This window comes from Sceloporus occidentalis, unplaced genomic scaffold (assembly GCF_023333645.1).
Source record: "Sceloporus occidentalis isolate IW3139 unplaced genomic scaffold, rSceOcc1.0.p SCAF_4, whole genome shotgun sequence".
Classification (NCBI taxonomy): domain Eukaryota; kingdom Metazoa; phylum Chordata; class Lepidosauria; order Squamata; family Phrynosomatidae; genus Sceloporus; species Sceloporus occidentalis.
The window spans coordinates 198,209,382-198,280,818 of NW_028316984.1; the positions used below are offsets into that span (position 1 = coordinate 198,209,382).

The following is a 71,437-nucleotide window of genomic DNA, read 5'->3' on the forward strand; positions in this document are numbered from 1 at the left end:
TCCTACTTTAATAGGCACAGGATATGGACTTAAGCCCAAATTCCAGTCTTTCTCATTGAAGGCACCTGGCTCCTTTTTCCACTAAGGGGATCCCTCCTTCACACAGCTGCAGGAATTTAGCTTAATAACACCAGCTGGAAAGAGTCTGTTGGGGTTTAGTTGTGCTTCCCAACTTCTGTCTACTCCAAAGGAGTCAGTGGGAGTTAGTTGTCTCAGAGATTGCCCTGGAAACCATGGATGGAGAGTTCTCACTAGAAAGTTACTTGGACCAGTGCACAAGCCAGGTAAAGTCAAGGATCATGGATGCAGTCCATTTTAGCATGGCTTGGGGGCAGATACTTTTGCAATTATTCCCATGTTTACCAGGAGGAACTGCAGAATAGCTGTGTGCTTTCTCTGCTGCTCATAGTAAGAGGGTTGTTAATTGCTCTTTAGCCTAGGCTTTGTGGAACTGACATGCTACAGCAAAGTTCAGTAAATTGCTCATTATTTTGCTATACAGAATATACAGGTGGAGCATCCCTTATTTGGAATGCTGAAATATTCCAAAATCGTCCCCATGAGTGGCTGCAATAGTGACACCTTTGCTTTCTGATGGTTCAGTGCTCACAAAGGTTGTTTCATGCACAGAATTATTAAAAAATGCTATGTATAAAATTATTGTGTATAACAGGATACATTATATAGGTTGAATCTCCCTTCTCCAAAATGCTTGGGACCAGAGGGTTTTGTTTTGGATTTCAGATTATTATTATTATTATTATTATTTTGGATGTAGGAATACCTGTATTTGCACATATGCACATAATAAGATCTCTTGGAGATGGGACCCAAGCCTGAACGCAAAATTAATGTATGTTTCATATACACTTTTAAAAAACTTGCATAAAATTATACAATATTTGTAATAACGTTATGCACGAATCAAAGTCTGTGTATGTTGAACCCTCAAAAAGCAAAGGTCTCCCTATCTCAGTTCTGTCTACTCCAAAGGAGTAGTAGGAAAAAGTTTTATTTTTTGGAACATTTCAGATTTCAGAATTCCAGATAAGGGAAACTCAACCTATAACTTAGTCCAAAGTATATGTTTATGTAGTGTTAAATTGTTGTATCTTTTAGTATCCTTTTAATTTATGTTTGGTTTAATACAATTTTATCTTGTTTAAATTACCGGATTCACAATTTTAATCTGGAAGGGTCTTAAATTGTTTCCATAGTATGCTGACCTGAGCTTACATTGTGCAAAGGGATCTTGCAGCACCTTTCAGGATAATTACTTTTAGTAGACTAGTGTCTGCAAAAGTTGATGCTATTATACTAGCTTCTTTCTTTCAGTTAGTCTCAAAGGTGCGACAAGATCCCTTTGCATTCTGATTCTCCAGATCTATGTCTTTGGATTCTACTCAAATTCAAATTATAAAGATGGGAAAGCAGTACTTTAACTAATAAAGAAATAAAACAGATGTGTTAGAGCCATGGCATTTAATACTTACAAAGAGACATTTTGAGGAGGTGAAAATAATATTATTACTTGAAAAAAAGAGGTGAGGTGCTGAATGGTTACTCTATATTCTCTGAAGATGCCAGCCACAAAGGCAGACGAAACGTCAGGAATAAATTCTTCTAGAACATGGCCATATAGACCGAAAAACCCACAAAAAAACTATGGATGCTGGCTATGAAAGCCTTCGACTTCACATATTAAAAATGTATGTTTCCCCATAGCCTTCATCTCTGATTTAGGGAACTGAGTAAGGAGTTGATTTAGGCAGCTTAGGGAGCTGGGTCTGTTTAGCCTGGAGAGGAAAAAGTTAAAAGGTGACATGTTTAAGTATTTGAAGGGATGTCCTATTGAGTGTAGTGATTTGAGCATTGGACTAGAGAACAGGGTTTGATTTCCAGCTTGGTCACGAAACCCACTGGATGACCTTGGGCAAGTCACACTCTCTCAGCCTCAGGGAAGGCAATGGCAAACCTCCTCTCAACAAGTCTTGCCAAGTTTTTCAGGCTCTGTGGACATGTTCTAGAAGAGTTCATTCCTGACGTTTCACCAGCATCTGTGGCTGGCATCTTCAGAGAATGTTTATTCTAATCACAATTATTTATTATTTATTTATTTTATTTTTATCCCGGCTAACATATATACCGTTATATATACAGTCATAGGCTCGCCATAACTTGGTAATGACTTGAAGGCACACAACAACAACATTTTAACTTTTTAAAATTGTGTACTGTATATATTCATATATAAGTCTAGAAATTTTAGTCACAACATTGACCAGGGTCGACTTATCCACAGGTCACTGTAAGTACTGTACTTTAACTCACACACACACACACACACACACACACATATATATATATATATATATATATATATATATAAAATCTGGCTTTGCTTCGCGAACGAAGATTCAGGAAGGACTCATCCCGCGCTTTGTACAAGCGCGTTGGTGACTAAAAAGGCCAATCCGGGACAAACAGGTCCGGTTGCAGAAGGCACAGCAGGAAGTCTTCTTGGGTGATGTTTCTGGGTTGTGGTTCTTTCTGCATTGTTGTTTCTGTTCGAGACTTGTTCGGCGTGAGCTTTTGAAAAAGGCTGCAGCGTCATGGATAGTGCGTTTCCATGCCTCCCAATGCGAGGCCAGGGAGGACCATTGTTGGTGATCTATCAGGCGAAGCCTGAGATGTTGTTTCAGGGAGTCCTTGTATCTCTTCTTTGGGGCGCCCCTCTTACACTGACCCGTGGCGAGTTCACCGTAGAATACTATTTTTGGGAGGCGATGGTCCTTCTTCCTAGAAACATGTCCTGCCCAGCGCAGCTGCGTCCTCAATAGCATGGCCTCAATGCTGGTGATCCCTGCTTGCTCAAGGACAGCAACATTCATCACATAGTCATATGAGCCATCCTCTTTATCTGAATAGAGTTTAGTCCATCCTAGGAGCAGCTAAAAGAAGCATGGATCCCCTCTATTCTCTCATTGCTCCACCTTTTAGGATGAACACAAATAGTTCTGCCTACCAGAATGTCATAAGTTCTTCGGCATAATTTTCCTTTGCTTCATTACATTCTTCTGCCCCTACGTTTTACTCTCGATTTAGCAATACCAATAGCATCTTCACTTATATATCCCTCCATACCACTCTAAACAGTCGCCAGGTGGTTTACAACTGTAAGCTAACCCACGACTTATCCATGGGTCATACCAAAACCCATAATTTTGGATGCACAACCTGTCCTCAACTTATACATGAGGTCGACATATAGTCACCTGTATACAATAATTGTTTTTTTAAAGTTTGTGTTTTAATGCTTTGTATTTTTTTTTGGGGGGGGGGGTACTGTTTTAAATTGTTTAAGGCACCTTGAGTCCTTATACTGGGAAGAAGGCAAGATGATGATGATGCTCAAGGAGTGTAGAACTCAGTTAGCACAAACAATGGTGCCTTGTTTTTGGCAGGACCCCAAATATGACCGTTTTGTTTTCTTACCTGTATTTTGCCAGGACGACCTTCCGCCAACTAGCCCACCTATGTATACGCCTATGAGCCCCTTTGTGACCGACCTGCCTATTCCCTCGTCTCTGGATGTATCATTTAGTTCTCATCCTGATGAGATCAAAGATTTCTCTTCGGTGGATCTCAGCTTCCTACCAGATGATTTAGGCCGGGATAACAAAGACGATGGAGGCAGCATGTTGGAAGAGCCAAATGGGTCTCAGCCGGGGATCCAAGATAGTGGGGCATTCCTGGATGGCCACAACCTGTCTAGATCAAGGGATGAAAACTCAACCCAGCCATTGACTGACCCATCGGAGTCCGGCCTCCCCATGACCCCTATGACCCCAAGGACCCCCATGACTCCCACCTCCGAAAGTTCGGGCATCGTCCCACAATTACAGTGAGTCAACCTTAAGGTTGGATGCTTCAAAACAATAATAATGCTATGTTTATTCCTTACACACCTCTCCCCATGAATTGAGGTAAGGAACAACAAGTTACCAGATAAACAACATCAGTTAAAACGTAGCAGTTAAAATAAGATATGCACCTATTAAAATAATACACCTTTAAAACCCACAATTTAAAATTATTATTATTATTATTATTTATTAACTGCTTAGAAACTGCTTAGGCGGTACATAAATGAAGGTGCTATTGCTATTATTATTACGTATTATTATTTAAGTTTGTTTATGCAGCACTGTAAGTTCTGCATAGCGCTTAACATAATCACCAAAATTTACAAAAGGCACAATTTAAATGCAGTTTGATACCACTTTAAACTGCCATGGCTCCATCCTATTAAATCCTGGGATTTGCAGTTTGCTGGGGCACCAGAGCTCTCGAAGAGAGAAGGGTCGATATTTCGCAAAGCAACAAATCCCATCGTTTCATAGCATGGAGCCATGGCAGTTAAAGCAGCGTCAAACTACATTGTTTCTGTAGTGTAGATGCAGCCCAATGTCTAGCCTTAACTCTTGTTTCCATCAGGGTGACCAGGCATCCTCCTTTTTCAGGACATGTCCTACATTTCAGCCTTCTGTCGAGGAGGAATTTCAAAATGTCTATCCTGATCATAACTAAGACATGTGAACTTATACCTATTTGAGTGTCATTAGTTTCTATTTTTTCAAGTCCTTCATTTTTCTTGAACGTCCTACATTTTTCAAGTCCTTCATTTTTCTTGAACGTCCTACATTTTGTGGTGCCTTGTCCTCCTTTGAGGTTAGGCTATCTGTTCACTCTTGTTTCAGGGGGCTTTCTCTCTACTATTTCCATTCACAATAGGTGCAGCGGCACTTCTTACTGGAAACAGAGCAAAAAGGCTCAGAACAATATCGCTTTTCAGCAAAAAAAGTTAAGAGCTGAGCTGCACACAATGATGGGGAGGCAATTCCCAGAATTCCACAGCATTGAGCCACAGCAGTTAAAGTGGTGTCAGATCTGCAGTGTGGATGCAGACGTAGAGCATGGCTGGGCAACCTCTGATAGTTTGTCTGTTGTTCTTGACCCTTGTGCTGAACCAGACATATAGAAATGAGAAGAGATAAATCAATGTTAGAAGCCCTCTCCTCTTGGCTGAATCTGCACTGCAGAATTAATGCAGTTCGACCGTTTGCAAAAGTTTTAAATGAGGAAGAAGAAACAAGTTAAGGTCCAGAACACACTGCAGAAACAATCCAGTTTGAGACTGCTTTAACTGCCCTGGCTCAGTGCTAGGGAATCCTGGGAACTAATAATAATAATAATAATAATAATAATAATATGATTTATTTGTATACCGCTTTTCCTATGATCAAAGTGGTTTACAGCATACATATGCATATACAACAACAAAGCAAGTAACAAAGTTCAATACAACCATAACAGTAATGCAAAATACAATATTATAATAATACAGATAAAACACAGTTAATAAAATAAAAAACCCATAGTACTAGCTGATACATGCATACACATACATCCAATATCCAACTCTCCCCCCCTCAGCACACAACACAGTAGCAGAGAAGGATACAAACAATCAATCACTACAACTGTACAGCTAGCAGGAACCCAACCCATCTACCTCCAAGATGTTACACAACTGCGCACTTGCGCAGACGCCGAGATGTTAATGTCCGTAGGCAGCATCTCTGTGATGGTGCGCAGTTGCGCAAGCAGATACCCGAGCCCAGAGAGTTGCCCGGCCGTAGCAGCAGCCCCAACCACATAGTCCTTGGAGGAAAAAGGGGGCGGGACCTCCAATGATGGCATTGGCCCACCCTTCTCTCCCCGTCAGAGGCCAGGATGGAGTTGGATGCCTTCGGGGAGGGCGCAGTTCCTTTAAGGGAGGCCTGATGGCATTGTTTATTGTGGCACCAGAGACCAAATGTCTCACAAAACTACAAATCCCACAGTCCCATAGCATTGTGCAAGGGCAGTTAAAGTGGTCTCAAATTGGATTATTTCTGCATTGTGTTTTGCACCCAGGAGAGGCTGCAGCAGTTTGCTTTTGTCACAGCCTCCAGGGAAGGATAAGGTTTTGCCTTCTCCTTTCCCTTTGCTGAATTAACTTAGTCTACATCCACACCACCGAAATAATCCATCTTGATACTACTTTAACTGCCATGGCTCTCTAATGCAGAAGGCTAAATATCTTGCAAAACTACAAATCCCAGAATTTCCTAGCATTGAGCCAGGGCAGTTAAAGTGATATCAAACTGGATTATTTCTCCAATGTGTTTTGGCACTCAGTCTGTACGCAGAAGGTGCTTGGCCATTTAGATCCTATTTTGCATCTTTAAATCCTGGAGGGTATGAAGTTGCAATTACTTAGATTCTGGTCTTAAACACTGAAAGGAATCTGTGTTTTACTGCTGTTCTCTCTCTTATCTGAGATCCTTAAAGATGCACTTGATCTCCTAGGAATATTGTGGCCACTGTAAACCTGGCTTGCAAGCTAGACCTGAAGAATATAGCTCTTCATGCCAGAAATGCAGAATACAACCCAAAGGTAAGCACCGGGCAGGTTACTCTGGCAGATTGGACTGGTTTGTCTTATTGGTTTCTCATACTGGTTTACCATTTTCTCCCACTACACTTTATCAGACAAGGTCAATTTTCTGCCCTTGGGACCCTCCAGAGACCAGCTGGATTGCCCAAAACACCATCAAGAAAAGAAGAAGCAAAGCCACAAGCATCCAAAAATCACTTTTAAAAACAAGTTTCTAAAATGTCAAATGAAGGCAGCATCTGCACTGCAGAATTATTGCAGTTTGATACCATTTTAAATGCTGTTGCTCAGTGCTATGGAATCCTGGGATTTGTAGATTAGTGAGATATTTAGCCTTCTGTATCAGAGCACTGTGGTGCCACAACAAGCTACAAGTCCTAGGATTCCATAGGATGGAGCCATGACAGTTAAAGCAGTGTCAAACTGCAATAATTCTGCAGTGCAGATGGAGCCTGGAGAGTGGAGAGGAAGGAAGCAACCTCTTTACAAGGTTAATAGCTTGTCAAGCTAGCCTCCTTGAGTCCCTATACTGGGAGAAAAACAAGATGATGATGATGATGAATACCAATAATAATAATAGCTTCACCATGTTAGAATGGCATGGGATGCCCATTTGTAATCCCATTACTGCTTTTAATAGCAGTAATTTTAATCCTCACAAGCAGTAAATGAGCTGAAGGAATGTGATGATGCTTTGTTCTTGGAGAGTTGCAATCCTCCAATATTTCTGCTTTCTTTGACATGAGGAAAGCCTTGGAAAATTCCTTTTGATAGCAATCCCAGGCCCAAAACAACCACCACCTAAAATCTTTGTTTTAATGGATTTTCAAACATCAATCGTATACTATCAAAGTTCTCTTCATATACCAACTAATGCACTTGTTTGATATGGATTCGCAAGGTAATAAACTGGATTTTCTTGTATTGTAGAGGTTTGCTGCTGTGATCATGAGAATCAGAGAACCCAGAACAACAGCGCTTATATTTAGTTCTGGCAAAATGGTCTGCACAGGAGCAAAAAGGTAAGACTCTTTGGCTTTCTTATAAACTAGGGTCGCCAGGTCAGGACCATTCCAGGCCCTCAGATTTTAGGGCCCAAATCTGAGATCTAGGGAAGATGTTACAACAGGGCTCCTTGTGAGAACAAATTTAGGAGATCTAAAAGTCATTTTTAACCTTGTGATAAAAAAGGAAAATTGAACTTGAATCAGAAGTCCGCTTCCAGTTTCAGTTGAAGGGATTGGAAGGCGTTTTGTGCAAAATTGACATTCTTGGAGGACAGGGTATTGTAGTGGCAGATGGCCATTCTTTGGCCAAAAAGGTTTTTGATGGGAAGAGTAAGGTCAGGTCAAGAATGACATGGAAAGACCTGCTGGCAATTTTGTTGAGTGTACAGTTGTCTCTCCATATCCACGATTTTTTTATCCCCAGAATTAAGCATCCATGGCTTGAAAATATTCAGCAATAAGAAAATAATCCAAAAAGCAAACCTTAATATTACTATTTTTAAATTAGAGACACCAGTTTACTTTGCCATTGTATTTAATGGGGCTTGAGCATCCATTGATTTTGGTATCTACAGGGATTCCTGGAACCAAACTCCAACGGATGATAAGGACCCACTATATTTCTTTGCTTCTCCCCTTTGTTGACCTGCAGCGAAGAACAGTCTCGGCTGGCCGCCCGGAAATACGCTCGAGTGGTACAAAAACTTGGCTTCCCTGCAAAATTCCTGGACTTCAAAATCCAGAACATGGTGGGCAGCTGTGATGTGAAGTTCCCCATTCGGCTAGAAGGCTTGGTTCTAACGCATCAGCAGTTCAGCAGGTATGTCTGTCCTAATGGAGTTCATCACACAGCAGGAATTTCTCTTGATTTCGAATGAAAAGAGAGTGGGGTCAGAACGCATTCACGTGAACTGGCTAGTTCAGCAAATTTACGTGAATTCGAATTGCGTTCGAACTGACTTCCCGTTGCTCGAAATTGTGTGTGATCACCTCTCATGCAATAAAGTGAAACCCCATGATTGCGTTCGGACTGACTTCCCATTACCCGAAATTGCGTGTGGTAGTCTATCACGCAATAATGTGAAACTCCATGATTGTGTTCGGATTGCCATTGGATTTTACTTCCAATTTCCCTGTCTGATAACGTCCCGAGTCTCCATCCCCTAAAGGGAACAAAAAACCAGTTGACATGGAAGCTGAAAGTACCACATTTGTTCCTAGTCTGCAGCATCTCTTGTAATAAGCTTTTGGATGCTGGCAGATTGTGGACAGAGCGTTTGTAAAGTTAGGATTTTCAGACCACGGTTCCCCAGTTTCCCAAACTAGCATGGCCACAGAACTCACAGTGACCATCTTAGCTTGGATATGCTGGCAGTTGTAATATCATAAATGTAATCTGCCAGTTACGAAGATCCTAATATGGGTGTACCCCAGTTAACAAAATGCAATGGGATCTTGTAGCACCTTTGGGACTGAGTAAAAGATAAGCTTTTATAGGCTGTATCCACTCTGCAGAAATAATCCGGTTTGATACCATGGCACTTTAACTGCCATGGCTCAATGCTATGGAATTAATAAGAGTAATAATAATAATAATAATAATAATAATAATATTTATAACACCCTTTCCACTAAAGGAGAGAACATCAAAATCAGGTCTTATTCCCACTTACAAATAAATCAGTTTGCGATCCGAATTTATGGATTGATTCAACAGCGGAGCATGGTTCACACTGCATTTGCCCCAACTGCATTTTCTTGTTGTAAAATAAGCCACTTCTCGTTCGCATTGGCCAATGATTTGATTCCAAAGGGACCCTCTTTGGTGGATGATCATCTGATAATGTTATTAAAAAATCGATTCCAATCCGCATCCCATTCACACTTGCGCTGATCAATTTATTGCAAAAGATGTGGGAAAAATCAGTGTCAAAAAGTGTGTTAAATGGGTCTAGCGCATGGTCCCCATCTCCAAACTGCTTCAGCAATTTGGCTCAAGTGTGAACAAGAGTCATTTAAACCACTTCAAATCGGTTTAAAATGTAGTGGGAATGAGGCCATATATAATCAAAAACAGGCAATAAAACACAATACTAAAAAAATGCTAAAATATGAAAATAATATAATCCTAAAACAAACTCCTTCTGGGAATTGTACTTTCTGACAGAGAAGACTAAATATCTCACAAAACTACCAATCCCAGAATTCCATAGCATTGAGCCATAGCAGTTAAAGCGATGTCAAACTGCATTATTTCTGCAGCGCAGATGCAGCCTTTGTCTCTGAAATCTACTGAATTAACAAAGTAGAGTTGCTCCTGGGCACTAGATCTTTTAACGACCATTTGTTATCAGGCAGAAATAAATGGGAAGAATAGGGACCAGTTTCTAGACTGCAAAAAAGAAGAGCAGTTCAACATGTTCTAGTAAAATCAGTCAAATGTTTTATTCATCCCAGGCCATTCAAAGGTTTGCTTCAAAATGCATGCTTGGATAAGGTTTTCTTTTCGCCAGCCTCTCCTTTTCTTGTGGCCACGCATATAGATCTTGACCAGCTGCCTGCAGATGGAAACTAATAATTGCAGATAATGATCTAAAAATGTAAGCAGTCTAGGAGGCTGAGAAATGTCACATTCAGTCTAGATCAATTAAATTAAGACCAAATAACAATTATGGGACCTAGAGGAAAAGATACTTTAGTCAAGGCAGCTTCAACTCATGGTGACCCTATGAATGTGAGATTCCAAGACATTATGATATTAACAGCCTGCTTCAGGTTTTGCAAACTCATTGCTGTGTCTTCTTCAACCAAGGGTGCATCTACACTGTAGAAACAATGTAGTTTGATGCCACTTTCATGACTCCATCGTATATAATCCTGAGATTTGCAGTTTTTTGAGAGGCACCAGCACTCTTTGGCAGAGAAGTCCTTGTAAATCGGCAAACTCCAGGATTTCATAGGATGGGGCTATTGCACTTAATGTGGGGTCAAGCTGCATTATTTCTATAGATGCTCCCTGAGTATTTAATCCACCTGTAATGCGGTCTTCCTTTTTTCCTGCTACTTTTTACTTTATCAAAGTATTATTATCTTTTCCAAAGAGACATTTTGTCTCAAGTCTCCAAGGTATGACAGGCTTCTAGGAAAGAGTTCACGCTTTATTTGATCGTATATTTATATTTCAAATAGAAATACATTTCATATATATATATATATATATATATATATGAAGGGAAGTTGTTGTAAAGTTGTCAATGGACTTGGTGCATTGTAGTTCTTCAGCCGTTTTGCAAATGATATTTAAACCAAACAAAAACAAATTGCAGCTATGAACCAGAACTGTTTCCTGGCCTTATCTACAGAATGGTCAAACCAAGGATTGTGCTGCTTATCTTTGTATCTGGAAAAGTTGTATTAACTGGTAAGTAGTTCATGCATCGCACACATCGGCTGCTATGCGTCTCAGAGGCTTAAGAATTTGGGTGTTTCTCTACCTCTGAAGAGCAAGACAAATACTATACAGTCAGCCATCCATATCCACAGATTCTGCATCCATGGATTCAACCATCAACAACAAAATAATTCAAAAAGCAAACCTTAATTTTGCCACTTTTTAATAAGGGACACTATTTTACTATGCCATTGTATATAATGGGCCTTGAGCATCTGTGGATTTTGGTATCCACAGGTGGTCCTAAACTCAAACTCCAGCGAACATCATATATTCTATATATAGATATTTGATTCTTAATATCCTATAGTTTATTGTTGGGTCACGGATCTTCACTGATGTCCTTCTGTTTGCACCTCCGCTCTTTCTTTCTGTGTTTTACATCAGGGCTAAATATCATTCTTAATCCATTAATATACACATACTGGATAAACGATGCATGTCTCTAAACCGAATCCCAGTCTCCTCAATGGATCCAGTCTGGGATTAACAACTGGATTTGGCTTCATCCAAGTCTGGTGAATTATTCTAACTCCAAAACTGTTTTTCCCAGGCGCCAAAGACCGTTCTGAAATATACGAAGCCTTTGAAAACATCTACCCAATCCTGAAAGGTTTCAAGAAATCCTCTTAATTTGGGGAGGAGAGACTTATAAAGAACATATCGGTTTGTATTTGTTTTATTAAGCCTTGCACTAAGTGCAAAGTACCAGATGTGTGGAATATGGTATATAACAAATATATATCAGCTCTAATAAAACACTTTAGAGACTTGAGTTTGTATTTTGAAATGCCATTTAAATTACATTTTGCTCTTGAATGTTTTCAATTCAGTGTCTTACTTTGGCCTAAAATAAAATGAAACCACACAGTTTATAACATTGTGAAGTCGAAGTCCTTCATGGCCGGCCTCCATAGTTTTTTGTGGGAGTTTTTGTGGCCTCTTCTAGTTCATAGCATTGTTCATTCCGTCATAAAGAAACACGCTTTTCCATGAGGGCCATAAGTCTTAACAATTGCTCCTTGCCTCTTTCCCTTGAATCAGTTTACTTCTGAGTAAGAGCCAGCATGGCTGGTGGATGAGTGTTGGATGGTGGCTCTGGTGAAGAGGGTTCAATTCCCAGCTCAGCCATGAAACCCAATGAGTGGCTTTAGGCAAGAAGTCACACTCTCTCAGCCTCAGGAGAAGGCAATGGCAAACCTCCTCTGAGCAATTCCTGCCAAGAACACCCCATGAAAGGGTCAGCGTAAGTCAGAAGGGACTTGAAGGCTCACCGTAACCCAGGCACAGGAGCCCTTCTCCTCTTGTTTACTTGTATCACTGCCCTTGATCCAAAGACCTGATAAACTCAACGTAAACCAATGCATAGTCTATTGTTAACTGCCAAAGCTGTGACTAAGAGACCACTGGGTCTTCCTCCTCCTCCTCCTCCTCAGGCCTTTCAGGGCAAGGGCCTTTGTGGCCACATGCCTTGGAGTCCTTTTGCCAGAGAACTACAGATCCCAGGGTTCCACAGAATGGAGCCACGCCAGTTACAAGGGTCTTGATGCTGCGTTACTTCTACATCCGCTGTAAAACCCCACCTTCAGTAGCCTTTCTAAGGGGTGGCCTGGCATTAGATGCCAAAACAGATTTGAGAGGAAGAAGAAGGGGAGGGAGGGAGGGAGGGAGGGAGGGCTTGGATTTTGACCCCTAGAAGCCCTAAACCTGCTTGGATAATGAAGGGCCAGGGACCCCGGCGGTTGATTGGCTCCATCACAGAATCAGATAGCAATGTTCACTGTATTGTTTTGCCTCCCATCGAAGCACAGAGTTGGAAGGGACCCCAAAAGGGCCACCCATCCAGCCCCATTCTGCCATGCAGGAACTCCCAGTCAAAGCAGGCCTGAAGATCACCCTCCAGACTCTGCTTAAGTCTCCAAGGAAGGAGGCTCCCCTCCCCTCCGAGGAAGGAGTGCCTTCCTCTGCCAAACAGCCCTGACTCTCAGGAAGGTCCTCCTCATGCTGAGCTGGAATCGCTTTTCCTGGAGCTTGCATCCATTAATCTCTGGAGCAGCAGAAAAGAAGCTTGCTCCCTCCTCAATATGGCATCCCTTCGTCATCCTGTCCCCTCTGAAGGCTTTGAACCTCCCTTGGCCTCCCTCTCCAGAAGAGCCCTCTTTCTTTTCTAAGGAGGCTCCCCTCTCTCTCTGGCTTTGGCGGAGTTGGCCTCTTCTGGAAGAGGCTCTTCCCGAGTCCCTCCAGCCCCGCAGGAGGACTCTGGAGGCCCAGCACGAAAGCCCTGCGCTGAACCACAGCAGCATTTGCTCCTTGTATCTATGTCTCTCCTGCTCTCTTCCAGGACTGCGCTCAGACTCTGGGCTTCACTTGGCATTCATTCTGCAGCCTCAGAGAACGCAACTTCTCCAGACTCTGCCAAGATCGGCCCAGAAGGAGAGGCCCAGGCCACGCCTCTTAGGGTGGCCACGCCCCTTCCACGCGTCACTAAGACCCTTTAGCCACGCCCCCAATACGTCACCGTATTCCATCAGCCCCGCCCTATTCGTTGCTCCTCCCTTACTGGCTTTCCTTCAGCCCCGCCCCTAATACGTCATCAAACTGTTAAACTATATTTCTAATCTGTATGGGAAATGTTCAGATCTGTCAATGGTTAACTAAGGTTTAAAATGGTTCCTGTCGAAGGCCAGAAAGACTAGGCCTGGAAGAGCAAGTCTTCAAGGACATTGCCTGAGAGAAAATATACACAAATGTGTTATATTGTTATGCTCTTGTGTAGCATGGAGGCTTCATGGGAAAGAGGTGTGTCCACTTGGTGGGAAAGATGATCTTGTGAGAGAACAAAGACTGGTGCCACATTCGAGCTTCTAGCATGGACTCTGAAAGAGAATAGATGTGCAGTAGCCCGCTGCAAAGTGTAAATAGCAACAAAGTCAATACAAACTCCCTCCTAATACCTCTTTCTTTCCATCCTCCGCCCCTAATACGTCACGCTAGCCCCGCCCCCAATAGTCCAGCCACTCCTTTTTCCTCGTTTCTTTTGCTTCTCCTTCAACCCGGGCCCTACTACGTCATCCTATGCCCCGCCCTCTAAAACGTCATCCCAGTCCTTTGGCCCCTCCCCACTCGTCCCTCGCCCGGCGCTTTCCTCCTCCCTTTAGTGGCCTTCCTTGGAACCCGCCCCTTATTACGTCATCTCACTCCCGGCTCCCTCATAGATCACCCTATCCCAGTAGCCCCGCCCCATTCGCCCCTCCACAGCCGCTTTCCTCCTCTCTATAGCAACCTTCAATTAACTCCGCCCCTATTACATCACCTTATTCCAGTAGCCCCGCCCACTCGTCCCTCCACCGCCGCTTTCCGCTTTAGTAACCTTTCTTCAAACCCGCCCCTTACGTCATCCAATTCTCCTCCCCCTCCTACGTCACTATTCCAGTAGCCACGCCCATTCGTCCCTCCACCGCCACTTTCCCCGGCCTCCTACGTCACTCCATTCCAGTAGCCCCACCCATTCGTCCCTCTGCGTTCGCTTCCCTCCTGTCTTTCCTGGCCTTCCTTTAACCCCGCCCCTTAAATACGTCATCCCATTCCCCGCCCCTCATATATCCCCCTATCCCAGTAGCTCCGCCCCATTCGTCCCTCCACTGCCTCTTTCCTCCTTCAGTTACCTTCATTCCCCGCCCCTATTACGCCTCTCTCTTCCGTTAGCCCCGCCCACTCATCCCTCTACCGCCGCTTTCCTCTTCTCTCTAGTAACCTTCCTTTAACGCGTCATCCCAATCCCCGCCCCTTCTACGTCACTCTGTTCCAATAGCCCCGCCCACCCCTACCTCCTTTAACCCCGCCCCTATTACGTCATCCCTTCCCCTGACCCCGCGCATTCGCTCTTCCTCCTTTCCCATGATGCTCCTGGTTGAAAACAAAGTCCCACGTGACCGGCGGGCGCCCGCGGCAACATGGCGTCTCCCAGGAGCGGCGGTCGGTCGGGGCCTAGTTGGCGGAGGCCCGGCGGCGGCATCAGTAGTAAGGCTCCCGCCGTGGCCTGCGCTGTCGCTGAAGGAGCGGAGGCGGCTGAGGCGGCGGAGTCCGGGGCGGAGGGGCTGTACGTGGCGGTGGAGCGGTGCCCGCTATGCAACACCACCCGCCGCCGCCTCACCTGCGCCAAGTGCGTCCGAGGGGGCGACTTCGTCTTCTTCGACGGACGGGACTCGGAGCGGTGGGTCTCCCTAAGGAGAGGGGCCTGGGGGTGGGTTGGCCCCATTAGGGCACCCTGGGTGCTGGGTGCTGGGTGCCATTGCCCTCCGTGTTCGCCAGGGTTAGGGGCACAAGGCCCCCTGGATATGGATACACCGCCAATAAGAAAAGCACTGTGTTTTAACCCAAGAGGACGCCTCTCTAGGGACCTCTGGGTCCTCCAGACAGACCCTGGCCCTGGAACTGCGCTGGAGGAGCCACAAAGGCCTGTCTCTAGGTCTTTCAGGGCAACTTGTAGTTAAAGCCGAGAGTAGAGTTGCTTTGGAGGAGCTAGATATTGTTAGAGGGAACACGTGAATCAAATCCACAAATGACCAAAGCGCAAACGTGGAGGGATGAGTGTATATGCTTTGCAGCCTTGGCTATGTATATATACCCCACTCACCTCCGTTGCAACAGTCTCTGGAGATGCTCATAGCCACAGATGCCGGCAAAACGTCAGGAATACACTTTTCTAGAACATGGCCACATAGCCCCAGAGACCCACAAAAGTCTCTGTTGTTGTTGTTGTGGTGTGCTCTCAAGTCATAGAATCACAGCAGTGGAAGAGACCCCAAGGGCCATCCAGCCCAACCCCATTCTGCCGTGCAGGAACTCTCAGCCGAAGGACTGGGGCCCGGAGCAGATTCCACCTCAACAAGAGGAAGAACCTCTGGAGATGTTTCTCAGTGGAATATGGTGGGGTCTCCCTTTTTGGAGGTTTTTAAACAGAGGCTGGATGGCCATCTCTCAGGAGTGCTTGGATTGTGGCTTCCTGCATGGCAGAGTGGGGCTGGACTGGGTGGCCCTTTTTGGGGGCTCTCCAACTCTATGATTCTATGGTTCTAAAACGATAACTCTTACTGGAGAGAGTCATGCTTTGCAATCCTGATGCAGTCGTGTCTCATGATCTGGGACATTCTACTTCCATTATGCAACTCTCATACCGGATGGCAACAAAGTATAATGAATCTACATTGGTTCCCATAGAATCACTGAAACATAGAATCCTTGAGTTGGAAGAGGCCCCAAAGGCTATCCAGACCAATCACATTTGGTTATGCAGGAAGACACCATCAAAGCACTCCAGAGAGATGAGCCATCCAGCCTCTGCGTGAAGACCTCCAAGGAAGGAGACTCCGCTACACTCCGGGGGACTTTGTTCCACTGTCAAACAGCCCTTACTGTCAGGAAGTTCCTCCTAATGTTGAGGTGGAATCTTTTTTCCTCCAGTTTGCATCCACTGATCCGGGTCCTAGTCTCTGGAGAAGCAGAAAACAAGCTTGCTCCCTCCTCAGTATGACATCCCTTCAAATATTTAAACAGGGCTGTCATATCACCTCTTAATCGTTTCTTCTGCAGGCGTTTCCAACTTATCGCAACCCTAAGGTTGCTAGAAGAAGCTAGAGAAACAGAATGGTTTCCAACTGGCAGGGATACATTTGATCACCATACTTAGAATCATAGGGCCATGCAGAAAGACACAATCTGACCCAAGAGGTGGCCATCCAGCCTCTTTTTAAAAACCTCCAGAGAAGGTTTGTTCAACTTGTATGCAGAAAGTATACGAAGAGCAGGGGTAGACTCAGAAGAAGTGAAGATAGGAGGAAAGAACATCAATGATATAAGATACACAGATGACACCATAATACTAGCAGAAAACGTCATAGAGTAGGAACAGCTACTATGGACAATCCAGGAAGAAAGTGAAAAGGCAGGCATACTGCTGACCATAAACAAAATAAAAGTAATGACCACAGAAGATCTACACAAATTCAACGTCGGCAATGAAGAAACAGAATAGCAGTAGTTAAAGATTTCCTGTTGCTTAGATCAAACTTTGATCAGAACAGAAATAGGAGTCAAAGAATCAGGGATGGAGAGGCTAGCCATCAAGCCATTGTATTCCCCATTGCCATGCATGGATGTGAGAGCTGGACAATGAAGAAAGTGGATAAGAAGAAAATCAACTCGTTGGAAAAGAGTGTGGAGGTTACTGTGGAAAACCAGAAAGACAAACAAATGGGTCCTTGAACAGATCAAGCCTGAAGTTGTCCTGGAAGCCAAGATGATCAAAGTGAAGCTGTCATACTTTGGCCGCATCATGAGGAGACATGAATCACTAGAAAAGGCAATGATGCTAGGAAAGCTAGAAGGCCCCAGAAAGAGATGAAGACTGCATCCCAGAGGGATAGACTCAATCAGTGAGGTCATGGGCCTAAAACTACATGGATTAATCAGAAGAGTGGAGGACAGGGAGCCTGGAGATATCTCATCCATAGGGTCACTATGAGTTGAGGTGGGCTCAGGGGCGGCTAACAGCAACAACAAGGCAAACCATCATGATGTTTTCTTGACAAGTTTCATCAGAGGAGGTTTGCCATGGCCATCCTCTGAGACCGAGAGAGTGTGACTTGCCCAGTGGGTTTCCATGGCCCAGTCAGGTCCAGAGTCCTAGTCCAGTGCTCAAACCACTATTTGGAGCGCTTCTCTGCCATACAAAGGAGAGTGTAGCATCACAAAGGATGGAAGCAACTTGGGTATCCAGGGGATCATCTCCTTTTGTCTTGGAAATGGAACTTAAAATGTTTTATATCCTGGCCATATACCCACATGGCCAGTAGGTGGAAGGGCCTCCCTGAATGAATGTCCCTCCAATACCACCTGAACTGAGAATAGACACATCTTGACAAAATGCAGGCTTGTGACTAAGGTTGTCTTAATTTTTCCCCCTCCTGCATGCTTTTTAATATCTTTGCCTGATGAAGAAGCCAGTGGAGCTAAGAACGTTTGCGCATTTTGTGCATTTTGGTTGATCCAATAAAGATATCACTGTTTTGTGGGTCTTAGAAGCCCACTCACATCGTCCTTCACTATTGTCTCTCCTAAGTAGAGCTCATGGCAGTTGTAATTGAAATATTGTAGGGAGATCTTTGCCCCCCCCCCCAAGAGCCCCCCAGAATGGCCCGATGGCTTCAGCTATGCTTGTTTGGTTACTTTTACCAAGTGGAATTCAGAATTACACTGTGGACGGTATCTCTCAATTATCACAGCTAATAACTAGTCAGGCTGTTGATAACATTTGATCCTTCACTACAAGTTTATATGAAAGAGAGCTAAGAGAGCCAGGCTTAGCCTCTGTGCAATTATCACTTGGATGCCCTGAAATATAAATAATGATCAGGAAGATCAGCAGTTCAAGCACTGTTTTGGTTGTGTGCTTTCCAATCCTGAACTCTGCAATTTGCTACTGCAAGATGAAGTGATGGCTGGCAGTTTGGATCACCTTTAAAACAGACTATTAATGAAAGATAAGGCTATCAGAGGTTACTAATGATGAAAATGTTTATATGCTACAACTATTACCAGAATATGCTTCTGAACACTAGTCCCTGGACAGGGTGCTTCTTCACATATGTCCTGCTTTTGGGCTTGTAGGCATTGGTTGGTCACTATAAGAAGAGAATGCTGGCTCAGTAGACCTTTGGTTTGATGCACCAGAGTTGCTCTTTGTTTTTAACACCAGAACAGTGGTTGATTTTCTGCCTTCTGTCTTGCATCTTGAAGAGGGAACAGGTGCTTGTCCATTGACTGTCATAGGGTTGGGGGAGTTCTAGATAATTTAGTCCAGTCCGCTCCTGCATTTGATGAAAGAAATCCAGCAATAGATCACCAATATAATGTTTTCTAGCCTAAGTACAGGGGAGTACATAAACCTTATAATTAATCAATTTTGTTATCAAAATATTCCTACTATTAATTTTAATTAGTCTTCATCTGACATTACTCTCTTTAACCCAGTTATATCTGGTTCTGTTCTCTATAGCAGCGGAGAACCATCCTTCAACTTTTATGTTTCAGTCTTTTTCAGGCTGAAACATATTTTCAGTCTTTCTTTGTAGGATTTGTGTTCTGTTTCATTGGCTATCTTCATTGCTACCTAAGGAGCACAAAGTATACCCGCTTTAGTGCACGGCAGATGTCTTTACGTTGCAGAATTTATAGTTATAAATAGCTTGGGTGGTGTTTAGTAATACTTCTGGCAAGTGTCCTATTTATACAAATAAAGGGCTTGGAGGGAGGAGGAAGAGGCCAGCAAGACAGACACCTGCTTGGAATGTTAATCCCTAGTTTTGCTGTAGTACCTAAATGTAAGAGAAAAGTCAGCATCTAAACAAACTTGCTAGGCTTCTTCCCAAGAGGGCTCTTTTAGTTACATGCGCCCTAGGAACTAGAGTACTCCTACAAAGTGTATTTGGGGACATGTTTCTCTTCTTGGAAAACAAGAGCTACAAGGGAGATTGGATATCTTTCTTTGGAACAGGGTTTACTTTGGAGGTATTTGTTGTTGTTAACCATCCTCAACCCCTACTAAAAACGACACTGTAGATGGGACGTCTCCAAGGCCCCCCGTCTTTCACTGCTCTGCTTAGGTCCTGTAAATTCAGGCCCATGGCTTCTCTGATTAAGTCTATCCATCTGACGTCTCCATAGCATTGAGCCATGCCAGTTAAAGCAATGTCAGACTGGATTATTTCTGCAGTGTGGATGCAGCCTTCGTTCCCCCCCCCCCCCGCCCCTGGAGAAATTCCACATTGAAAAACAGTTTCACAATTTATGCAATTATTCCAGCAATGAGGGATCGGGCTTTGAAGGTTTTGAATAAGACATTTCTGTCAGCTTTTCCAGGATCTGGGTTAAAATCAGGCAAAATTAACAAATTAAATTCAAAGCTTGGAATTGGTTTTGTCCTTTACATCTTTTATTACATGCCCTTAAGTTTTACCCTTGATTCATGCACAGGTCATGGCAAAATCCATAATTTTAGGTCCAAAACCAGTCCTTGATTTATACATGAGTATATATGGTGAGCATATGTGTTCACTTTAAAGTTGTTGTTGTTTATATGTAAATAAAATTGTCTGCATGTGTATGTGTGTCAATGCACCATAGATGTGCATAAGAGGGAAGCTTCTGACCTGTGTGTCTTGGAATGCTAGACTAAAGCCAGCAATTTCTGTGTTTTCTCCTATACCTGTAGTGGTGTCAGGACCATTTCCCAGTCAGTGTTACTAAGAAATTGTATGCATGTAAGAGGGAGGGAGACTGAGAGAAATAGCCAGTAAGATACATTGGTATTCCTAGTCTGCGATGATCATGTTGGAAAGACCCACATATTTGGTCTTTGCATTCAGGTTTTTCATTCACACATGCTGTTGAATAGCATAAGAGGACCTCATAGAAAATGGCCTGTCTTGCCACTGCAAGATGGACCCATGTGTGTTTCAGCTTAAGTATCCATTCACTTTCCATTAGCTAGAACTCTTGCCCTTAAAGTTTTATCACAATTTCAATTATTTTCCCTTATATTCATTCTTTCTCTCTCTCTCTCTCTCTCTTCAGCATTGGAGGGCATCTTGGATGGTTGTTCTGCTGCTCCTTAAGAATTTTAAATATTTTTGATACATTGGAAAGATAATGTTTTAATGCTGGTGGGGTATATAGATATGAAGTCAAAGAGTTGGAAGGTACTGCAAGGGCCAGTTAATCTTTGTCTCATCATGCTAGAATACACACCTAAAGCATTCCCGAGAGATGGCCATCCAACCTCTGTTTAAAGACTTCAAAAGAAGGAGAGTCCCCCACACACTCCAGGCCATCTATTTTGCAATCACATAGTTATTACAATTGGGAAGTTCCTTGTAATGTTTAGTGGGATTCTTTTTCTTGCAATTTGAGTCTGTTCATTCATTTCCTGGTCTCTGGATCAGAAGAAAACCAGCTTGTTCCGTCTTCTACATGAAATTTAAAATCCTGTAGTAAAGTTAGGAGAATAATGATATTTCCTTCTCTTTCCTTCTAGGCATAGTTCCCAGATGGAATTTGTCCTTGATCTACAAAGGGACGCTTATTCTTCCTGTTTGTCTCTGTGTTTTGGAACATAGTATCATTCCAGTATGAATGTCTGCCATGCTAAGATTGGTCAGGGAGACTCCGGCCTTCATAGTGGGCATTTCTTGTACAGACTGGAATTGCCTCTAGCAGAGATCTCAGCAGAAAACTTGCCACCTTTTGCTTTCTCAACATATAGATTATTAAGACTGGTCATTTATTTGATTCTAGGCTTATTTAAACAGCTTTGTATTATAACTTGGTTACAAAGGGATGCAAAATGGTGTCAGTTCTTCTTTGTTTTATCTCAGTAGAGCCTTAGATGCCATCATGTGTAAACTTAGCAAAAGGGCTTTGTGATTTACGCTGTCCCATTTTGCTGGTGGTCAGACCCTTCTACCCAATTGTGTGAACAGCTGCCCTGTTCTGTATTAACTTTCTGGTGTGTTGACTCGGAAGAAATTTGGGGAACAGCCAAAGATAAGTGGTAGAATACATGCATTTTCTGCACTAATTACCAGGTTCAGCCTTAGCACCTTCAGATAAAACATTTAGGCAGGAGTGTGGGAAAAGAGATTTCTCTCTCTTCCTGTGAACCTGAAGAGTCACTGGTACTCAAGAGTGGACAATGCTGAGTTGATTGGACTTAATGTATGTGTGTGTTGTGTGCCTTCAACTCGTTTCTGACTTATGGCAATCCTAAAGCAAACCTGTCATGGGGTCTTCTTGGCAAGATTTGTTCAGAGGAGGTTTGCCATGTGACTTGCCCAAGGCCACCCAGTGGGTTTCATGGCTGAGGTGGGAAGACTAATATAGAGTTGTCCTCTGTTTTCCCGGGGGAACTGTTCCGCCCCCCTCTCCGAAAACAGAAATCAACAATATTCAAGCCTTATTGACTTGAATGGTTGTGCGCCCTCACAGGCGTGCACCCCATTTTAAGTCCCTCCATTTGCCCCTCGTGAGTAAGCAAGGGATGCAGATTCGAAGTCCACACAAACAGAGGGGAGACTGTACATTTATAAATCTCTCACTGAACTCAGTGGGGCTTAGTCCTAAGTAGATACATGCTTGCTACTAGTGTGTGGTTGCAATTCCTATTTCTAAATTCTAAACTTCATATCTAACTCCAAAAATTTATATTTTTAATTATAGCTTTCTTGATTTGATGGCTCATGATAGGATTTGGAGAACTCCTCATTATGAGTCACACAAATCACACTTTGCTCTGAAACCTAGTGTTTGTTTCAGGAAGTGTCTTTCCTAGTCATTTTGTGTTTGTGTTTGACAGATGAGCTGGTTAACATTTAATTAGCTGGAATGATTCATTGTGTGGCAGGAAGTCCTGCAGTTAACAAAAACAGACATGTCCTTTTGCCCTTGACTTGTGCAATGTATTTTTGGTGTTGCAGCCTAATTATGGCAACAATGTCAGGGGAATGGGAAGATCATTTCCAGAAGGTAACAAAACCAAGTAGTGCATAATGGATAAAGACTGTAAGATGGGAAAGTTCTGCATTTAATTTCACCTCTGCCAGGAACTCCTTAGGAGCCCTGGAGCAAGCCCTCTGCAAGATGAATTGTGTAACTATGGCACGTTACAGACCGCTGAGAAGCAGCGGTCTGGCTCTGCCTCCGCTTGCAGCGTCCGGGAACCGCAGCCTTTAAACGGCACGGCTCCTGGACACTGCACAGAAGGAGCATGGAAATCATGCTCCTTCTCAGGCCCCGGAAGAGGCGCCGCGAGTGCCAAAGGGCGCACTCGCTGCGTCACTTCCGGTGCGCCACATGTGGACGCAGAGTGTCCGCTACGTCAAAATGGAGGTACCCGTATGAACAGGGTGCCGCCATTTTGTACAGACTGAGTCCATGATAGGGTAAGGGGTGTCTAGAAGAGACGCCCCTTTTTCAAACTGGGACATCCTCAGGACATCCCTAATGGCGGTTTGTAACCCGCCTATGCTTCACAGGGCTGTTGTGAAGGTTACTGATTTTTTTATTTGTTTAATTTAATCAATATGCTTATATGACATCTTTCTGACTGCTAGCAGACCTCTAACACTTCTAACTAAATGCAAATTGATCCATAAGTTAACAGCAGTGGTAGCATAAGATAACAGCAGTAGTAACATAAGAAGATCTGGAGAAAATGGAGGCTGGAAAATATCTACTCCCCTGGCCTTATAAGCAACTGTGGCTAGAGTATTTGTTCTTGTTCTAGTTCTAGAACATAGTGATCTAAATCAAATTGTTATAATCTCAAATAGAGGGTACCAACTGAATCAACTATTGACTTAACCAGATTCTAGTTCCCAAACTTTGGTCTCCAGGTGGTTTTGGACTTCAGCTCCCAGAAACCCCAGTCAGGTTGGCCAACTGTCAGGAATTCTGGAAGTTGAAGTCTAAAACAACTGGGTGACCAAAGTTTGGGAATTTCTGATCTAGTTGATTCATTGGATCTACTCAACTTGGTTCTAGTACATCTGGGCCACTGTTGGAAGCTCCTTAAAATGTGCTACCTATTAAAAACAACAACAACCCCCCTTGGGGGGAAAACACCCTTGGCTTTAAATCATATCATATACCTGCTGGCCACTAATGCTAAGCTTCCGATCAGCACCAGAATGGCCTGCTGGCAAATCCAGGTGGCACTGCTTCAGAGTGTTTGTCTTTCCTTTTTCCTTTGTATTTTTTGTGTTTGTTTTTCAGAGTATTTGATGCTTTCCCCCTCGCCCCTTTCATTAATGTCTCTATGACCATTATAAGGCAGGTCGGTAGTACAGTCATCCCTTCACATTTGCTAGGGTTAGGGGTAAAGGACCTCCATGAATGTGGAAAAAACACTATCCTTTTTATCTGAGAGAACACCTCTTTAGGAATCTCCAGGTCCTCCAGTGCAACTCTGTGGTAAATATCTGCCAGACGTTGATCATAGGATCATGCTGGAGGACCTATAAATGCCTAGAGATTTCTCTAGGAACTTCTAGGTTCTCCAGCACAACTCTATGGTCACCTTCCAGCAGAATTGCAGTGGAGGACTTAAGAGATTCCTAGAGAGGACATATTAATCAAAACCGCAAATAATTAAATCTGCAAAAGTCAAAGCTACAAATGTGGAGAGCCAACTGTATTATTGATGACCATCACATTTATTTCCATATTATGTGAGGAGAGTGAGGGGTGGGTACTTACCTCAGGCAATCTGTGGAAATGAAATTATGAATAGATTATTCAATTAGTTTGGTGTGATACACTTTGCATATCTGCGTAGCTTCTAACATTCACAGGAGCATACTTTGTGGAGTAATCTCCAAAGAACTGGTTTATATCCCAATGTGCTCTTTTTTTCCTGCCAACCAGTTTTAATGGTATATGGATCAGTTGCCGTCATGACAATAGAGAGAGCCTTTTGGGATTAAAATGTTTATAAATTGAAGTAACATGTTACAGCAAGCTGCTGCTTCATGTAGTCTTCCATTTCTCTCCCCATTTTATGATTTTATGTTGAAAAGTGTCATTTTTAATTGGCAGCTTACCAGGTCAAAGGGAACTGTTGTTGTGTGCCTTCAAGCAGATTCCAATTTATGACAATCCTAAAACAAACCTATCATGGGTTTTTCTGGGGCTGAGAGTCTGGGACTCAACCAAGGTCACTCAGTGGGCTTCCATGGAATCAAACCCTGGTCTCTGGAGCTGTAGTCTAACACTCAAACCACTATATCATGCTATTCCTCCAAAGGGAACGAGGATGCACTTATTTGTCCATTTTGCTCTTGGATTCTTGGTGGGTTTGACTGCTCAACAGATATTCATAACTTCCTCGGCTGGGTCCTTCAACTGTACTGTAATGGGAAGTTGTTGGGCTGTTAAAAAGCAGTTGTAATATAGTCATATGTCACTATTTGGTATTACCGGAAACATACAGGGTCTGCTGGAAATGAGAAAAGAGGAACATTGCATTTCTGTCCATTTTCACTCAGAAGGAAGCCTCCTTGTGTTCAGTAGGAGTTACTTTTGGGCATGTATGAATTTGTGCAACTCTGTGCACATTTATTGGCAGTAAGTTCCACTTAAGGAAGCCAGCATGGTGTAGTGGTCTGAGTGACCAAGGTTCGAATCCTCACTCAACCATAGGAACCCACTGGGTGACCTTAGTCAGGTCACATTCTCACAGCCTCAAAAGGAATTCAGTAGCAAACAATCTCTGAAGGAATCATGCCAAGAGAACTGTAATATAGAGAGCCAGTGTGGTTTGAATGTTGGCTTTTATAGCATATCACTATTGTTCTCTGTCACATGTGTTTTAAATAAACCCCACAGAGCTGACAATGTGGACCACTTACTTTTTCCCCCAGCCAGTTAACTGGTCTGCTGCTAAGCAAGAAATGTCAGCCAGGTGTCACCTCCTATGGTAAACAGAAACTCTGTTATCGTGGCTTTTGTACAGGTTCTGATGGCTGTGTTGGGCATTTGTATAGTTCAGGTGCAATACCTGTTACGCCACATTTTTTCAGTCAATTCTTTCAGCTCTGTATGTTTCTGTTTTGGGGAGAGCAGAACAAGCAACCTGGGTAGACTGAGTATGCAGTCATGACATTTAATCATACAACAAGTCTAGAAGATTGCCTTCAGTTTAAAAGACAACAAAGCTGCTTTGCCAGAGGAGCACTATCAATATTTGCACATATCCTGTAATCATAGAGTATACCTGGGTGTATCAGTGACGAGTTGCAGATGAGCACTTCAGGGCCACCTCTGGTGTAACCTCCTGTGATTTCCTAAGCGTTTGACAGCCGAGGCACAACCGGTTCTGGGATTAAAAATAAAAACATCTTTTTTTCCTGTTTTGCACTCACTAAAAACCTGTTTGGTGAGCATGTGTGTAAAAGGGCATGTGAACTTTCAGTCATATTGCCAATATGCAGATGTGTTAAAAGGTCGGTTGGTTTTATTGTTAGTAAGTGGATTCTCCTGCCACCCTTTCCCCCACTAATACTATATTTAAATTTTACAACTGTACATGAATCAATCTGAAAATGCTACCAAAACATAAAAGGCAGGAATTTCTCTTGATGGAGACATGATATTCCATAACAAATTTAAATGTACACGTTTTGAATGGAAACTGAACTGAGAAGAACAGTGGTGGGGAAATAAATTACTGTTTAAATATAATATTGAACATGCACTTTTCAGTTACTGTTTTCTTAGAATCGTAGAATCATAGAGTTGGAAGAGACCGCAAGAGCCATCCAGTCCAACCCCCTGCTATGCAGGAAATCCAATCAAAGCATCCCCAATAGATGGCCATCTAGCCTCTACTTAAAGACCTCCAAGGAAGGAGACTCTTGCTTGGGCTTGCAACATTAATAAACATGTCTGGAAACTCATGGTTTTCTAGGTCAGGTGGGATGATTTCAATCCTTGCACTGTTGTATTTTCCTCTCAAGAATTAACATGCCTTCTTGTTGAAGATATAAACAGTCTAAAGCAAGAGTGCATTTTCCAGGATCTTATTATTGTTATTATTACAGTTTATTTATATAGCGCCGTAAGTTTACACAGCACTTTACATAGTCATCAATCAAAATACAGATAAAACCTGCCTACGGTGTACAATCTAAAATCAAAAGCAGCAAAATTATAAAATAACAACTTATAATAATACAATATGTAAAAAAATACATAGCAAATAACAGTAGGAATCTAATAACATGGCAAATCACACTAACAATAAAAAGAGAAGAAATAGATAGCAATTCACAGCAATAGTAAAAAATGCATAGCAATTAACATGGCAAAACAGGTACAATAGGATATTAATTCATCTCTTATCAATCATAGAATTATAAAGTTGGAAGAGACCCTTCCCAATGATCATCTATTGCAAGTCCCTGCTAATGCAAAAATCTACTGCTATAATATACTGAGTGGTGAACGTTCAACTTCAGTTTAAAAACATCCAACAAAAGTGTTTTAAAGGCATAGTTCAGCTGGTTCAGTGAATCTGGGCCTGTGCCCTTCTTGAGAATGTAAGAGGTGATTGGCTGGATCAGGCCACCTCTGCAATCAAAATGGTTACCCCAAAATTAGCCATGGCCTTTGATGGGCCAGTAATATCTTCTGCCATTTCTACTCTAAATTAAGCCAAATGCTGTGAAATCGGGGTGGGGTATATGTGAGCTGTGTGGCCCATGGGCAGTCCACAAAATCTGTGTAGCCCCAGAGCCTCTCAGACATCTGTGCTTCTTTTAAAGTTTTTTTGGACCAAAAAAACAATATGGAGAATTGGTTGTTGGGGTACAGCTTTACATTCAAATGTTGTTTTCTCTCCCCTCCCCCTCCCCTTTCTAAGGGGCCAAAATAATATTTTGAGAAAACAAATTGACTTTTTGGTCAGGTCAAGTTTTGTGAAAACTATTTTGTGTGGCTTGCAAGGGTCCAGGTGACATGGATGTTGGTGGTAAATGGGGCAGGTTTAGTTGTTTGACCTCTGTCGCTGTCCAACCTTTTTCTGGCATAATTTCATTCATCTTGCCACCGCTAAAGTTGATAGATATTTTCTGTCTTACATATTGAACACCTACAATTCTCAAAAGTGTTTTGTGCAGAGATTAAAAGTTACAGTTATGAGCCTGACAGCAGGGTCTGCTTTAGCCACTACATTCTCGTGGACTAAAAGACCTCATCCGTATATTTTTTGTTTCCAGGTTTTCTGAAAAGAAGGAGAGATTAAAGCACCTTAGAAACAAGCAGCATGAATTCCAGTCCCAGTAAGTGCCAATTCTGTTTTGCATCGTCTTTCTGACCTCTGATGTTTGCTAGTGTGATTCTGCTTGCCAGCTAATTTTCTCTTCACTTCTTGTAGGTTATTAAAAGCTATGGAGGGGAAATGGATAACTGACCAGCTGGTGAGTCCTTATGAAGCCTTCCAGTTCATATTTAATTGGAGCTGCATCGCTCATTGCTTTGAGGGATGGTACTTTTCCCCTGCCCAGTCAGGCTCTCATGTGCACACTTTTGTAAAGGAGTGTGGGATTGCCCCATGGAGCAATTAACACTTTGCATTTATTCGGAGACATAGCTGTGTTAGTCTGGAATATCAATATGGCAACGGATCGTATATCACCTTTGAGACCAGCTGAGCGAAACAATTTGTACAACTTCTTTCTCTCAGTTAGTCTAAACCAGTGCTCACTAAACTGCTCTTCAAGAGATTTTGGACTTCATCTCCCAGAAGCCTCAGCCATATTGGCCAGTAGTCTGAGATTCTGGGAGCTAAAGTCCAAAATCCCTTAAAGAGCACAGTTTGGGGACAACTGGTCTAAACGGTGCAACAAGATCCCTTTGCAAGCTTAGCTTTTATATAGCATTTCCCCCCTAAAGGTTCAAAACACAGTACAGTGCTCTCATTCTCCATTTTAATTAAAATGAAAGTAAATAATTAAGAGGAGATGAAATACAACAGATAATGGATTTCAGTCTTTTATGATGAGATTATATTTCCCCGAGTTGAACAGCACAACCACAATTCCTGTATTTTAAAAATGAAGACTAAATGTTCATAAATTTGATGAATGCCTCACATCAATAAAAACAAAGGTTACTGTTACCTGAGCATGTTGTTAACCAATATAAACCTGTTGGCTGAAGTTCTAGATTTCCAGTGGTATAAAATAACCAGTATAGCTTATCCAGTTTTTCTGTTTGTGAGCCGTGTCCAAATGGCAGGGCCTATGATTTAGTAATAATAATAATCTTTATTTCAGCCAACAGGCCATAAGACAACAAAGTGTGTATAAAACGCATAAAACATATAAAACTTATAAAAATGGGGCTATAGAACAGATATTCATGACGTACTCGTACCTATGATTTAGGTCATGGGTGGGCAACTGTATGAAGGCCAGGGTCAGTTTTCCCCTGCAGTGATTCTAGGGTCCCCCTCCTCCTTCTGAGTAGGATGATATCTCTAGAGATCATCTATTTGAACTGCCACCACCCACTGATTTTAACACACACACACACCCTTCACTAATAACTCAGTGGGACATTATTAAGGAGGGAACTGGCTTGTTTTCTGCTGTTCCAGAGACTAGGATCCGGAGCAATGGATGCAAGCTACAGGAAAAGAGATTCTGCCTCAGCATTAGGAGGAACTAATGTAAGGGCTGTTTGACAGTGGAACACACTCCCTCGGAGTGTAATGGAGTCTCTTTCCCTGGAGATCTTTAAACAGAGGCTGGATGGCCATCTGTCGGGGATGCTTTGATTGAGATTTCCTGCATGGCAGGAGGTTGGACTGGATAGTCCTTGTGGTCTCTTCCAACTCTATGATTCTATACTGGGGAACTTGACTTGTTCTTTCCACCTGACTCTGCAGGGGCAAATACACACACACTGAGCAAAAGGCACATGAAAAGAGTGTGGGGGGAAAGGAGTTCTGTGAAGGAAGCTTTATTCTAAGTAAGGAACATACATATCCAAAGAATATCTCATCCCGGATATTCCTCCAAACAATTATTCAGAAAGTTACAGTAGCCTAAATCGTATTCAGCCAAGATTGAAAAGAACCATAATTTCCCTAACACATCTGTCTACAACATTTTCCTATTCTGCTCTCAGTAAAGATTAGATTTAGAGTCCTGGATGTTCGTGGAGGAAGCTAGGAGTCTGGATGCCATTGTCCAGTCTTGACCAGCTTTCCTAGTCTCAAAGTATCACTTTGTTCTTTTCTTGCTTTGTGGTATCCTGAGGGTTTTATAAGCTCCGGCACATCACTTCAGCTGGTCATTTCATTGGGCAATTGTCTCCTCTGTGTTACTTTGTGTTATCTTCTAGGATACAGCCCCCAATGCAACTTCAACATAATAATAATAATAAGAAGAAGAAGATTTATTTATATGCCGCCCAATCACTGGGAATCCGGGCAGTTTACAACAGAGGGGATAACAAGATGGTTCCCTGCCCTCAGGCTTACAATCTAAAAGACATGACACAAAAGGAGAAGGGAATGGTGGGGGGGGGGAGGGGATCAGGTCCAGCATTCTTCTCTCCCTCTAAGGCCTGGACCAAGGCGGATGGACTAGAGGGAGGGCTCTTTTTCTTTCATACCTCATTAAGCCTTTGTTTACCTGGAGAGGAGACTATATTCCTGAGCTGTGTTGCCCAGATATTGGCAGAGCCCCAAAGACTACAACTCCGCTAACACCAGAATTCCTCCATTTTTCTTAAGAGTATCTCTCAAAACGGTGACTGGGGTAATGACACTTCATGTCCTGTCTCCATTTTGAGAAGTATTTCAATGAAAATAGAGTTAGGGCAGGGTGGGATGTGTAGTCTGGGTTGGTGATGATATTTTTTTTGTCTGTTTTATATTGGGGGGGGAAGCATGGCGTTTGTACAGTTTTTGGCCCATCATTGCCTGAAAATAGTGCAATTAAAAAAATATAGGGTTTTGAAGGACTGGTATGGGGCTTAGGGGCCACATGTGTCCCATGGGCTGCACTTTCCCCACCCTCAATACAGGTTGCAGGACAATTTGGTAGAGGAAATGTATTGATGTATATTATTACTTGCTTCCAGAAGGAAAATGCTCATGTACAAAGCCAAAATGCAGCATGTTCCTTTAACTATGGCATTATGCCAGCCTCAAGATAGATCAAGGATATTGTGGTGACAATGTTTGTCTTTTCTGTGATTTCATAAACCTTTGGGTTGTTGTTGCTGCTTCCAGCCAAATTCATATACAGGTGCGACCAAAGAGGAATAGACCCAGTTCTGCCCCACCTACTTTGAGCCTTGGGGCAGAGATAACTCTTTGATGCTAAGAATGCTAAAACAGGCTGGAACAGTTTCTGCTACTTTGCTCCCTTTCTTTCAGAGGTGGAAAATAATGTCTTGCAAGATGAGAATTGAGCAGCTGAAGCAAACCATCTGCAAAGAAAACGAAGAGATGACAAAAAGTAAGTAGTGATCGTGGAGTAAAAGACTCAGCTGATCTTAACTGCAGTTCCTGTTTTCCCCTACCCTGGTGTAGCCCAGTCCATTTGCAAAGTGTGCTGCATAATCTTAGTATTCCTCCAAATCTTACTGGGGCTCTTTTATCTGATTGTCATTTAGGATTAGCCATCTTGAGTACCATTATTTATTGGTAGCAAAAGGTGAGTTATAAGTTTAATACTCCAGTAATGGTGGGCATGACTCAGTACCCTAAAGGTACCAGGTCCTATGTAAAGTCAAAGGCTTTCATGGCCGGCATCCATAGTTTTTTGTGGGTTTTTCAGGTTATGTGACCATTTTCTAGCAGAGTGCTAGAACATGGCCACGTAACCCGAAAAACCCACAAAAAACTATAGTACCAGGTCCTGTCTGATCTTGGAAGCTGCTGGGGGGGAGACTGCCAATGAATACCAGGTGCTGCAGGTGATAATTCGGAGGAAGGAGCTGGCAAAACCACTCTTGAGTATTCCTTGCCTAAGAAAACCCTATGAAATTCATGCAGACACCATAAGTCACCGGGTGACTTGAAGGCACACATAAAATATGATGGCTAAGGGGCTTTAAGGGCAGGTTTTCTTAAGTTACCAGTCTTGGCCCTGGGCTGGCAATTGGTGCATTCCATGGTGGACTCTCTGCATATGAAGTTAACTAGCCCTGATTGGCACTAGTATGAATTGAGGGAATACCCTCTGGTATTCCCAGAATCCTCTGCTATGTACCAACTTTCAAAGCAGAATAAATTGCTCATTACTCTGTTCCAAGTCCAGATTCATGCCAACAAGGGAGGGGAAAGGAACCCTTCGATCACAAATAAAAACTGCTTCTGAGTAAGGGAGCAACAAAACCAGTCTCGTTTTGGTTCAACTGCCATCATTGAACCCTTACTCTCAGCCCCATTTTGGGAGAAAGGCCAGATATAAACTAATTGAAAAATAAACAAAATAAAATCACTACTGTCCTAGATTCCGAGTGGCTCCTCAGAATTAGGGATGAGAACCAGAAGCTTTACCGCCGGGCCCAGCGCCACCAGGAAAAGAAGGAGAAGATCCAGAGGCACAACCGCAAACTGGGAGAGCTGGTTGAGAAGAGGAACTGTGACTTGAGAAACCAGCATGAGCATCTGGCCAACCTTCGGCGGTCGCACATCCTAGAATTGACTTCAGTCATCTTCCCTATTGAGGAGGTGAAGATTGGCATGAGGTAGGGAGGAAGCAGCAGCATAATGAGTGTGATCAGTGGCGTGTTCAGGAGATGTCTGGCTTTCTCTGTCTGCAAGACAGAAAGGGTTTCATCTGTACAGTAGTCCCTCCCGATTCATGGGGGATCCGTTCCAGACACACCTCTGCACGCGCAAGTTGGAAAAACTGCAAATATTCAAAGCTCATTGGTTAAAATGGGCATGCACTCATTTTGTCCCTCCTCGCTTGCTGTCCACAAAGGAACAAGGCCACAGACTCCAAGTCTGCAAATAGGGAGGGACTAGTGTATATTCATTTGTTGTAGAGTTGGGTGCAGGAAAGCTGGAGACATTGGAAAGCAGCGAGAATCTGAGGATGAGGAAGCTGTGAAGGAAACTGTTATAGCTGCCTTCTTCCTATTTGTAATATAGCCAAATCCAAACCATGTTTACGTAGAAACAAGTGCCATTTGAGCACAGATCTTTCATTTCATTTTTGAAATGTTTTTCATGTTCATTACATTTTTATCTTGCCTTCCTTTCAAGCAACCTCAGGTATTCATCTGAATAACAGCAAGGAGTAGTTAATTACTAACACCAGGTCACCTTATTTGCTAAGTGGTTTAGCAAATTTCTTCTCAGCCCTGGGCAGGGAGCCAGTCGTGGGTGCAAGTGTGTGTCCTGGCACAGTTGGGAGGAGAGCATGCCCCGAGCAGAGGTTGAAAAGGTTATTTTTGGGGACTACAACTCCCAGTCTGGCTGGCTAAGAACTCCAGGAGTTCCTCTCCTCAAAAGGAACTCTTCCAAGCTCTATTCAGAGATGGAGTCTGAATCCATATTCTGCTTGAAGGGGGGCAGAATGATGTGTGATGAGTTTGGGACCCTGGTGAAGTGGCAGACCAAGGGGAGAGTCAACATGGGGACAGGGGAGTGACAGGCTGGCAGAGGCAGATAGAACAGATGAGGAAGCTGCACACAAAAGGCCAGAGTTTTGTTTCTGCTCAGGTAATTGGAAGCATTTATTACCATGCATAGGATGCTCCCAGCATCACTTTTCATAGAATCATGGAATTGTAGAGTTGGAAGAGACCACAAAAAGGGCCATCCAATCCAATCCTCTGCCATGCAGGAACTCTCAGTCAAAGCATCCTTGACAGATGGCTGTCCATCCTCTGTTTAGAAACTTCCAGAGAAAAAGCTTACATCAATTGTTTCAGGTCCTATTCTCTGGGGCAGCAGAAAACAAGCTGCTCTCCTGTCTTGTGGCTCTCTTGTCACTGTTGGATTTGGTCTGCTTGGTCCTGGATTTAGGAGTCCCTTGGTATCAGTCTGGTGCTTTTCTTCCAGGGACCCTGCTGATGTGTCCTCTGAGAGTGACAGCGCCATGACATCTAGCACTGTGAGCAAGTTGGCAGAAGCCAGGAGGACCACTTACCTGTCCGGGCGATGGGTGTGTGATGATCACAATGGAGACACCAGCATCAGCATCACAGGGCCTTGGATAACCCTTCCCAGCAACGGAGATTACTCAGCTTACTACAACTGGGTGGAAGAGAAGAAAACCACTCAAGGGCCTGGTGAGTAAAGAGCTGGCCAGGTGCATTATTTGTTATTTAGAGCCTGTTGAGGATGCTTGGGTGTCACCTCATGCCCAGTTCTGCACTCAGAATAACTTGTGCAGACAGATGTAGAATATTAGAATGCCACAATGCAGGGAAGAGAGCCAGTGTGGTGTAGTGGTTTGAGTGCTGGACTATGATTCTGTAGACCAGGGTTCAATTCCCTACTTGGCCATGAAATCCACTATGTGACCTTGGGCAAGTCACATGCTCTCAAAGGAAGGGAAAGACAACCCCATTCTAAACAAACCTTGCCAAAAAAAATCCCATGATGTGATCCCCTTAGGGTCACTGTAAGTTGGAAAGGACTTGAAGGCCCACAACAACATTGCAGAGAAGTTGGAGAAAGCATGGTAGTACTATTGACAGAGTTATGTGTGAGCCAAAAAGTTTCTAGATCTAGGATATGTGTGCAACAGCACAGTATTGCCTGCAGAAATCCCAAAAGTTGGAAGGATGTGTAGCTTACATTTCTGACAGCAGGGGATGCCTTCTGTATGTAAATCTAGGGCCTTTCCTCTGTGTCCTCCATAACTCCAGGACTTTCCTCTTGTGCAGAGGAGTTGTGCCAGTTACTCAGTTTATATAATTTATGTACATAGGTACCGGAGAGTGGAAAGACCATGCCTATAGAGCCGGTGTGGCATAGTGGTTTGGGAGTTGGACTGCGACTCAGGAGACCAGGGTTTGACCATGAAATCATAACAAGATGACCTTGGGCAAGTCACATGCTCTCAGCCTCTTCTGAATAAATCTTGCCATGAAAACCCCATGATAGGGTTGCCATAAGTTGGAAATGACTTGAAAGTACACAACAACAGTTCAATAGTTGTGGGAAGGTATGCCACCATCTTCCCAGATGCATCTGGTGTGAACACAGGAGAGGGCCTTCTTGGTGGCTGTTCCCAGGCTTTGAAATTCTCTTCCTGGAGAAGTTACACTGAAGCTGTCCTTGCTATCCTTCCATAGGGAAAGGTGAAGACTTTGATTTCAGCAGCCCTGTAGGTGACTGGTGATGGAGAAAAGACCTTTAATAATGTGATGTTTTGTCTGTGTTATTCATTGTTGTTGTTTTCTTTTAAAGGGCAGGCTTTTAATACCCTTAAATTATATTGGTAATGTAATTATATTTTAACTTGCATATGTTAAATTTTAGCTGAGCTTTTTTAAAAAATTGTAAGCTGCATTGAGTCCCAGGACTGGGGGAAAGAAGGGATATACATAGATAAAAGTATTAACAATGAAATAATATTTTTTAAAAGGAGGTAACATTTTTTGATGGGACATGTTATAGTTCCTTGTTCTGTCATGAAGAAAGCATTGGTGATACTTACAAGTACATAGGTATTTTGGGTTTCAGTTCTACCATATGTAGAAAAGAGGACACCAGTATTCCTATTGAAGTTGTTGCTGAGAGTCTTTGGATAGCGGAGATCACAGTATGTCCAGGGCAAAGAGCAGAAGGGCAAGGATCACTTTCCCTTACCAGAACCTTCACGGGCCTTACCCCTCAGAACAAGCCTAAATATATTTCTTTTCCTCTGCAGTCTTTATCAAAATGACACCAGGAAGTGATACTGTTTTTGAGAGGGACTGCAGAGGACAACGGAAGTAGCTGGGAGTAGTAGTCTTCTAGGGTGCTTTTGGGGTTGGAATGGGAATATGTTCTTCAGTTTTCACATGTTTGCAGAGGGTTCTTTGGGAGGAGATGATGGTGATTATTATTTGGGGGCTTAAGGGGTTTTGGTGGATTGGGGCAGGGCTTCAAGGACTCTAAACAGCAGTTTCCAGAAGTGGCTCACACTCTGCCCACCCATACCATCTGACATTGGGGAGAGAGCCAAGCAGCTGCTCATTCTGGCAAGTCCTCTTACAGGCTGTTGATGCTTTTCTCTCATCTGTTCTAGACATGGAGCATAACAATCCCGCCTACACCATCAGTGCTGCTCTGTGTTATGCAACTCAGCTGGTCAACATTTTGTCACACATACTTGATGTGAACCTTCCCAAGAAGCTGTACAACAGGTGAGTCTTCTCAGAGAAGCCCGAGGGCTTGTGCTCAGGAGCACTGTGGGACTTGACATCAGCCCATGTGGAAGGCACCGCCTTGAGGAAGGGTGCTCTTAACCATTGAAATCGGGAATGGGTGAAGTGTTGCCCTTCAGATCTTGCCTGGCAGGAACTCCCAGCAGCCCTAGCCAAGCTGACCGAGGGTGAGGAATGATGACACTCACAGTCCCACAGAATCTGAAGGGGCCCATAATTCCTACCTGATTTAATTAATCTTAAAACTGGAGTAGCCTCATAGGAGAAGATATTCCCAACGCTCCCTCTCCAAGCTGTCCATGTATACCTGTGGGTAACTACATGAACAGTTCAGTAGTGCTGCCTCGTTTGAGAAACCAGAGATCAAAACTGAGAGTCAAGTGTACTGTCCTCCCACTTATTGATGTGTACCTGCACGTTGTTTGTGACCTGTGGCAACCACAAAGTGCCACAGGGTTTTCTTGGCAAGGTTTGTTCAGACAGGTTTGCCTTCCTCTGAGGCTGAGAGCGTCTGACTTGCCCAAGGCCTGGTCTCCAGAGTCCAGGTCCAGTGCTCAAATCACTACACCACCCTGGCTGGCTGTCCTCCCAGTGGGTGCAGCAAAAAGCAACCATCGTGCCCAGTGTCGCTGGCTAGCAGTGCTAGAGCAAAGCCGCATGAAAGGGGAGATAGGTGGTGAGTCCTGCTCTTCTTTTCCCCCACACATGTGTGTGACTTTATGTGTTTTGCAGTGAGTTCTGTGGCGAAAATCTCAGCAGGAAGAAGTTCACATGGGCAGTGAAGAAGCTGAATGCCAATATCCTTTACCTTTGCTTTTCTCAGGTAAGGGACAAGAATTCTTTTTACTCCTTTCTCAGACAGCTTTGCATTTGTCCCTCCTGATCTTTGCGTGCCTTGCTTGACTGATATTTGGCTTTTTTTCTTCTCGCTTTTCTAGCATGTAAACTTAGACTTCCTGCACCCTCTGCATACGCTCAGGAACCTGATGTACTTGGTCAGCCCTGAGACCGAACATTTGGGAAGGTAAGAGAGAGCCTTTCACCTCTTGGGATCCTTCCTTCTGCACTCTGGGTCTTCTTTTCTTACTTCTGTCTCTGTCCTGTGCTTCCTTTTTCCTGGCACAGCTTTTCTCTCATTTCCCCTCTCCTCCCACCTTCCTTTCCTCCTCCAAATCATCCCTGGTGGGTCCACGCTGACAACCACATCTCAGTGTTAAATTGCCTTACACTGGATCTGCTCTGACTACAAGCCCAGCAATGTCTAGTTTTGGAAATTTTGAAATCATTGCAGGGTTCACGGGATTTCCCCCCACATTTTCTTGGAGTTGCAGTTATAAATTTTGGGAAACTGAAATACATGCCATGCTTATTTTTATGTGAAAGCTAAACTTTTTTATAGTTTTTTAAAATTGCTTTTGTAATACACAATGGGTTTTTTGTATCTGCTGGGGTTGGTTCCAGGATGCCTCATAGATATCAAAACCCATGGATGCTCAAGTCCCATTAAATACAATGGCATAGTAAAATGGTGTTCCTTATATAAAATGACAAAATCAATTATCTGTGGATAATTGAATCCATGGATAAAGAATTGGTTGATATGGAGGGCTGACTTTAAAATGTTTCATTCATAATTTAGCACATAAAATTGTACTATTTTGGTGTATTCATGAAAATTTAAAAATAGAAAAGCCTTTGTTTTGTGCATGTAAAATTATTAGTACAGTCGGCTCTCCACATTTGCAGCTTTGACTGTTTTGAGTTTGATTATTCACAAATTTAATTAATATGTTCTTTCTAGGAATCTCTAGGTCCTCCACCTTGATTCTATGGTCAACGTCTGCCAGAAATTCACCACAGAGTTGCACTGGTGGACCTAAAGGAACACTTCTCTAGGCATTTGTAGGCCTTCTCTAAGCATTTGTAAGGGGGAGGCATACTTTGCCTATAGAATGTACTGGAATCATTGTTTTCTAGTCTCTCTTCACACACATCTTCATATTATGCAATTTCTGGCATGTGAAGGTAACAAAACTTTGCCGTAAAAAACTTTATCATTCTATTCTTAAAGAGAAAAATAATTCAATTTTTAAAATACAGTCGGTTCTCAGTATCCACAGATTCTTTATAAGGGACACAATTTTATTCTGCCATTGTATTTAATGGGACTTGAGCAGCCATGGATTTTGGTATTCATGAGGGGAGGGGGGAGTATATGTCCTGGAACCAAACCCCAGCAGAAACCCAAGGCTTCTTGTTTTTCTAATGGAATGAGACTTATTTTCCCAAAATTGTTTCAGGGATTTTAAAAAAGTGTACACTTCTTTACTTTGTGCAACAGAAGCCAACAAAAGATATCTGACTCCAGACAAGAGCTTGAATATTTTTGGCTTTTATCCAGCCAAAGAAGAGATGGAAACTTGCTCTGTGTGTAACCTTATCCTTTCTGAGCATTCTCAGTTTTTTGCAGCCTTGCTGAGGCGGTCTGGGTTTTTTTTTTGGGGGGGGAGGGGAGGGGGGAGGCAGCCCTTTCCCTATAAGTCTCTGTAATTCTGCCAATCCTTTCAGAAACTGTTCCTTCCTTATCTGTATTTTTGTTCTGGAACATTGGTTTCTGATGCTGCTCTTTGAGTAGACTGCCCCACCAAGTCATCAGTGTTCCTTTTGACAAGCTCTGACCCTTGAGTTTGGCTTTTTCAGTTCTAATAACAGCCCCACAGGCCTTTGACCCAAAAGAGTCTGAAGTAAAACATGTTTTTCAAGAAGCTTTTTAAATCCCCTCAGATCTGGTCCATTTGAGGTCAGTGCCGACCTGGAGGACTCGATGGAATTTGTGGACCCTAGTGGTGCCGGCGAAACGGACGAGAGTGGTGACGAACACATCAGCGACGAAGAGACGGACCTGGGGACGGACTGGGAGAATCTTCCCAGCCCACGGTTCTGTGACATCCCCTCCCAGACAGCGGAGATGCTACAGAGTCAGGGCACGCAAGCCTCGCAGCCAATTGCTGCCAGCAGCAGTGCTGGGGGTATGATCTCCTCCGCGGCGGCTTCGGTTACCTCCTGGTTCAAAGCATACACTGGACACCGCTAAGGAACCATTAGACTCCATGATCCACCATCACTGTAGCTGACGTTTCCTATTCAGTTAAGTAGTGCCTCGAACAACACAAGGATCAGACTGCTAACTGCGTACTCCTAAATTTCCCAAGCTTGACTAGAGCGGTAACATTTATAAAGCCCTCCTGACCTACGTTTCAGACATCAGAAATGGGATTTGGGAAACCTGTCTGTTTTGCCAAGGAGAGAAGCAGGAGAATTATGTCTGAATTCTTGTTACATTTCTCGATTCTTTTCTCCCTCAAAAACGGAAGCAGACTTTGGGGCATGTAACTTGGTAATCATTTTTGAAGCATAAAGATATAGAAAGGGAACCAGTTTGAAAGTCAGGCCAAGGCATTAAGCCCATCCATCCTCTCTGATCAGATTCCAAGGGGTTCTCGGGTTTCTTTCTTTTTAAAATGTGTGAGTGCGTATGCGTGTGTCTCACAATGGACAGGAGAAATTTTACAGCACAAATGTACATTTCAGGACCCTTCTAGAAAGTTGTACAAATGACACATTTTTAAAAGTGGTTTCTAATCTCTGTTGCCATAATTTTAATACAGCAGATCATCATGGTTCTTCAGAACCAATAGATTTTTTTAAAAAGAAGATGATTGTTGGTAGGCTATGCCTTTTGGTGTGTATGCTGTTTCCATCCCGTAACCGATTTGTCTGAATGTTTCTCATGTGGAAATACCCACAGTTTGCAGACTACCCACCAGACACCAAAGAGCAGCTGGGACATATTGCCAAGAGAGAATGATCCTATTGCAGCCATCAGGATGGTTGTTTAACAAAAACTCACGTGACGAGGAGTTTCCTCGTTTGGTCACGTATGTTCCCTGTCTTGTGTATTTATGGAAAGCCAGCACTCCTTGGGTGGGAATGTTCCCTTCCTTCCCACTCAGCCAGAATGCCAAGCAGTCCTCTTCTTTCTCTTGAGTCCATCCAGCTTGGCCATTTCTCAGATGTAGCACAGCATACCTTGAACTTGAGGCCCTTTTTTCTATGTAGCTGAGCTTGCTACTGTGGAGGTCCCTTCTTCTAGTTCTGTCTAAGCTTTGATTTACATTTTAGGCCCTGAAATTTCATGGGGCAGGGAGTTGATTGTGGGACACAGCTTGGAGTATGCTGGCCCTTCCCCATGAAATATGAAGTGTGGGAATAGTTCATCAAGGCACATGCGTTTGGCAGCCAGCTTCTTGTCATTTTTCCCAACGAAAAGGATCCAGGCCTTAGTTTGTCACGTGTCAAAACTCCTCATTGTCCAGTGACACAGTGCAGCAACGGCTCTCATCACGGAACAGTAAGGAGCAGCATTGCGTGTGTGTTCTCGTTCATGTGTGATGCAACCTTCACATTTTCCTTGGTGGCCTCAAACCTTAGCTGTACACCTATCAATGCTGGTCTGAAAGATCCCATTGCCTCTTGTCCACTCCTCTTGGCAGCTAGTGTCTTGGCTGCTATTCTGTCCAGATGTCCAATATAACATGTAGTGTTGTTGCATGGAGAATCATTTCTGGGGGAGATCTATGTACTCCCAACAAGGAAGAAAAAAGCAAACAAATCAGGGTTTTTAGGCTGCCATTCACAGAACTTCCCAGCCAGCATTCTATGGTGTTCTGTGGTTGTGATCCACTATCTCTCTATAGAGATACGCTACACCGGCACTATGCAATCTCTCTGCAGAATAGCAACATTGTGTAGCACATGTCAATGACTTGGTGCTGTTGGGCAACATGCAACTGCAGTGCAGAGCCACAATGCACAACATTGCCACATGGGCAAGTCCACCACTGAAACTGTCAGCAGAATACGTCCATTGTGCCATGACAAACAATTCACCCCATGGGTGTAGGGTGACATCCATGTGTATGACACTAACAGGATGCAGCCTGTGAGTTGTGGTCCAGAAAAAATGTTTTATTTTCCCCACAATTTTTATAAAAGCTTTCTTGAGGTAAAAAGTTTTTACCATTGTCTGCCAGGGCCAGGGCCACACATAGTGGAAGGTGCTGTGGAATCGCATGTGGCGCATACAGGATGGAAATTGTTTCTGGTGTGCTCTGATGTTTCTCCCTGTGCCTGGAATAGTTATTTTGGAGGAATGGGGGTGGGTTGCATGAGGATCTAAGTAACTGTTTGACAGGTTTACCCTAACAGTTGTGGGAAAGTAAAGGGAAGCGTCCATCTTGTAGCTAAACCAAAGATGCCTGTATTTCTGTCTCCTGATTTTTAACATTTGGGTGCAGTTTCTCTATCCCACAAATGTTGGCAAGTGGCATAGTCCAGGTCACATCACTTCAGGCTCCTGTCACGTTAGTCGCAAGATGGAGGAAACTGAAATGGCCATAATGTGGGATTTATCCCCATGGATATTTGACCCCTTCAGATTGCCCTGCAGGTCTCCCATGCTGAAGAATGCTGTGCAAGAAAGATTCTTTTAAAAATAGGCACTTTATTAATTGTGAATGAGATGGGGCTACTTCTAGAGCTTGGAAAAGGAACTCTTGCTACTGCATATTTCAGTTCAGAGCTGTTGGACTAGCCCAGTGCCCTCATCTGTGTACATATTTTTATGTGTTTCCCTTTCTTCCCACTGTCATTATGTATTAATCTTTCTGCTTCTTATTTATGATTTGAGCATACCAAGTAAACCCTTCCTAATGTAAGCACGAGGAAGCCACTTTCCAGTTAATCCCTGGTTAACTGTGGCAGATTTTTAAATTCCAGCGTGCCATCCACTCTCTCCGTTCTGCCTTTTCTAGTGAGGCCTCTTTTCTGCAGGTGTGTGGCATTGAGCCATAATCCAAAGGTTCCTCCAGAGGATTGGCATAAGGTTGGTGGTGTTGCATCTTTTGCGGAAAATCTTTTCTAATGACTTTTTGTTGGGCTGACCTTTTAAATGTTTTTACACACAGACGGAACGCACTATCTGAAGTGGCTGGGAGTCTGTTTAAAGTTGATCTGCTCCTTGGTTGAAGATAACCAGCAGAGAATTTTGTGAGATCTTTCAGGACTCTTTCACACAGCAGAATTCTAGTGCTGTGATTCTGTTTGAAGCGCCATGGCTGCATCCTGTGAAATCTTGGGTTTATAGATTGGTGAGACATCAGAGAGTTCTGTGGCTGAGAATTCGGAGTATCAATTCCTAAACTACAAATTCCAGGATTGCATAGAAAGCAGCCACAGTAGTTAACATGGAATCATAATACTGTTAACTGTGTAGTTATAGTGATAACCCTCAGTTCGAAACCACAAAGAGAAGGCTTAGCACCTGCTGAGAATCTTTGCCCTAAAAGTAAAAGCCCAAAGCGGAGTATGTGCAATGAGGGTCTCACCCTCTAGAAATGAGTCCCACAAAAAGAATTTGAGGATCCCAGATCGTTTCCTCTCTTGGTCTTGTGGTGCCACTTTCAAACCAGTAGAGTTCAAACAAAACATGTGGGTGGTTGTTTTTTTAAAAAGGGGGAAAAAACCTTTATTGTATTACTGCAATAAATCTTTAACAAGAGTTTTCCTAAGTTTGCCTGGCTGGTTTCTTGGGATTTTTTAATTCTGTGCCTCTTGTCCTAGTTCAGTCTGTTCTTAATCTGGGAATCCTTGTGTTCAAACAAGTCAGTGGTGCCTTCCAGATGGTTTGCCTGCAACCTGTAGTCTGTGTAGCCTGTGGAAAGGTATTATGGGAGATGCAGTACTGAACGGCTGACACAGCACCAGCTTGTCTGGCCTTGACATAGTGTCTTCCACTCTCATGGTCATCCTTGAAAGGAACCTAGCTTTCCAAGACTACCGAAAGACACCAAATGCATCACAGTTCATGTCTTCATCAGTTCCAATGCCTTTGGTCAGACTTTAGACTATAGTCTCTCTTGGTTTAGCAGAGGTCAGAAAAATCAAAATCCCCCCGTAAGCAGTAAAGTCCCCACCCCGTAAAAAACATGGCTATTTCCATACTGTCAGAGAGAAAAATCAAGAATGATGCATCCCTTTTCTTGTAGTTGAACGCACTGTCTTCAGAGAGATCTCCTGAGGATCTCTGGGGCTGTTTACAGATGCCTGTCGCAAGCATATTCAGTTACAGAATAATAGCTGGATTCACCATGCTTCCAAGATGGCTCTTGAGAAGGTAGCATTGGGAGATGTGCCCACCTTCACTTTGGAAGCCCACCAGCTTCATTAGGCAACGATAGTAGAGGGAGAGAAGAAAGGGTCACAGGCCTACATTGAGGTGTTGGCTTAAAGTGATAGAAGGAAAAAATTTTTTTTGCAAATTCTACTGATCACTAGCTATGCAGCATGAGCAGCCAGGCGCTTGACAGCCATTCACCCCCTCCCCATTTTGTGCAGCCACAAGTAGGCAGCAACTGGGCATCACCCCTCTGTGGAATATAATGAGCCTGTTGTGTTGCAGATTATGTCCACCTGCCTCCCAATGACAGGTCAATGTTAGTCCCCTATTATTTATGGAACTGGATGGCGGAGAAAGGTTACTTTTCCAAGACTACTATATTCAATGTGTGTTTGACCGGAGAGCTTGCCAGTTCATAAACTCAAGTGCTATGCATTCAGACTACCACATACAATATTGGATGTGCCATTTCAAAACAGCTGCACTAAGGTTAAGGAAAGGTGATCCAAGATCACATCAGGGGTGATTTTTAGACTAAAGCAAGAGGAGTCCCTCATTGGGGGGGGGGGGACCTGGTAGACATTGATAAAATAAGACTGCAGCCCTATTTATTCTCCCTCTCATGGTACTACAACCCACCCACCCATCAGCACCCAGAAAAGCTGCAGCTCAGTGGTAAAGTGTGTTGTGCATGCAGAAAGGCCTATGATTCGAATCTGGAAAGATATGTTCACCTGAAAGGGTCCCATTTAGGCAGCTTCCCAACAGCTTGCATGTGCCATAAAACTTTCATGGGCTCCAGCCCACTGGATGCCTCCGATGGAGTGAGCCAGAATGCATGAAAACTAGGTTGAAAATTCTCATCACAAACACCATTTGGTCTTACATATTTAAAAGGCTTCACTTTCTATGAACAAACTGTAGAAAATTGAACTGCGCAGCTGCTGAATATTCATTGGTATACAATTCATTGCTCTTAGCCTTAGCTGAGGCTGTACAGGTCAGTCTTTGGATGGAAGCCTTTATCATAATTCTGTAATGCATCTAAAGAGGTGGGTATATAGCCATGAAAGCTCGCGTGAAAATAAAAACCAGTTTTCAAGGTGCTGTCACATTCCCCACCACCACCACCACCTTTCCTTCCTTCCTTTTTATGGCTGGAAATAGTTACTTTAGGACTGTGAATTGCTATGGTTCCATCCTGCAGAATTCTAGGATTTGTTGTTTCCTGAAGTATTTAGAATTCTCTCCCTGAGAGTTCCAGTTCTTCACTACAAACTACATATCCCAGGAGAGAGCATGGGGCCATGGCAGTTAAAATGGAATCACTGTAAGTGTGGTGTTGAAGGGACCCAAACCTCCTTTGCCAGCCCCTGTGACAAAACTAGTGAGTAATTTCTTGCCTAAGAAAGCCCCGTGAAAAATTAACAAGATTGCTGTACTTTGACAGGTGATTTGAAGGCACATACACAAATGGCTTAGCTGTTTAGTATGGAGGAGACCCTGAAAACAACAATCAAGGGGGTATCCCCAGCACTCACCAATCTAGTCAGAACACAATAACCTCCAAGGAAGTACTATGAAAATATAAAGATACAAAAATGTATTTTTGCAATAGTCAAAGACCATTTATGAAACCTCAAACTGACCAAATTGGGCGTTTCAAAAGAGACATGCAATACACAATCTAGTATACAATAAGATGGGTATATATACTAATAGTTACTATGTATTCCTTGTGAATACAAAGGACAGGCTACTATACTGATTGAACACAATGATCTGAAGATCAGGTCGAAATGTCCAGTTCAAGATCCCAGGAATGGATATTGTCATCATGTTGTTTGAGTCGCTGTATCATTATTGTAATCACATTTGGACTCTTATATCAGTATAGTCTGTTCTTGTTCTAATATATCTTCATATACCACATTGTGTTGCAAGTCTCTTTTGAAACATCCAACTGATCCGAGGCTTTATAGTCTTGACTATTGCACAAATACATTTTTTTTGTATTTTATATATTTTCATAGTACTTCCTCGATCCTTTTGGAGGTTATTGTGTTCGAAGGCCCTGAATACCACAGGCAGCTGAGCCTCCCCTATGTTGGCTATCTCACTGTCAACAGGATTTCCTTTACCTTTTGCTAAAACACCTTCCCGAGAGAGACGTTGCTTCCCTGCACACGCAGCAAGAATGAGAATTTCACGAGTGGTTTGGTTTTACAGGATCCTTGCAACTGCAACCCTATGGCTATTTTTGAACTGCAGTTCTCATACTTCACCAGCTAACATGTTTGCTGGCAAAGACCAAAACAACCAGAGGGTATAGCTGCCCTGTCGCGATGATCCACTTTAAGTTCATCATCTGCAAAACATTTCACTCTTTCGCAGAAAGACTGCTTCCAGGTAAATATCTCTCCTCTTGCTAGAGTTCTCTTTGGTGTTTCTTTCCTACATGGAAGGCAATATTATTTTTTACTGATAATATACTGGTACAAATTCAGTATGTGGGAATGTTGCTTCTAGTCAAGCCCACTTACAAGTAGCTTCTACACTTTTAAATGTTTGTACAACTTACATAGGAAGCCTTGCACCTGAATGAATTGCTAAGCAAGTGGAAATGTTTGGAGCATTGTGAGCTTTTGACAGAGTGCAATGCTATACAGGCCTTCTCAGAAGCAAGTTTGAGTTCAGTAAGGTTCATTCCTAGGTCACTGAGTAACGGATCGGAGCCTAAAGGATTCAATAAGTAAGCAGGAGTAAAGCTAGTCCGTGGCAGCACCTGAATTCAGTGTCAATAAAAAAGAACCTTAATTTCAATGAAGAACAAGTACAGATACAATACTGTTTACTACCCTTCATAGCTACCTTTGGAAGCAAAAGCTTGTTCCCAGCATGAGAACTAAGGTATGTGTGCAAAAGCAAAGTTATAGTTGAACACTTGGGGGGGGGGGGGGGGAGATAACAACCAGAGACAATTTACATACTTTTAAAGTCAATGACAAAGACACTCAAAGACCTTGACTCAGTCATAAATCAGAAAAAAAGATTGCAGTCACGAAATCAGGAGACTAAGACTTGAAAGGGCTGTTATGAAGGAACATGATAAGACCCTCAAGTGTAAAGACATATCATTGAATACCTAAGTCAGAATTATCCATGCCAGTGTACTGTATTTCTGATTTCTATGTATGGTTGTGAAAGCTGGACAGTGAAGAAAACTGACAGGAAGAGAATCAACTGATTTGAAGTGTGTTGGGAGAAGATCATGGACTAACCCTTGCAAAAGACAAATGAATGGGTACAAAAGCAAATCAAGCCTGAATTACCCCTAAAAGCCAAGAGGACTAAACTGAGACTGCTGTACTTTGAACATATCGCAAGAAGACATGACTCATTAAAAAAGACAATGCTTGGCAAGAAGGCAGCAGGAAAAGAGGAAGACCCCATTACAGGTGGACAGACTCAGTCAAAGCAGCCATGGCTGCCCTGAGTATGAAAAACTTGAGGGAGGCTACTGATAACACTTAACAGGGTGACTCAGAGGTCCTTTCATTCATAGGTTTGTAATAAGTCAAAGTTGATCTTATGGCATTTAATAACAAGCACACACAACTTAACATGTCATGAACTTCTGGCCTCCAATCAAATTATTCAACTTCCTACAGGATTTTTTTTTAATGCTGACTATGTTATGAGCATGTAAAATGCAGAAAATGCACCAACTAAAGTTGAGGTATTGCCTGAAATGTGGTTGTCAGCATCCTCTGACATATATCCACAAGGAGAAATGTGCATTGAACAGTGTGATACGGGAGCTAACAAGGCCAATGCGATTTTAGGCTGCATCAATAGAAGGATAGTGTCTAGATCAAGGGAAGTAATAGTCCCACTCTATTTTGCTTTGGTCAGGCCCCACCTGGAATACTGTGTCCAGTTCTGGACACCACAATTCAAAAAAGACATTGAGAAACTGGAGCATGTCCAAAGGAGGACAACTAAAATGGTGAAGGGTCTGGAAACCATGCCCTATGAGAAACGACTCAGGGAGCTGGGGAAGTTTAGCCTGGAGAAGAAAAGGTTAAGAGGTGATATGATAGCCCTGTCTAAATATTTGAAGGGATGTCATATTGAGGAGGGAGCAAGCTTGTTTTCTGCTGCTCCAGAGAACAGGACCCGGAACAGTGGATGCAAGCTACAGGAAAAGAGATTCCATTTAAACATTAGGAGGAACTTCCTGACAGTAAGGGCTATTCGACAGTGGAACACACTCCTTCCTCGGAGTGTAGTGGAGTCTCCTTCCTTAGAGGTCTTTAAACTGGATGGACATCTGTCAGGAATGCTTTGATTTAGATTTCTTGCATTTTGGGGTTAGACTGGATGGCCCTTGTGGTCTCTTCCAACTCTATGATTCTATGACTTTCCAAATTTAACACCATTCATCTGGGATTTTATTTGTTTATAAAAATGTAAAAACCCACTGGTACATATTCTGTCCACAAATACTGGGCACTTTCATATACTTTGGGTGTCGCCAGTATTTGATGGGGGAAGGTGGAAGAGGGAAAGGACTTAAGAAAAGGCAGATTTAGAATGCACATTTTATTTAAGTAAAAAAACAAAACAAAACCAGGTAAGGTGGGCACAGTAGACCAGAGCTCTCTTGCTATGTGATAATATTCCTCTTTTTTGCTCACTTCCACCCTAAGATATAACAAATATTTGTTCTAGTCTAGTTTCAGGTTGTCCAGTTAAACCATCTTTTTGAAGATTGTTCTTTTACCTATTTAGAGTTTCCTTTCAGAAACATTTTTAATATATATATTTTAATATATATATATGTATGTATACTTTATACAGGATATACAGATTTGAGAACGAGACACTTTTAAAACACGGGACTGTAGCCGCAACACTCTCAATAGCTGCGTTGTAGCAAATAAACGTTGGTCAATCAGCTTATCAGACACTCTCTCAGGGACAAAGAGATTCTAGAGCTTTATCTATGTACACAGATGGCCTGAATGTGATCTTTCTTCTAAAAGGTCAAAGGCTTTTGTGATTCAAAAAATATGTGCAGTTTCATAGCCCTGTGGAAGGGGGAAAAGAAAACAATCACCCACAAACTATATACAGTGTAAACATCACACAAGGCGTGGAATTCTCCTCCCACCAAAGCTCGTGGCTCTTAAAAGGACCGTCCTTTCTGGGAAGTGCTAACAGTCCTCCTCCGCTTCCCTGGATTTCTTGTGAAGAGCACGGTTAAAGCTGTGGCAGGCAGGGACCCAGTGATTGTCGTGAAGGCCCAACTTGCAGCCAGGGACGCTCTTCTGGGACCGGTGGCAGCACATCCAGTACCCAGGGCCATATGGTAGTGCTTGACAATAGGGCTTAGGGTGCCACCGGCAGAGGGAGACATCCCCCCGGGAGTATTTCTTTTTGCACTGTTTGCAAGGGTCTTCCCTGTAACGTGGGTCGCGAACCCAGCGGGAATCCGCCGGCCTGATGTTGTAGTACTCAATGATAAATTTGAAATAGCCACAAGTGCATTTGAGGGCCACTAGACTCCGGGTGGGAAGCAAGCCGAAGATCTTGACAATGATATGGTGAGGCAAGAAGGCTAGGTACTGCTGGGGCTCCAAGAGCTGTTGGATCTTGAACCTGGTCTCCAGAAAGTCATGAGACCTCTGCCTCTTTAGAGCAGAAGAGCCAAGAGTCTGCAGAGCACTCTCTTCTGAAGAAAGTTCGGGAAATTCCCCAGAAATACAGTTGACAGTATGAGATTCCCTCTCTTGCTCATCCGTTTGACATTCTTCTGTAGGAACCACCTCCTCTAATTGTAGGTGCTCTTGGGTAATTTCACACTCAGAAAAAAGCAAAAATAGCCTCCCTGGGAGAGTTTCTTCACCAAAGCTGGAGCTGGAACATTGGCTTTTGCTACAACCTTTGTCCGTCCTGGCTGCTGATATGCGAATAGTGATGGACTCTCTCATGTGGACGTTTGGATTTGAATCTGAAAGAGTAGTTGGCTCTTGAGGTGTATAATGGAAAGCTGTGTTGTTGCTACACAAGGAATGTGGGCATGCCTGAGCAACTGCTGGGTATGTTGAAGGGAGAGGGGGCCCGGTGATATTTTGAGGATCACACCAGCTGCCAGATGGGTCTGGATCGCCTTGGTCAAGCTGAAGGTCATTTGCCACTCTGGGAGCACTGGCAGACAGAGATGGCTGCCCAGCAGACGGACCTTCCCATACGCTGTCTTCTGTTGGAGAGCTGTGCTTCAATTTCCATGGTTCGTCTCCCTCCTTGCCTCCATGCTCTTCCTGGTGAAGAATCCCAACGGATGCGTTGTCAGCACTGCTCTCGGGGGCTGTTCCGCTGACCAACAGCATGCGCCCCACGTTCCGCCGGAAGCTGTTGTTTCGTGACAGGCTCCCTGCTTCTCGCTCACTCTGGCGCCTCAGGCACTGCGATTCAAGCTTTGCTACCATCTCCAACACACGCACCGGCTCAGCTTGTGGCCCTCCATCACCACTGCTACCACCACCCCGGCAGGGCACCTCTTCAGATGGAGCCTCATCAGCCCCCAAGGCAGGAAAGGATCCAGGAGCAGAAGGGGCAACAGCTTTGGGTTGCCCAGGAAACCTGATCATGGCAGAGGCACTGGGGCAGTTTTTGGTGCAGCTGGCCAGCAAAACGCTGGTTCTTTGTTCCAGGAAAGCGACCATCTCAACGACTGACAGAGGACGGCCAGGGAAACCCCCCTCTCCAACTTCATTCACATTATGTACGGAGCAGTGCTCCACGCTGCAGGCAAATGGCTCAGGCTGGTAACACCTCCCACTGGTTTCCCTCATCCTTTCCAGATGGATCTTGGCTTTTTTGATATCAAGTGACTTTTTCCTTCGCTTTGTTGCCCTCCCATCAATGTCCCAGCTGCTTTTGTTCTTCATGGAGGATACCCTGTTGTCGTTGCACTGCTGGGCTGCAAAGAAGGCCACCTTCTCCTTAGTGTTGCCTGGTTTCACGACCGACCAGATATCCAGAGGTGCTTCACCATCATCACCTTGATGAATAGTGGCAGGCTGGGCAGCTCTTCTCTCCTTAATGCTGGGTCCTTCCGCATGGCTTTGGCTGTTGTTTCTGTTGCAGAGGGTGTTAGGGGAGAGGCTGCCCAGTGGCTTTCGGAGAGAGGGGCTGGGAAAAAGGCTTGATGAGGCTCTGTCAGGTTCTTCCTCATTGGACCCCCTTTGTTGGCTCATGGGTGGGGTTCGTGGGAGGTCCAGGCTTATGTCAAGAGATCGCTCTTTCTTCTGTAACTTGAGATATGGCTTTAAGTGCATGCCAGATATTCTAGGGAAAGGGGGAAACAGAAAAATAACATGCCTGTTAAAAACCACAGTAGCTAATTCACGGACACAGCTGACGAAGGAAGGAAGGTTTTCTCAGAGGTGAAAAGGAGATGCATCATGAGCCTTCTTCACTCTCTGTGCCTTTGCATGGTTGCTGGTGGATGTGGAACATGAGAGAGAAAGAAAGAAAGGGAAAGAGAGAGGGGGGTAGAGAGTGTCTTCAACTAAGTGTGAGCAAGGGAGCAACTGACCTATACTCCTTATCATATCTCCCCATATTGAAAGTTCTGGGTTAAAACACAAATGGATGCATGCATGCCTAAGTTGCAAGGGTAAATCTTAACTGGTCCTACTGAGCATTTTACAGTAGCTGTCACTACAGCCTCTCCTTGAAAATACTACTGGCATGGGTTGGCAATTCTGGTAGATCTGGAATCTAATTTTCTGATCAAAAATCCTCCCTGCAACTGACCAAAAATGTCCACCACAAACCAAAACCAAAAGAGAAAGCAATGAGAAGTCCAGTTGTGATTTTGAAAAACTGATTTTTTAAAAATTAAACACTACAAGGGGAGGGATATTTAAAGGGTGAATGGCTACCTCTGGAGGCCTCTAAGAGAGGCAATCCACTCCTTTTTGCCACAAAAAGAGCAGCTCAGGAGATTCTTGTGGCATTAATGGCCACAAGGGAACGCCGGGGGGGGGGGGGGGTTGGTCTCTGGTTTTTTAAAGCAGACTCACACGCTGACAAGACCCCAAAGCATCCAAAGCTTATTTTACTGTTTAACACACAAGGTGACATACACCAGCAAGAGAATCTTGAGCAAAGCCTAACAATGAAGATCAGCCTTAAAGAAATCTTATAACAACAGGGAAGCCCCACTATTTGGTACCCTGTTTTATGGCTATTCTGTTGCCAGCCATTCCATTTTGTCAATATCCTAAAAGAAAAGAAAACATTTCGCAGAATCTCTAAGCAATTCCTTCATCAGGCATAACTGCGTATCCTTGGCTACCAGGAATACCTGACTTGACCACCTCCGCTTCCAGCTATTAATACAGAAATTAAACAGCACTGAATCAGATATAGTTATTCTGGGGAGCCCAGTGGGTACTTCTGCTCTTATTGGCTGGCTCCCTCCCTTTTTTGTGTGTGTATCTTTTAGGTGTTAGATGGAGCCAAATAAGTTCAGACCCTTTGGAAAGAATCACCTGTCCCTCACCTGGCAACCTGCAGGACAGAAAGAGAAAGAAAAGAGAGAAGAGGACATGAGTATGAGAATAAAGAGACTGGTAGAAAAAGAAAAGAGACAGACCCTTTCCATCATCAGAATGTAACCCCTGGCCCAACATAAGGTCCCAGGGGAAAGGCAGACCACGGTAGAAAATAAACATCCCACATCCTCATTTAATTCATTAATTATTTACTAAGTTTGTACGATGTTTTTCAGCAAAAATGATAGTTTACATGAAAAGTGACCGTACTGTACTGATTGCTGAGATTTCTGCCTTTGCTTCCCTGGTGTGTTTTCAATGAGGATTTGTTATTATTTGTATTCATGATAGTTGATAATACTATTTAAGTCAGCAAGGGATGCAAATGCTCCCTGTATATCTCAATAAATACTGCCAACAGTGTTTGCTTTACTTTAAATATATGTTATATTTTATGTATACACTATACATAAAGTATAGATACCTATACTTTGTGCCCGGTTTTTCTTGCGAGCTATCGATCCATTAAGCATCCCATTTCCCCTTTTTGTATTTGTGGCATAAGTTGCTTTCACATCTAGCACCAATTTTCAGACACAAAAAAATATACCTGCATTTATGTCCCAGAAAAAAATGCTTTGTGGAAAACTTTTTTAAAAAATGGTAGTACAATTGCTCTAATCCCAGCCATCTCTATCTTGGTACTCTCAAATCTGTTGGACTGCATGGGAGTTGAAGTCCGACACCAGCAAGGGAAAGGTTTGGCCTGTGTTATCCAATGGCAGTCATGCAGTCAAGTATTTAACATTCAAAATAATGCAGCTGGATGGGGAGGGGTGCTGGTCTACCATACCGTTTGACTGGGTGGAACGTGGAGGCTGTGGAATTCAGCAGTTCCCGGTGGAGTCCAGCTCGGCAGGAACTCTTCATCATAACTCCCTCCACCTCCACCTGCGGCAGGCTGTCACAGCCAGTCCATCTCACCCCACAACCTGGGCTCCTGCATCAGCTTATCTCGCCCCACACAATGGCCAACCGGGTCTTTGGCACCTAGAAAAGGCTGTGGCAAAAGAATGAAATGGAGACAAGAGTTTAGGCTGAGGCATGGATATAGGTACTCACACTTCCCTAGCAGCATTGCAGCCTGTATTTAGGGATAGAGACCTTGCCAAGAATCACAACAGCACTGAAACAGCAAAGAAAGGAAACCACTGGGCCATTTCAGTACTGTATACATGGACTGGTAGTAGCCCCCCAGGGAGCTATCTTCAGTGGATAGGAACAAAGCACATCTGATATCAAGTGCCTCTGAGACACTCCTGAACTCCTTCGCACCCTAATTTGACCCTTCCTACCAGTATACAGTTGCCTTATGAACCCCAGACTGCAGGATCCATGTGTTTCTTCCTGAGGGTGCAGGGAAATGCAGGTTCTTACCAAGTGTCAAAGAGAGTCACCGTTGCTAGAGTGATGATGCTGGATGTTCTGTCCTTTTGTCTCTGAGTGTTCTGAGGCAGAGAGAAATTCCATGTTGGAATGTTTCCCCCATCCCATCACCCTGGAGGTCTTAAGGAAACGTATACTGTCTCTCAGGGTAGGAGGCAAACTACACAAAGGTGCTCAGGAACTCTCGTCCTCATCAAACAAAACAGACCACTGAGGAACAGAGGAAGATCTATTTTCCATTCAAATCAGTTCCGTGTGCACTAACAGTGGGTAACTTATAGCTCTCCAGATGTTGTTGGATAGCAACCAGCAGGAACTCTCTGGGGTTTCAGACAAGGATCTTTCTCAAAGTCAACATGGAGGTGCTATCAAGGACTGAAGCTCAGATTGTCTGGATGAAAAGTGGATACATGAGGAGAATCAGAAAGGAGAGACAGGAATGGCATCAGATGATCTTCTGGGAGCTTCTGAGAGAAAGGAGCACTGCCCAAGTGTCTTGCAAATACCCACAACAGTAAAATCATTGCTATCTGACAATAGGTCAAGATCTACACAACAATAGCTCTCAACCTTTGGTCTCCCAGGTGTTTTGGACTGTAGTTCCCAGAAGCTCCAGCCAGTTTGACCAAGGTTAAGAGATTCTGTGAGCTGATGTCCAAAACATCTGGATGGCCAACGGTTAAGAATCACTGATACTTGGAAAATCCTCAAGCAGGAAGCCTCCTCAGCATTGTGTAGTGGTTTGAGCACTGGACTATGGCTCTGGAAACCAGGATTCAAATCCCAGTATGGCCATGTAAATTCACTGGGTGACCTGGGGCAAGACACACACTCTCATTTTCAGATAATGACAATGGAAACCCACCTCTGAAGAAACTTGCCAAGAAAACCCCATGACAGGTTTGCCTTAGGGTTGCCATAAGTCAGAATACAGTTGAAGGTGCCACACCACCACCACCACAAAGCTTCCTCCTGGAATCTGTAAGCAAACACTTGCCAATAAGCTTGCATGTCACCATAGGCTCAGCCAATCAGCATCATACTATGCCAGATTTCTCCCCAAAATTTGCACTTTGAAAAGGGGAGCAGGAGGCATCTTTAAAACCCTTTTTGAAACCTCCTCCCATATCTCTTCACAGCAACCATGTCTTCAACCTGATGATGGCATGAATCCTATCAGATACACCAGCTGCAGGATGAGGTCAATGAGGGAAAATGAAGTTTTATTGCCCACACTACAAAGCTTCAGTCCACTTCCAGTTGCACAAACTAATGTGTGCTGGAGAATAGAGATTTGGGTGTAAACATGGGTCAATGAGAGCAACAGAGGGGGCTAAGAGACATCATCTGCACTTGGGGGCGCATATTCCAATATGCCTTCAACTGTGTATTGAGGAAGACACTTCAGGTCTTGTTGGACCGTGACAGTTTCACTGCAACACATTTCTCCTGGCATCACAGTGAACAATTTTGCACATTTTCCAAAGTCCTTCCAGGAAAATGGCCAAGCTGGTGGGCTGGGGAGAGGGAATTTTCCAAGGAGAAAGAAAATGTTCATAAAATATGATCCCTACACACTTTAGTTCATCAATATGGCAGCTTGTGGCTCATCACAAAGGGGAAAAAAATAAGCAAAGAAAGAGGGCAACAAATAGGCTATATTTATGCAAACCAGGTTGACTGTTTGATTGAAACACAAACACATGGACTTGCATAAATGTAGACATATACACAAAGAGGGGCTTAAGAAGTTCATTTCCAGAAAAACAGTGCAGATAGATAACAGATAGCACAAAGGTCAAGATAGTAGTATCTGAAAACAACAACAACTGGCTGTCCCCTACACAGAGGCAGCGTTGAGATCCTGCCATTAAAAGCTGCAGATAATGTCCCATCTGTTCCATTAAGATAACATTTATGAATGCATTGCTTATCTTCCACCCTCCCGCAAGTACAGGGGCATTTTCCACATAACTGTTTAATGTTCAATAACATGAAGTCTGCCAGTGGCTCTATTCTGCAAATATGTGTTATCATGGCACCTGTTTTGTGGTATCTGTCTGCACCACCATGCTGAGTTCAGAGCTGTACTGGTGTGATCTCATTCAAGCCATGGCACGGAGCGTTCCCTCTCCAGATGCTTGACATTACAGTCCAAACGTTCATGCTAACATGGGCAGGGGGGTGATGGGAGTTGTAGTTCATCATCATCATCTGAATGCCATAGGGCATCCAGCTGTGCTTTAAATGACCCCAAGCCTCTATTCCTACTTTCAAGAAAAACATGTAACTTCCAGGAGCATAAATCCCACCAGATCACTGATGCTAAAAGACCCATAGCTCAGTCTTGCTGAATTTTCCATTTAGAACAACTGTGGGCAACTGAAGATTGGGCAGAGGGCATTTTTCACCCATGCGCCCCTCTCAGTAGACCGACTGGCACACCATACAGGATCAGAAGTGATGTCACCAGTCATTCTGATTTTATTTTCAGGCAATTCCCAGCTGGTTTTTAAAAACAGGTACGTGGGAGGTTGGGAAAACAAAGGCATTGCATTTTGCAATGGTTTTAAGCCAGGGGGGTAAAGATGGGGGGAAATCACCCCAGTCAAAATATTTCAGACAGGAACTGCTGCACAAATTGGTGACCTGCGGGCTGTACCTTCCCTACTTTTGCTTTAGATTTAATATAAGACTGTTCCAGAGGGTAAAGCCAGAATGGCATAGTAGTTTGAATGTTGGACTATGACTCTGGAGACAAGAGTTTGACTCCCCACTTGGCCATGAAAGCCACAAGGTGACCTTGGGCAGGATCACACTCTCTCAGCCCCAGAGAAAGGCAATGGCAAACCTCCTCTGAATAAATCTTGCCAAGAAAACCCTGTGATAGCTTCGTCTGAAGGTCACCTTAAGTCAGAAGTGCACTTCAAGGTACATAACAACAACAACAAGGTTCAGAGGGTGGTGGATGCTCATCTTTCAGGAGTGCTTTAGCTGTGGACCTTGTGTTGTGGTCCTTTCCGAGACTTATGATTCTCTAATTTCATAAGCAGAGGAAAGGAACACTGGGCCTCTACATGTGTAGTCCAGATACATGCCAGACCTGCCTTGTGTTGGGGTTTTGAGGCAGCTGACAGCAACCTCAGCATATACAGAAGCTGTAAACCCAGGCATTCAAGTAGGAGTGGGTAAAGAGTTATAGGGCATAGTTATGGGGTACAGTTACCAGGCAGACCTTTATATTCAATAGGGTTTAGGCAAAGCAGAATCCATTCTGTGTGTGAAATGTAGCCTGCAAACTCTCAATAGGGCAATCTGCTCAGTTTTCTTTTTGGTGGATGAAGGGAAGCTTCTAGGTGTCATAGGCTTAAATGTAATTGCTAGTTCCAACCCCTGAATCAATCAGCCAATCAGCAGCTTATGTAAATCCCATGAATTCAACGGGTCTAGTTGACAACAACTGCATTTAGGCCATGGTTGTAGATCAGGTGGACAACTTGTGGCCCTCCAGGTGGACTGCAACTCCCATCATCCCTCACTATTAGCTCTATCATACACTGCCCACTCCTTGGGCAAATAAAAGCCAAAGGTCAATAAAGGCTAGGCTGGCCTTTCGTAGGCAAGCTAAGGTAATTGTATTTAAGGAGGCATTTTAACACATAAACATGCTAGGGTGGCTTTTGTTGGGTGCGTGTATGTGTTGGTCATGCCATTTAGGTTTTGGATATTTTATGTGGTTTTATATGGTTTTTAGATTATTTTAAATGTCTTATGTTTTTATCATAATGTTTTTCATATGCTTTTTACCTGTGAGCTGCCTTGGGTCCCTTCTGGGAAAAAGGCGGCATACAAATGAAAATAAATAAATAAATAAATAAATAAATAAATAAATAAATAAATAAGGGTCACAATTTGGTGTTAAGATTCCCCTCCAAGAATCTCACAAAACCTTTACTCTACAGCAGCCAAAATCACACAAAAGCAAAAACGAAATACTAAAAAAAATTACAGTGCTGAAGTTGATGGAACAGACACCCAAACAACATCTAGATGGCAATGGGTTGAGGAAACCTTCCATAACTCCTCACTTTCCTTGTTACCATGCTGACACAAGGCAATGGCTCACCTGCTCCCTTTCATGGGGCTTCAGAGATGGGTTGCAAAGTCTCATCCTCACCCACAAAGGGAGGAAAAAGCCAACCCACTGCATACTTGTAACCAAATCTGTGGGGCTGCATAGCTCACCTGCTTCAAAACCGAAGCTGTAGCAGGAGAGATCCAGCTGGTTGCACACTGCAGGCAAGGGAACCAGTTTGCCATATAAGCACAGAGCTAAAGAGCACAAGAGGAAATGAAAGTTGACTCAACCACTAAACCAGGGGTAGGCAACCCTTTTGAGCCGGGGGCCGGATAGCTGTCCCTCAGACAACTGGGGGGGCCGAAGCCAAAAAAATAAATAATTAATTTTTTAAAATAAATAAATAAATAAATAAATAAACCAGGACAAATGTAGGACAAAATTTTCAAATGGAGGGCACTTTTTAAATAAAAAATGGAGGACACGTGAAAAAAAATTGCTGATTTTTTTTTAAATGTTAAGATAAATGCATGTTTCTGAGGCTTCTATAGACAATTGCCCCCCAAAGGCCCCAGCGGCAATCGGCGGCAGGACTGGGCTGGGGCCGGTCCCAAGGCCTCGCCGGGCCGCATCCGGCCCGCGGGCCGCAGGTTGCCTACGCCTGCACTAAACTGTTGAAATGATTACTAGGCCAGGGAAACCAAAAGGAAGACAAGCTACTTAAAGCTCAACTTCATTCTCACCTGGTAGCCATGGGTGGAATTAACTGCCCAAAGCACACAGCCAGCTAACAAGCTGGACTTGATAGGAAAATAGACACAGTAATGCTTAAGAAGCAAATAGCAGAGGCAGTTTGGGAATTGAACTACGACTCAGGAGATCAGGATCTGAATCCCTGCTTGGGCACAGAAACTCACTGGGTGATCTTTATTTATTTAGGTATTTATATCCCGCCCTTCAGCTCTAATGGCTCTCAGGGCGGCTTACAAGTATTGTTTTTAATCAGACAGTTCCCTGTCCTCAGGCTTACAATCTAAAAGACACGAAACAAAAGGAGAAGGGAATGATGGAGGGAAAGGGGATGAGGTCCAGTGGTTCTTCTCTCCCTCTGAGGCCTGGACCAAGGCAGATGGATTGGAGGGAGGGCTCTTCCTTCTTCCAGGCTAGTCCTGATGGTCACAAGTCACATTCTCCCAGCCTCAGAGGAAGGCAAAGGCAAACCCACTCTGAACAAATCTTGCCAAGAAACTCCTATGATAAAATCACTTAAAGGGCACCATAAGTCGGAAATTGCTTGAAGGCACAACAGCAACAACGCTTAAGAAAGCATGGCTACTCACATGGCTTCTTGGGCAGAGAAATCTGGCATCACAGTCCCTTGAATTCAGAAGGGCCATAACTAAGTAGCAGAGCAGCACACATTTTGTATGTAGCTTCAAATAATTGGTATAATAAATAATTGCAATTGGGAACCTAAAGGGTGCTCAGCAATGGCTTCTCTTCATCCTGGACAGAACTGACCAGTGGAGTGCCACAGAGTTCTCTTCTGGGCCCAGTGCTATTCAACATCTTTATGAATGACTTGGATGAAGGAACAGACGGAATGCTTATCAAATCTGCTGATGACACCAAATTAAGAGTAGCAGCTAATACCCCAAGAAGAAAGGAACAAAATTCAAAATGATCTGAATAGATTAGAAAGCTGGGCCAAAACTAACAATATAAACTTCAGCAGGGAAGACCACAAGTTGAATATGAGTCAACAGTGTAATGCAGCAGCTAAAAAGCCCATGTGATTCTAGGCTGCATCAATAGAAGTATAGTGTCTAGATATGCCACTCTATTCTGCTTTGCTAAGGCCTCACCTGGAATCTTGTGTCTAATTCTGGGCACTCAAAATGGTGAAAGGTTTAGAAACCATATCCTATAAGGAGAGACTTGGGGGGCTGGGTATGTTTATCCTGGAGAAGATAAGGTTAAGGGGTGATACGATAACCCTGTTTAAGTATTTGAAGGGATGTCACATTGAGGATGGAACAAGCTTGTTTTCTGCTGCTCCAGAGAATAGGACACGGAACAATGGATTCAAACTACAGGAAGAGAGATTCCACCCCAACATTAGGAGGAACTTCTAGACAGTAAAGTAGTTCACAGTGGAAGAAACAGCTCAAAGAGTGGTGGACTCTCCTTCTTTGGAAGTCTCTAAGCAGAGGCGGGACTGGCCATCTGTCTGGGTGCTTTGATGGTGAGTTCCCTCCATGTCAGAGGATTAAACTGGATGACCCTTGTGGTTTCTTCCAACTCTATGATTCTATGAAATAAGGCAAATAAATGGGGATAGAGAAACTGCTCATCCAATAGCTAGAGGGTGGGTAGGAGGCAGGGAGGGACTAAGCCATTCCTTCCTCACTTGCTGTGTTTTAGGTGACTTGTGCAAATATGAGAAAACTGTGTACTGCTTGTGTGAAGGATTCTGCCAATTCAAACTCTATTTTTTTAAAGGCAGATAATGAAGCACTGTCTTGCCGGTGGGGGGAGGGAATGTTATCCATCCAGAAAATGCTGGAGGGGTGGCATTAAGTTGGTACACTTGTTCCTCTGGCTCACATGTTCACTTAAAGCATGAGTTATGCATGTGAACACCCCTCAGACCACATACGATTATTCCTTAGGAACACCCATGGCTGTGGGCAGCTTAACAGCTCAGCACGCTGGGTGGCTATTCTAACAAGAAATTATGCTGGCCTATTGCCGAGATCCGGATACCACAGACACAAATCCCTTGGCTTTTAGAAAAGGGAAATAAAAAGAAAAAAAGGGGCAGCATAAAAGGAAGGAGATCAGAAGGAAAGCCGGCACAAAATGTAGTCCCAAGTATGCCAAAAACAGAGGCTTTGAAACTACCCAAGTCTTGCTTCTTCCCTTTTCAATTTTTTTCCTAATGGCACTTGGATGCAGGTTAGTTGATTGCATGAATCCCATTTTGTATATTTCTATTCCATTAACATGCTTTATTTCAAACCCAGCAGCTAGTGTCTGAGTAGTGGTTGACAAGGGGGAGAACAACTTGTACAAAGGAGGCCTTAAACTGGTTCCTGGGCTACCGCAGTTCAGAGCACAGGCAAGGTCCCTCCAGTTGGATGTTGGAGAGACAGCTCTCCTAATGTTTGAAAGAGACTGGCTGTGATATAATGGATGTTTGCATATAATTTTTAATAGAATTTAATATTTTAATGTGTAATTGTTTTAACTTTTTAAATTGTTCAATTGTTTTTTAAACTTTATACTTTTTTAATGCTTTTGTATTGTTTTCAAAGAAGAAAGTGTAAAGGCAGATTTAATGGTGAACATTAAGAAAACAAAAATAATGATGATGGAGGGCCTACATACAATTCAACCTAGACAATGAGGAAATGAAAATAGTTAAAGGTTTCCAGTACCTTGGATCAAACATTGATCAAACAGAGCCTATAGTCAAGAAATCAGACGATGACTAGGAATGGAAAGGACAGCTGTGAAAGTAGACAAGATCCTAAGGAGTAAAGATATACAACTGAGCACTAAAGTGAGGATCGCCGAGGCCACTGTATTCCTCATCACCATGTATAGATGTGAGCACTGGACAGTGAAGAAAGCAGATAAGAAAATCAACTCATTTGAGATATGGTGCTGGAAAAGAGTGCTGAGGATACAATGGACAGCCAAGAAGACAAACAAATGGAGCATTGAACAGATTGAACCTGAACTCTCCCTGGAAGCCAAGATGATGAAACCGAAGCTGGTGTACTTTGGCCACATCATGAGAAGGTATGAATCACTGGAAAAGACAATAATACTAGGAAAGACAACAGAAAGTTAGGAAGGCTGCAAGCCAGATGGCTAGATTCACACTAGGAAGACCACAGGGCTGAATTTTCAAGAACTAAACAGAGCAGTTGAGGACAAGGGGTCTTGGAAATGTCTCATCCATCTGATCACCGTCGACTTGAGGGCAGTTAACAACAACAACAAACCAGATCAGGTCTTTCATTTTCCCCCTCCTGTCAGCAGCTCCCTTGAGTTTTGCAAAGCAGCTGGTGTTGGTGTAGCTGCTCTTTCTTCAAGTTAATGGTGCGGTTAACAGGGACGGGGAGCAGACCACCTGCTAGACTGGATAGTGCTGACTACTTCTCAGACGTGTAGAGGTCATCCTGTTCCAGTCTAGCCACATATTCTCCTTGTTGCAGCACGGATTTGCACAGAACAGATGCAGCGTAACCGCCAATGCAGGCAGAGAACAATCCCAACAGTTTCAATCCAGCGGTCTCTCCACAGTGCCGGCAAAGTGTGCCAACAGCCAGCTAGGTCTCTGGTGCTCTGGCAATGCATGATGGTACAGCTTCAGTTTCTTCAAGGAATTTTTTTGTAATGCTCGCTTGGATAAACTGATGGAGCAGCCACCGAACAACATGCATTCACTCCTTTTACTTTGGCATGTGTGGAAAAAGTCATTCTCGTTCAGCACGTAATCTCAAGAATCACAATTTGTCTGTTTCCTTAAAAGAACTGTAAAAAAAATACCCTGGGCTGCTTGAGAGTCAAGAGAGTTCTTGAAATTATAGTGGGAATCTTAGGCGCATTCCAGACGGCCCCAATCGGGCGCTGTCGTTACGCGCAAGGGGCGGCGCTTCCTGACGCGCCTTGCCCCTTGCACATAACGAGGGCGTCAAAATGGCGGCGCCCTATACAGATAGGTGCCGCCATTTTGACGTGACAGATGCCTAGCGTTCACACGTCTCAGCACCCTTGTGACACCACAAGGGCACCATTGGCGCCTTGCAGCATCACAACAGCACCAGAAAAAGAAGCCGCTTTTTGCGGCTTCTTTTTGCTGCACCGGGGAACCACGCGGTTTGTCCACTGCGGTTCCCTCGCGCAGCAAACAAGGGCAGCAGCAGACCACCCTTAATTAGAGAAATTCCAGATTTTTTTTTACATGAGGTTCCCATACATCTCTCTAACCTTCCCTTCCTCCTCATCCTCTATTTAACTGGAGGGTTTTTAGATGCATCAGCGCTGGAAAGATGGTGAAGGAGAACTGGACAAACACAGACTTTAGGTAGAATTCAAAGATACAGCAGTGTCAGTCTGTAGAATCAGTATGGAGAGATCTTGTAGATGTTACAAGATCGCTCTACATACAGACTTTAGGTGCTAGGTTGCAGCACTATGTCTGCAATAAACAGCAATAGCAATAGAGTGTATATTTCTATACTACTTGTCAATGAAATCAGCACTCTCTAAACGGTTTACAATCTGTAAGCCAACTGCCCCCAACAAGCTGGCTACTCATTTTACAGACCTACAAAAGGATAGATAGCTGAATCAACAGAGCTCCTGGGATCAAACTCACAACTTTGTGACTGCTGTACTAGAAATTAACCACTGTGCCACCAGGGCTCCTACCATGTAATAAACCATGTAATGAAGACTGAGCTGGGAAAGAGTGGGAACCTGCTCTAGCTGCTCCGACTTTAGCTGTGTGTGTCCACCTACAACTGGCAAGGTAAACAGCAGCTGCCTCCAGAATATCTCACTGACCATTTGTGAGCATCAGAACAGAGATTAAAAAGGGACAGCAGCTATCTCTGAATGTGTTTTGGAAGAAGCCTTTCCTTGGTCTCTAGAAAGTTTGTTTACACATGTGCATATGCAAATTTGAGGAAGTAGACTGAAGTCTACGAAAACTCATGCTGCCGATTTCTTTTAGTTAGTCTCAATGGTGCTACAAGATCTCTCTACGTACTGATTCTACAGACTAACACAGCTATATATTTGAATGTGCATATTGTTAGTTTTGAATAAAATGTTTGCTAGAACACGTTGAATTGCACTTCTTTTTTGTGGTGTAGGAACCTCTGCCTTATTATCACACTTACTTCAAGTATATAGAAAGAAGTATACCTTGGTTAATGAAATAGATTTGTGTTCCTGAGCATTATTCTTTAACACAGAATTTGGTCCCAGAGCCAGGATTAACATGAAGAGAATAGGGAGAGGTTCTTACACCACATAAAAGAAGAGCATGTCCTACTTTCACTATTCCCTTCACATACACATAAGGGAAGCCTGAGGGTAGGAGAGAGATAAAGGGATGATGAATTAAGTCAGGGGACTGGACAGGTTAAACAAGATGAGCCAAAGTAGGATTGTACTTTCCACAGCCCAAGCATTACTATTGAGATGTCCTTCCAGAGAAGGAGTCACCAATGATTTATCAGACTTACATCCCAGCTTTTTCTCACAATTGGGACTCGGGATAATTTCTGAGGACAAAGCAATTACAGAAAGAAACTGGGGAAAAATCTATAAAGCTAAAATTCTACTTCATCATCATCATTATCATTATATTAACTTATATCCCAAACTGGCACTCAGGGCAGCTCCCAACATTTAAGAAACAGTGAAATTACAATATTAAAACACTGTGGATATTTAAAAGAGCAATTGGAAAACATACCAAGAAAGAAACACAGCCTTTTCTTCAGCAACCTCTCAATTAACAAAAAAGCCCACCTGAAAAAAAGTTCCTGGCCTGCTGTTTGAAACACAGAAGGCCCCTAAGAGAAATGGAGCTGGTTTAGTAGTTCTTTGGACCCAGACCATGTTAGGTTCAACAAGAGAAAGTGGACAGTTGTTTTTGCTTTGAACTTGCACAAACACAGACAACCGCAGTTGGCCAGAGTTGGTTGAAGGGCTCTCCAATTCCAATGCTTGCAGCAATACCTGCAGGGATGCACAACCCTCCCACCTGCTCCTTTCAAGCTGTTTTTCTTCTTTCCCAGGCAGGAAACTGCTAGATCTGCAAGCAATACCTCCTTTCTCAGTGCTTTAGCTGATCTCAATAAGAATGACCCATTTTACGGCTACAGTCATTTTTTATGCATGTAACTGGGCTGGGGGGGGGGGGGAAGGAAGACAGAAAACGTGGTAAATCAAAAAAAACCAGAAAATTCAATTAGAGCTGGTATCTGTTCTGGTAATCAAAGCAGCCTGATCTGATGGGGCATTTAGAAAACCATCAGGCTCTGTCGAGATTCAAAACAAGTGAGGATCAAAGCTTAGGAGATGCCAAGAGACTACAGTGCTAAAGGCACAGCTCAAGTACAGCTCCAGAAAGATCATACGCTGCCTTTGGGCTGAAAAATAAACAGAAAATCAACTCTGAGTTTTCTAATTTTCAGTCAAACAGGGGGAGGAAGTGACAGAATAGCCTAAGGAATGTCAGGGCGTTTGTGTTCTATTTTTCACCTATTCTCTTGTGTTTTCCTTAATCATGTGTGTTTAAAGAAGTCAAGGAAACCCTTGGCATTCAAAACGATGGTAAGCGGTCACAAACACTGATAAGAGAGTTTGGATTGTGCTGCGTCTGGAAGCCAAGATGGACAAGATAGTTGCAGTGCCACCTGGAAACCTATGGAGATGGGCAGCAGGAGGACAGCAGAAGAACTAGAAAAGGATTTACAAATCACTGAAATAGCTATATCAAGGGGAGCACATGTGCCCTTGGAAGCCCCTGGTCCTCTAACTTTTACTCAAGTGTTGAGAGAACTGCTTCACACATGCACACGTGTCAACCAGTGGCTCAACACATGACAAACTCAACAGAAAGCCTCGTGAGTCAACTGCTGCAGTCACTTAGTGACAAGCAAGCAGGCGGCACTAAAAGTGACATGTGAGAAAAATGATGTATTCATCATACTGAATAACGCCTAATGACAAGCAACTGCCTCACATCTGATAGTTTCATATCCGTGTTTTTGAAAACCAGAATTGGGGGGGGGGGGGGGGCGAAGAAACTGGCATCTTATTTCTGCCTTTTATACCATTATTTAAGAGTCCATTACATAAGCATGAGGCGTTTTTTTGGAGAGCCATTTGCAGCGAAGGTAGAAGGATGGAAGAGAAAGCCATTTCCATCACCAGGGAAAGCTGATCTGCCAGGCCCCATGAAGACAAAGAGCTGTCAGCTTTCTTTTTTGACAGAGAAAACTTTATATGGTAGGTTATCCCTTCCCTCCCTGCTCTGCTGTTGGTCACTCATGGCTATTTTATTGTTGCACCACCATCTAGGACAGCATAGCTACACCAGGCTGCAAAGATTGCAGCCTTTGTTTCTTTCACTGTTGGGAAAGAAACACAACAGCTGGGAATGGAGCCAGGAACCAGCCAGCATCAGCCTTTGCTTCTGTTGCAATTCCACAGAACAACCGAAAGGACCTGAGTACGTTTACATTACAGGTATTGACTTCCTATCACAGGATCAAGTTAGAATTGTTGTAGTGTGCCTTCAAGTTGTTTCCGACTTATGGCTACCTTAAGACATAATTATCATGAGGTTTTCTTGGCAAGATTTGTTCAGAGGAGGTTTGCTACTGCCTTTCCCTGAGGCTGAGAGTGTGTAACTTGCCCAAGATTGCCCAGTGGGTTTTATGGCCAAGCATGACAATCGAATCCTGGCCTGCAGAGGCATAGTGCAACTCTCAAACCACTACACCATGTTGGCTCTCTTCAACTTAGAAACTGGAACCTTAAATTTTTATCTCTCAAAAAGGGTTAATGGCAAATGGAGGTTTGGGCCATGCTTTTTTGCTGTCCTTGAGGTATCCTATATCAGAGTGGGTATGTGCCAGAGTTTAGAGAGCCACACTGACTGATTTTTGGCTCCTCTACATCTCCAGAGGGATGTGTCTGCCATTTTAGTGACTGAAAGTGGCACCATATCACTCCTGGTCAACTTTGGGTCTATTTGGGTGGGAAGGGTTCTTGCTGTTTTGGGATAAGAGAACCAGTTTTAATTTTGTAAAACTTTTTTTCACAAATAGGCTTGGGTATCATTTTTTTAACTTGATGTCAGCCAAGTGGGGTGCCCTGCCAAAAGAAAGGAAGGACACATTTTTTAAAAAAAAAAGGCAACCCTAATTATTGGCAGATGGGCCAATAGGTAAGACAGGGCATAGTCCATAAACAGAAATCAGACTGGGGGGGGGGGGGGGAAGGTTGGCAAGGAGAGAGTGGCATCCAAACCAAGGCACACAGCCAGTTCGTCACAAGGAAGTCAAATTTGAGAGGAGTTGGCTCTTTAAGCAATTAATTTATATCCCACCAATTGTCCAATCCACTGTATTCCCCATCACCATATACAAATGTGAGAGCTGGTCAGTGAATCATAGAATCTTAGAGTTGGAAGAAACCACAAGAGCCATCCAGTCCAACCCCCTGCTATGCTGGAACTCACGATCAAAGCAGTTCCTGTGACATGGCCGTCCAGCCTCTGTTTAAAACCCTTCAAAGAAAGAGATTCCACCATTCTCTACGAGAGCATCTTCCATTGTCAAACTGCTCTTGCTGTCAAGACGTTCCTCCTTTGTGGAATCTCTTTTCCAGCAGCTTGCATCCACTGTTCTGTATCCTATTCTCTGGAGCAGCAGAAAACAAGCTTGCTCCATCCTCAATATGACACCCCTTCAAATACTCATACAACCTCTTAACATTCTCTAGGATAAACATACCCTGTAGGGCTTGTTTTCCAGACCCTTCACCATTTTGGTTGCTCTCCTCTGGACACGCTCCAGCTTGTCTACATCCTTTTTGAATTGTGGTGCCCAGAAATGGACACAGGAAAATCCAGGTAAAGCCTGACCAAAGCAGATAGAGTGGCACTATTACTTCCCTTGATCTAGACACTATACTTCTGTTGATGCAGACTAGAACTGCATTGACCTTTTTAGCTGCTGCATCACACTGTTGACTCATGTTCAACTTGTGGTATACAAGGACTCCTAGATCCCTTTCACATATAGTTCTTTTAAGCCAGGTGTCCCCCATCCTATATCTGTATTTCATTTCATTTATTTTATTGTGCCTAAATGCAGAAGAAAGCTGATAAAAAGAAAATCAACTTATATGACATGTGGTGCTGAAAAAGAGTGCTGAGGATACTGTGGACTGTCAAAAAGACAAGCAAATGTGTCCTTGAACAGATCAAGCCTAAATGTTCCCTGAAAGCCGCAATGACAAAACTGAGGCTGTCATACTTTGGCCATATCATGAGAAATCATGACTCACTCAAAAAGTCAATAATGCTAGGAAAGGTAGAAGACGGCAGAAAGAGAGGAAGACAACACACCAGATGGATAGACTCAATCAAAGAGGATACTGGCCTGAATCTACAAGACCCAAGCAAAGCCGTGGAGGATGGGGGGGGGGGGGCTCGAAGATGTTTCATCCACAGGGTGGCCATGCACTGAGATCCACTCAAGGGCACTTAACAACTACACCAAAGCACACCAGGTCTTTCCTTTTCCTCTCCCATCAAGGTCGACAGAGAGCAGTTAATAAACAGCAACAACAAACTTTCTCCCAACATGGGATCCAAGCCAGCATACAGCATTTCAAAAACTCCATATATAAATTTTATAAAGGTCTTTACCTGTTGATGGAAAGACAGGGAGGGGAACCAACTTGATCTCCTGAGGAACAGAGCTCTGTAACTTGGGAGCAGCCACTGAGAAGGCCCTGTGTCCTGCATCCTCACCATCAGAGTTAGTGATGGTGGTGGGACCAAGAGAAAACCTTTCTCTGCTGATCTTAGAGAATGGGCAGTTTTATATGCTTTCTTTGTTGTGGATCACCAGAGGAGACTTTCTGGGTTTCAAAGTGATACATAAACAGTTTTAAAAAATATTAAAAATGATAATACAAATAAAAGGGCCATCTGATATTAGACCAAGCAGCACTGTTTAACTCTCCATCCCTCTGCAATTTATTTCCTCCCTCAAAATGCCACTATTAGTCATCAAGGAGAGAAAAAGACAGATATGATACAAAGGTGCATTTCTTCCCACATCTGCAACTGCAGTTAGTTTCAAATGATTAAATTATCGAAGGGAAAGGATTAAACCCACCCATTCCCTTATCCCAATGCAACCTGAGCCCCACACAATGGTTCCAGTTATATGCATCTAAACATAATGTAGCACTTGGCTGGTTTTCCAGCCTTCCAGCATCTCCATCCAGCTTCTCTTCTGCTACCACCAACCTGTACAAATACTAAGCCTACAAATGTTTTCCTTGCCTTGTTACTAATGTGCTGCAAAACTTAAGACAAACAGTTCCATGCCTTTCCACCAAGGAAACAAAATCCAAGGTACTTTCTTTTTTCCACACAGCAATGCTTTGCTCCACTGATACTTGAGAGTTGATTATTTTCCAGCAAGGAGGAGGGGAGCATTGCCATTTTTATCGCCCTGTTGCTGCTCCAAAGAGACCCTCCCAGCCACCTCACACTGACAGGAATCTGGAAAGTCAGTGGAAGCACATCACACCCTGCAGAACTTGGAAAAATCCATAGAGGAATGAAACAATGCATTGGGCCACCAACAATTCCAGTGCAATGAGAAGGACTGCTTCTCAAACACAGAAATACAAAGACAAAGCTCCAGCTGCTACAAACCGTAGTTTATAATCTTCTTTGGAGGCTCTTCTGTATGTCTCACCACCATGGCGAGGACCATGGAAATCTTACACCTTTACCTAAAGGATCTTAGGACCTTAGCATCATAGTCCAACTCTCTACCATGCAGGAATGCACAGCTAAAGGACATAGGTGGCTATCCAACTTCTGTTTAAATACCTCTGAAGGAGGAGAGTCCACGACCTTCTATTCATTACATCTATTCATGTTCCGTACTTCTTGATGCTTTAATAAACTACTGTTGTTTGTATGTAGAGAGATCCTGTAGCCCTTTTGAGACTAACTAAAATAAATAAATTGGCAGCATGAGCTTTCGTAGACTTCAGTCTACTTCCTCAGATGCATTACTGTTGTTTGTATGTGTGTTCCAAACTTGCTTTAATTATGTTGTGACTACAAGTTTTCTGAATGGAAATATGAGACTGAAAGACAAATAAATAGATACAAAAACAAAATGGTGCATACAAATTTTTTCCTAACAGATTTTAAGATAGCATTAGGTGCAGACTCCTTAGAATAACCTCCTCCGTTCTTCCAAAATGCAAAAAAATCAGGACACCAGAAGTATCATTGGATGGTGACAATCCAAGAAGTTGTCTCTTTGAACAAGGAAGAAAACATCTACTCAGCATTAAAGTCCAGAAAAGCCTTCATAATCAAGAATCTGGAATCCTTTTCTCTCATTTTGTCGAGTTTCATGAAGGCCATGTGACACACAGGCCAAATTAACATATTTTGCCATGATCCAACCATTTATTACATTTAAAAGAAACACATTTTCATTTAAACAAGGGATGGGGAAACATGTGGTCCTCCAGACAATGTTAAACTGCAACTTCAGCATTCCTCACAATTAGTTATAAGGGCTAGGGCTGATGGAAGATGAAGTCCAGCATCATCCAGAGAGCAAGATTTCCCCATTCTTGATTTAAACAAATGGCAACCATTTCGTCCAGTTAGGCCATTCCTATTTTGCCCCATAATAAGAATTCTGTGCTGCTGAAGTGAAGTCATGAAAACCCCGTAACATGTGTGCAAATGAAAAAGAACAGGTATGCAAATTAGGCAGATTAAAAATATCTGCTTAATTTAATTTCGTATTGCTTCACCTGCAGTTTCTTATACATACAACAAAGCAATCCTTAGGTCAATCACAGTTTGCACATTTGTTGAAAGGAAACACCAGTGGGTGACCTGTAATGAGAGTGTGTTGTGAAAAGTGAAATGAAGCCTCATACAGTGGAAAATGCCCCAAGACTCATAACCAGGTGGTCTAAAACTCAACAACTTTCTTCTGTCTACACAGCACTTGCAAAGTTCCAAACATTAAGTCCTTGGCTTGGAAAGTCCTTTCCATACTGTGGAAAGAGGTGGGTAAAGAGTGGCCATGAGCCACATGTAGCCCTTGGGATCCCTAAATGTGGCCCCTGATGCCTTGCAGAAGCCACTCCAAAGTCTTCAAACTCCCTATACTAAAAAGGGATGGGGCAAATTTCAGGTGATTTGTTTGCCTAAAGACAAAACTTCTCTGAGCCACCTGCTAATGTGGTACTATGTTTTCCCCAACTTCCAATGCCCCCCCCCAAAAAAACCCACTGAAAAAATACAGAAAATAAGCCAAAATGGCAGCTTGGTGCCATTATATTACAGACGGACATCCATATCAATAGATTCTGTAGCCATGGATTCAACCAACCATGGTTTGGAAATACTCACACAAAGTGATTCCAAAAAGCAGACCTCGATTTTGCCATTTCATATAAGGGATGCCATTTTACTAACCCATTGTATATAATGGACATAAGCATCCATGGATTTTGGTATCCACAGGGGACCTTGGAACCAACTCCAGCAGATACCAAGGGCACAAGTGTATACACTTCCACCAAAATGTTCCGGTGCACCAGGCAGGCATTGGAGAAGAATAGCCAGCTCCCCTTTTGCAACTGTCTAACCCTGCTGTAGGAGCTGGGTCCAAGTTTACAACCTATGGTGTTAAATCAGAGTTCAGGCAAAGAAGCTGGAAATCCCAGGGTCTTGGATAGATCTAGAACATTTGTAAAGTTTTCCTAAACAATGTTCCTGGGAAATAAAGCATGCTGCTCAAACACAAGGGTTACTGGATACAAGCAAAGCATTTTCCAAGACAGCGGGACTCTGAAGCAAACTTTTCAAGATCTCAGCACTTTGCAGGGACAAAGCTAAGAAAAAAGGAGGTGGGCATGTAGCTTGCTTCTAACAAGGAGGAGAGGCACAACATAGGAAGCTACATAGATATTCTGGTGTCAGAACTCAGTAGCTCGAATGGAAGCCAATTTACATACTCCATTGGATGAGGCCAAAGGCTGATATAGTCCAGCATCCAGTTTACCACAGGGAATGTGCTGTTTTGTTTAGTTTTAAGCAAGTTATCAACACAGTAGGTAAGACTGAAAAGATAACAATCCTGGCATGAACGCTTTTGAAAACATGCAGCTAAGGTCAAAGGCAGTACATATGATCTCTGCTGCATGCAGGTGCAAGAAACAAGGAGAGGAATGAACTGTAGGAATTATGGTGGTGAGAAGATGGAATATGTGTGTGTGTGCCTTGAAGTCATGTCCAACTTTGGCAACTCTAAGGCAAACCTATATATCATGGAGTCTTCTTGGCAAGGTTTGTTCAGAGG

The 71,437-nt window shown here is 43.3% G+C and overlaps 3 protein-coding genes across 8 annotated transcripts in view; 2 read left to right on the forward strand and 1 right to left on the reverse strand.

Moving 5' to 3' along the window:
* Positions 1–233: 233 nt before the first annotated feature.
* On the forward strand, positions 234–11,593 carry TBPL2 (TATA-box binding protein like 2). 2 transcript variants are annotated; one of them, XM_089523634.1, is made up of 7 exons: positions 234–308; positions 3,510–3,904; positions 6,415–6,502; positions 7,433–7,524; positions 8,162–8,329; positions 10,836–10,930; positions 11,514–11,593. In XM_089523634.1, the coding sequence occupies exons 1-7, from the start codon at positions 234–236 to the stop codon at positions 11,591–11,593; spliced, it is 993 nt and encodes a 330-aa protein (XP_089379760.1). The 2 variants fall into 2 exon arrangements, with proteins under 2 accessions (XP_089379760.1, XP_089379761.1); XM_089523635.1 differs by having other exon boundaries at positions 234–284.
* Positions 11,594–14,883: 3,290 nt separating this feature from the next.
* ATG14 (autophagy related 14) lies at positions 14,884–42,552 on the forward strand. Its single transcript, XM_089522845.1, has 10 exons — positions 14,884–15,173; positions 27,790–27,852; positions 27,948–27,990; positions 30,963–31,044; positions 32,044–32,281; positions 33,606–33,835; positions 35,785–35,902; positions 36,656–36,746; positions 36,862–36,947; positions 38,708–42,552. The coding sequence occupies exons 1-10, from the start codon at positions 14,914–14,916 to the stop codon at positions 39,015–39,017; spliced, it is 1,521 nt and encodes a 506-aa protein (XP_089378971.1). The 5' UTR covers positions 14,884–14,913; the 3' UTR covers positions 39,018–42,552.
* A 5,198-nt stretch (positions 42,553–47,750) lies between these two features.
* FBXO34 (F-box protein 34) overlaps positions 47,751–71,437 on the reverse strand; it is an 83,719-nt gene continuing 60,032 nt past the window's right edge. For 3 of the 5 annotated variants that reach the window (XM_089522846.1, XM_089522847.1, XM_089522850.1), the window contains 2 exons: positions 52,584–52,790; positions 47,751–50,516 (listed from right to left, as the gene is read on the reverse strand). In XM_089522846.1, the coding sequence (XP_089378972.1) occupies positions 48,380–50,516; positions 52,584–52,663 (2,217 nt within the window). In that variant the 5' untranslated portion in view covers positions 52,664–52,790 and the 3' untranslated portion in view covers positions 47,751–48,379. Of the gene's footprint in view, positions 50,517–52,583; positions 52,791–53,085; positions 53,152–54,041; positions 54,109–71,437 lie in introns of those variants that run through there. The other 2 variants (XM_089522849.1, XM_089522848.1) reach the window with 2 other exon arrangements.

What these genes read in the sequence shown, in the direction of transcription:
- TBPL2 (XM_089523634.1), top strand. Translation starts at nt 234, where the DNA reads ATGGATGGAGAGTTCTCACTAGAAAGTTACTTGGACCAGTGCACAAGC. An exon ending in GGCATCGTCCCACAATTACA is followed by an intron (nt 3,905 to 6,414) that starts GTGAGTCAACCT and finishes TTGATCTCCTAG; the next exon opens with GAATATTGTGGCCACTGTAA. An exon ending in TGGAAAAGTTGTATTAACTG is followed by an intron (nt 10,931 to 11,513) that starts GTAAGTAGTTCA and finishes TGTTTTTCCCAG; the next exon opens with GCGCCAAAGACCGTTCTGAA.
- ATG14 (XM_089522845.1), top strand. Translation starts at nt 14,914, where the DNA reads ATGGCGTCTCCCAGGAGCGGCGGTCGGTCGGGGCCTAGTTGGCGGAGG. An exon ending in CAGCATGAATTCCAGTCCCA is followed by an intron (nt 27,853 to 27,947) that starts GTAAGTGCCAAT and finishes CACTTCTTGTAG; the next exon opens with GTTATTAAAAGCTATGGAGG. An exon ending in TTTACCTTTGCTTTTCTCAG is followed by an intron (nt 36,747 to 36,861) that starts GTAAGGGACAAG and finishes TCGCTTTTCTAG; the next exon opens with CATGTAAACTTAGACTTCCT.